The sequence below is a fragment of the Dermacentor silvarum genome, chromosome 3 (assembly GCF_013339745.2).
Source record: "Dermacentor silvarum isolate Dsil-2018 chromosome 3, BIME_Dsil_1.4, whole genome shotgun sequence".
Taxonomy (NCBI): domain Eukaryota; kingdom Metazoa; phylum Arthropoda; class Arachnida; order Ixodida; family Ixodidae; genus Dermacentor; species Dermacentor silvarum.
The window spans coordinates 169,238,999-169,298,998 of NC_051156.1; the positions used below are offsets into that span (position 1 = coordinate 169,238,999).

At 46.1% G+C, this 60,000-nt stretch overlaps 2 protein-coding genes across 2 annotated transcripts; one reads left to right on the plus strand and one right to left on the minus strand.

Annotated features, from left to right (window-relative positions):
* Positions 1-6,930: 6,930 nt before the first annotated feature.
* Positions 6,931-38,363, minus strand: LOC125944404 (uncharacterized). Its single transcript, XM_049664842.1, has 11 exons — positions 38,264-38,363; positions 33,032-33,292; positions 31,736-31,873; positions 28,751-28,858; positions 26,325-26,601; positions 23,269-23,412; positions 18,126-18,294; positions 17,357-17,438; positions 16,372-16,601; positions 10,433-10,528; positions 6,931-7,029 (listed from the first exon to the last, which is right to left on the minus strand). Exons 1-11 carry the CDS (start codon positions 38,361-38,363, stop codon positions 6,931-6,933), a joined length of 1,704 nt encoding a protein of 567 aa, XP_049520799.1.
* An 11,386-nt stretch (positions 38,364-49,749) lies between these two features.
* LOC119444116 (uncharacterized) lies at positions 49,750-53,572 on the plus strand. Its single transcript, XM_037708592.2, has 3 exons — positions 49,750-49,970; positions 51,587-51,853; positions 52,516-53,572. The coding sequence occupies exons 1-3, from the start codon at positions 49,750-49,752 to the stop codon at positions 52,706-52,708; spliced, it is 681 nt and encodes a 226-aa protein (XP_037564520.1). The 3' UTR covers positions 52,709-53,572.
* The last annotated feature ends 6,428 nt before the right edge of the window (positions 53,573-60,000 follow it).

Here is a 60,000-nt window from a genome sequence, read left to right on the forward strand (position 1 = left end):
CTGACATGCTGTCAGGTTTCTTGCTTGCACAGCTTCTGGACGTGCTAGTACCCAAAGATGGCGCCCACGATGACGTCAATGCAAGCTGTCTATAATCTTTCTTCAGATTTCCATCAAAAATGTGCACCACATAAAATATTTTCATGGAAAGTAGTGCGTGTGCAGTTTCTGAAGTGGCTTTAAACTTCAGAAGCATAACTTTTCCATAAAACAAGTGTTAGAAAGTCCAAATAACGGATAGTAGCGAATTGGATAAGAAACTTAGCTAACCAACGAAGATTTGAGTAGCTTAAGGAGGCTGCGAACTAAGAGCCGCTGATGACTTTCGTTTACGATGCATCAATATTCAGAAAGTTTGGCTCAACACTTACGTGAATCACCCTGTGTAATCCAAATGCATTCGTAATACAGCACTCCAAAACGAATATCGCGAGTTGCCTAATTTTTTACCCGCAGACAGTTCGGTGTCCGTTCAAAGACGCGACGTTGATCGTGAATGCAATACGACGAACATAATCGCACGTGTAGCGAAATAAGTGCAGAGCCATTTAACCGCACGTACGAATATGGTGAAAATGTCTAACTCTTTATCGACCACCGTCGCACGTACCAGCCAGTTGACCCATGTAGGCACGGCAATCAGCTGCCGGATCATGTCGATGTTCAGATACCTGTGAAGGAGCGTGGCGTCGCATTAAGCCTTGCACGTTTCATATATGAGAAAACATACTGCGCAGCCATAATAAATGAGAAATGTATTTTTGCCCATGCAGTGAAAAGTTTGATCGGCCAAATGTTGCCATATAAGTTTCTACGTAACAGTTTGAAGAGACACTGAGGAGCAATATTAGGATAAGCTGCCCTGGAAAATTACATTTATGCAACACCAAAAAGGCCACTCTGATGGGGGCGAGAGGCTTGGCAAGACAAAAAAAGATGGGAAAAAACAAAAGCCCGAGAAAAAATCGGGACAGGTGGCTACGTCACTTTGAAGTCCCCGCACCAGACCGCCAACGTCTTAACAACGTCTAGTCGGGTCTAGTTAAATGTTTATCGTTGAAGAAAGACTACATTGCAGTCTGTGCAGACAAGAGTCTCAATATGCTTTCCTCTGCTAAAACGGCTCAATGCGAAAAACCCAACCCTTCCCCTACCGGAAAATGGGGGTAAGCGAAGCTTTTCCTCGGTGCACCTAAACTAACCGTGATTCGACGGCTGCGGCGGAGAGAACGACGTCACTGACGGTATGCCCATAGTCTGCCGTTGTTGCTTGCGATCGATGTCTCGAGTTTTCCAGTGGCGTGGTTAGCGGCATTCGCCATGGCTGCTTCGCATACTACTCAGGGTTCCCCTACGGGAAGATGGTGTAATTTATTTTGCGTACACGGACACCACCGAGACATGTGCCTTATAACAAGCTTCGCTTGAAAAAAAAAAGTTGTCGCAGTTTCACCTGAAAGGCGAAGCATCAATTGCGATAGCAAACTTGTAGAGAGCTATACGGAGTAATGATATTAGCTTTATCAGCTGTATAAACTTGGACATGCAGCAACATCGGCAACACGCAGAACTGTTGTCGACGCCGTCGGCGTTTTGCCCGCGTTCGCTCAAAATGCGTGCGGCGTTGGTGACTGTTGCCGGAGCCTCTGATATAAATAGGCACTGCGTGCCGCAGCTAAACGTCGCCTCCCTTCCCTCCCCCTCCCCCACGTCCTCTCGCTCGTCGAAAGAAGGCGCGTTTGCTCTACATACATGGTGATTGTGAAGGAGAACAGAGACGCCTACTTTTGCAGCCCTTAAGCGAGCACGGCGCAGAACGCGCGTTTGTTCTCCGCCGTGCGTTCACTCCCCGTGAAAGACGCGCCCCTCGCGCCCTTTCACTCGCACATACAGCGTTCGGCGACGATTTCTTTGAGGGAGTGACATAGCCCGAGCATAAGATGCTTCGCATTATCCCTTCTTTCGCTCCCACTTACCCCTCCCCGTTGGCGCTGAGCCGTGCTCCCTCAAGGGCTGCAGAAGATAGCGTCAACCTTTCTCTTTCCCTCAAGAACCACTTATCATCATCGATTTCTTCTCCAAATGACGTCATACGGAACCTCACGGCGACGGCGACGGCTACGGCTACGGCGACGGCGACGCCGACGGCAGAAATCTGCTTTTGAGTGTCCATATAATTGCTATCGCAATAAAATTACACCATCTTCCCGTAGGGGAACCCTGAGTAGTATGCGAAGCAGCCATGGGATCGACTCAAGGTAGTTTTATCAGCTGTATAAACTTGGACATGCAGCAGCACCAGCAACGCGCAGAACTGTTGTCGACGCCGTTGGCGTTTTGCCCGCGTTCGCACCGAACGCGCGCGGCGTTGGTGACTGTTGCCGGTGCCTCTGGGGCGCCTGCCGTCGCGCCGCTAACCTAAGCTACTTCGCATTATCGCGCGCGGAGCCGCAGGTGTTGCCATTCGCTGCGCAATCCGGAGAGGAGAGGAGCGTTGGGGAGGAGAGGAGGAATGCCGAAAGGAGAGGAGATGAGACAAGGAGAGGAGGGGCAGGAGGATGCGCATGCGCATTAGGGGTGCGGACGCCACACGGCGGAGGGAGGGAGGGAGTGACATAGCCCCGACCATAAGATGCTTCGCATCTAAAACGCACTTACACTTTCTCGTATACCTATAATCTTCACTCGCCATGCGACGTTTCGTCAAACCCTTGGCGCTGGTTTACACTAGGGTGCCTACATGCAAGCGCTGTTTGTAGGCTCCCTAGTTTACACTGGTTTACACTGGTTAACTTAGTGCAAAGTGATGGTCCCCACATGACGAGCTCTCCTATTTCAGACAGCACGAGACCGTCTTGTTTGCACTAGAACCGTCTATAAATATTGGAAGAACCGAATTGTTCACTTTTGATGGTTGTATACGCCGCTTCTATTGACAACAACTAAAGGATGTTTGTTCGGAACGAAATTCTTTATGACTACTTCTCCGGATGTGAGATAACTAAGATATAATGGCGATAATGAGCGTTAAACTGAAAACAAGAACCAGAGAGGCTGTGGACGTCCTTGCGAGAGAGCAAGAACGCACCATACGGTCGCTTATGCCTTTTAAAAGAGTAAGTCAAATCTTCAAGAGAATGCAGCGCACATGTGTCAGAGCCCCGAATTTGCTTTCACACGTAATTTTCGACTACTATAATATGCAAGTTTTTTATTCAAATAGAAAACAACTTATACGCTTAGTTTGTTTTAAACCTGTGAACTGCACTCATGGTCCTCTCCTCTCAGACCAGTCTGTCTATAAGAATTTGCCCACAGCTACCCAGCCAGAAGGACAGCGCGCGTGCGCACAACGCTTAGGGCGGTAGTGGGAAGTAGAAGGCTGCCATCACTCCGCCGAACAAGTTCTAACGTTTTAACGCTATAGCGTTTAGGGCCCCGCGTCGCAGAAAAGCCGGCGTCGGCAACCGGCGTGTTATCGCGGGTGACGGAGAAAATCAACCAACCACATTGACCACGCAGGCCCTCCAAGTGGTGCAAGGTTTTGGTGAACAAAAATTGAATTTCTCACAGTGAAATCCGTCAGAAAAATGGTAAAGTACGACTTTACCATTCGGCGTCGGATTCGGCGTCGGATTCGCCGTCGGATTGTTTACCAATCGGCGTCGGATTGTGATTTGAATGTACGAGAAAACCTAATTCTGCTACGAGGAAACTCAAACAAACCCTTTTCCAGCATTTCTACCAACCTGCGCGCGTCGGGGCAATACCAAACAATTAATAAAATAATAAAAAAGTGCTAGGGCCTTCACATTTTAATGTAAAACCAGTTATATTGCCCCTGGAAAAACGTCTTTCCAGCAATGCATTTCAGTTTTAATGTGAAGTCGACTTTAAGGGGATCGGTGTAAGCTTGGTCTTTGTAAGCTGGCTTTCCCTCGTTCAGTGTTGCAGTGAATGAAGCCTACTTGCCGTATGCGAACGATGCGATGCGAACGGGTCCCGATAACCCTATCGCGTTAAAGGCGAAGCTTAAGCGTCCTCCAATTTTTTTTTGCCGGAGTGGAAATGCTCTCGTCGTTTGAACATATATATATATATATATATATATATATATATATATATATATATTGCCGTCAGGGACGACAATATACATATAGTCAATATATGACGAGGTGAGACCGACGGAAAACTGTCCGCGCTTGTCAGTGCCCAATATAAGGATTATATAGATAAATTTAGCTTCATGTTTACTGCAAATGCAGACCAGTGTCTGCACCGCGGTGTGGTATATTCACACACCGCCGCTCAGGAACGCAAGTATGCGCGCTTACAACGTTTATGCCAGCAGCAGTGGAAGGCTGCAGCACTCTACGCCGGCTGCGTATATTGAATTTTTTTTTAAATTCGAAAGCTTGCCCTTAGGCATAATACAAAGCATATCAAAAATACACGAACAGACTTGACTCATGGAAAAAAATCGAGAAGTGAACGATGATACGGTCCATGAATCCAACGTTCAAGGTCGGGTGGGCGGCCAGGCCGAAGGCCTGTTGCTCGTAGGTGGCTGAGACAGCTTAGGTGAAGTCCTGGGCACGTCCATAATAGGTGTGTCGCTGTCACATTTTGAATTGTAGTGTCACAAAATGGTCAAGATGTATCATAGGGACCGTGGTACTGTTGTGCCCAGCGAGCGGTCACAGACGGGGTGAGCGCGACCCCGACACGCAGCCTCCGCGTATATTGAATATCTAGAAGGCACAGCGCCTATAGCTAGCAACCGCGGTTGAACGCGATTGGCTGAAACGCCACCGGCGACGCCCTGAGGTCACACCGTATAGCAACGCGCAGCCATATTGTGCTTGGTGCCCGCGACAAACGCCCCGCGACAGATTATGTTCCCAACCTTAGGTTAGGTTAGGTTGGGTTAGGCGGCGCACAGTACTCTCACAGAGGTTGCTAAGGCCGTCATGGTGTCGATCGTCGCCGGCGACATTTCAGCTGTGCCTTCGGGATATTCAATACACGCGCCCCGGCTCTGCTGCCGAGCCGATTGGGCAGAGCGGGACTAGCCACCGTAGCGGGACGGTGCATGCGTCCATGTGGCTTCGTCGTTTTTGCAGTCAAACGCACTGCGCGTCCCTCACGTCTCTGGAGACCTCATAACACTTCGCGCGCGTGCCGCGCGCATGGGCCGTCGATAGCGTGACTGCAGGGCGACAGCGTGGACACGCCTCGAGTTTCCGTTAATTGTTATCGCACTTACTGAACCAGTAATCACAAGAATAAACATACATTGGGACAACCATTGCATGCTATCGCGTTTGCTGAGTATGCAATGCAGTGCGTTCGGCGCAAATTAGGCTGTCCATTGCCATCATTCGCGTGGATACGGTGGCTATAGAAGGGGAGGTTTGAGCTACGGCAGCGGCCGGAGTGAGTCGCTTCACTGGCTGAGAATATTGCTACGTAGGAAATGCCACCACTTTTCCGCTTCTGCCAGAATTGTCTGCATGGGGAAAGAGCAATGCAAGGAATCGTGATTCGCCGATGCGAAAATGATTCTAGACATGCCATCAAAAGTTATGTGACATATTTGACGATTCATTCTTACAAAATTCAACTATCGAAAAACAAATGAGTGGGGCTTTAAAGATTATTCAACGAAGTGAGAAAATTTCATTTGTCGTTTGCCATGCTTCGATGTAGAGCACCGGTAGCAATTAAAAAGCTAAACAGAATAATTAATACACTAGAACTGAATTCGTAAAAACAAAAAGAAGAACAAGTACTGATATTGCACAAGAACACGTGAAATTCCAGCAACAGTCATCTCGCAGTAGTTTACGCAGTCGTGCGACTATAGTCTTTACAAAAGAACTCGAACATTGTGTACCGCATGCTCATGTGAAATTGATTAGGTATATACGTTTCGAGAACGGACGAGTACAGATATAGGTAACACGTCGTGGCTTCAAGTACCGCATTCTGTTTCTCTTTTCTTTTGTTGCCTTGTTTTCGACTTGGACAATAAAATTTAACCATGTAATAAAAACATTTTATCGCATTATTTGTCACCATATATCTCGCTGACCACCATGTTAAGCTTATTGCCTGCCCAAGATAACGCCACAAGTCAGTAGTGCTGCCTAGTTTCAGCTTTTAAAAACTAAGGAACGTGTGAGAACGTGTCAACCTTGTCAGAGTTGAGCAAGCATGGACGATTTTCTGTGCTTGTCATTTCCATTTAAATGTTTTGAACATTTCGTACTCATGCTATTATTAACTCATTTTTATTGCTGTTGTCTTCCCCACCAAAGGGTGCGTAAAGAAGTGCATTTAACCATAATGAAGTGATAAAGTCCAGTCGCACAGCTTGGTAAAAAAGGCAGAACGGCAGAATAAGGAAAGGCAGAACAAGGAACACGACCCTGCGCTCTCCGGCGAATTACTGCTTCACGCGGCACGCTCTCAGCGTTGCTCCTATACCTTCCACTTCTAGCGCGGGCTTCTCTTTTCCCCGTTGTTTTCAAGCACTTCTAGTGTTTTCAGTAGGTTGACATAGTCACGTGAATGCCCTTAAAGGGATTGACAACTATCTAGGATGTGTGATGAGACGTTGATGGAAATGAAATGGATCGAACACGCTGTTCACTATTTAGGTAGGAATCTTTTAAATTAGCAAATACATTCTAAAAAAACCATAAGTGGCGCGAGCTGGCGCTGAAGCCTTGGTGCTTCGGATGTAGTCTATCAGATTACTGTACGTAAGTTGGCTGTTAATTAAGTACCACATACTTGTTGCTTAATATTGCAGTTCATATATTATTATGATTTCGCGCTGTATTCTGTGCCTATATTACGAAGTAAAAAAAAATTGGTCAATCCGTTGTGTGTCTAATCTTGGAAAACGCTAGCGGTGAGGTGCGCTTACGTTTTGCTCTCGTACGGGTACTGCAAGGCGGCGAGCAGGCGCGCCTCCGTCTTCTTTTGAATCATACCCGACCGGTACTGCTTCTGGTAGCTGACCTGCAAAATGTTGGAATGTTTCTATGGCAATCACCCTGCCTTTGACTAGAACTTAGATTCTGGAGTTTTATCTGCAATAAACCGCGATGTAAGTGTGATGCAAGTTGTAGTATAGGGGACTGTAGAATGATATTTACCGCCTGTGTCTTTTTTTTTTTTTTTACGTGCACCAAATGCGGCGGTAAACGATCATTCTCGCTTTCCGCCCCCATCGGAATACGGCCGCGGCAACCGGTATTGAACTCGCGAAGTCATGCTGAACTGCGAAACACCATAACCACTGTGCTATATACGAGTACCGCGTTAATTGGGTACCTGGAACTACCGTTGAAGTGGGAACTGCTGTTGAAGTGGGAACTAGGCGTCGCAGGACAAAGCGATTTCGCGAAAAGGCAGCTCTGCGGCAAGTGCCTGTCTAGTTTTATTTATTTATTATAGTGCGGTTGACAAAACGTCATTATCAGGATGCTGGAGACGAATGACAACGTCAACGGTGCACGGGCCCAACTCCGATATATGCCACTTATTCAAATACATGTAAAACGCAGAGATGCTTTTCTGAGATGTGCCCTGGGCCGATTTCAATTAAATTTGTTGCATTTGAGAGAGAAATTTCAATTATAGTGACTGTTTGAAACAGAATTTTGATGTAGGGCTTGAATGTTTTTTTTTTTCAAAAATTGCGGAGATATCGGCAAGTTTGAAAAACAAATAGAAGCGCGAAGTTTACAAATCCGTATAACCATGCACCAAGAACAGGTATCGCAGTTCTGTAAACTGTACTCGTTAGAACATTCAAAGCGGGGAAATTTGATATGTTTGTTCCTATGAATTTAGGAACATGAATTTGTTCCTACGTCTGCAGGAATTTCGCAATACTTCTACTGAAATATTAGTGGTGAGCTTAATCGCCATGTATTACATATAGAATCTGTCTGTCTGCTTTAGATGTACTATTAGATGCAACTTACAGAATTGTTAAATCCTTTCTCATTGCTTAGTACAGAGTTTTAAACATGATGGTTTCGTTTCCCTAAAATTTGCGATTGTCAACAGTGTTTATAAAAATACCGACCGCTTAAATTAGAAATCCGCTTCTAGCAGTCACTAGATTTTAACTTTGTTTTAAACGCAACCAGCTTCACAAAATTTAGTGCAGTGGTTGCCGAGAAAAACAAATTTTCCTTTACCGTGTATTTAGATAGAAGCCCATTGTAAAAAATTACGGGGGATGCTTAGAACGTTCTAAGAATGTGAAGGCGAAAGCCTAGTTGGTCCCACAGCAGTGGACAATGAAGCTCTGAGCCCACGCGGCGACGTATACTATGTGAAGAGCCTCTCTGAAGAGTCTGTGCATGCGAAGAAGCGACTTGCTTGCTCGATCCTAATGCTCCGCTTGGGCTTTTAATAAACAACGCTTCATGACGTACTATGTAATGAGGGAAACTTGCTAAATTTAAGAATATTTGGATGTCGACATTGTTTTAAAATAATTGTGATAACGGCTGTTCATTATTGCATAACTATTCCAAAGCTATTCGATATTCAATTCAATTTGCTCGTGGCACTATTTGATTCGTATTCGATTCTGTCTCAAAAATCACTGTTCGCACAAATTGCCAACCAGGACCCATTTTTTTAAGCCTCTTGTTCAGAAGTTACGTATTGCCTTCTTTTTATTTAGGTTGGGGACTTGCGCAAACAGTTGTGTAATTGTGTTTGTTTCTTTTTTCAATAAAAACGTCGTGTAAGGCAGACATAAAAAGTATAGAAGTAATGAAAATTTGATTTTTTGAGACTCAGAATCAGAACATTGTGCCATTGCGTGAGCCGCTTTTGCACCTTGCCTCAGTTAAATTTTATTCATGCTGAAAAAAATTAAAAAAAAAATAAACAAGAAGAAGGACGTGCACTGCAAAATTAAGCTCGGTGCCGATGTATGTATGAATGTTTGTCGTGTAGATATTTCGTTGAAATAATGAAATAGCCGGGACCCCCTCTGGCTATCCTTCTCTGACCCAGCTTATTACACCGACAAGCTATCTTTTCGGCCGTGCAGCAAAGCTATAAAGCTAAGCCAACCCCGTTAGTCTAATGGATTTGTGCTTGTGGTTGATAGTTACAATCAGGGGCGAAGTTGTTTTAGTTGTGGCAGCTGTACAAAATACCATCTCACGGGATTTTGTGTGTTGCAAGTTTTCAGACACGCAAAGCGATAGGATATTCGGGAGATTATGGATAAAGATAAAGTAACTTAGTTGTGACAAGCGCATGATTAGAACCGGAGCTATGCGTTGGGAACACCAATGTCTGAGCCACTTCTAGACATCGAAGAGCGCAACCTGAAAAGCCAAACGTGAAAGGCAGCGACAGAGAGCTTGTGATGAAGTTTGGTGCGCACGCGTAAACGGGGAAAAATGTGAGAAGCGGGGTAAACCATGTGCGTGGACAATGACGCCAATGGCTTTTCCCACTTTGTTATATTTTGTCACTAAGCTGGCAGCGCACGCGTGACTGCAGCCCCAAGTAGCTGCCCCGATCGTATGAGCGTGCTTTCCTAACATGTCCTCCAGTTTCGCATATTCAGTGGAGAGGCCGCGGAGCTTTTATTTCTTCTTTTCTCTTCTTTTTTTTTGCCCCTACACGGTCAGGAACTTGAGATACACCGTCAGAAAGTGAAGTACGCACGAATACGGCAGTGCTGCGCCCCCATATTTCCTGTGGTTTCTTGGCAAAGGTAGTGAGACGCTGTCGGATTTCCTTAAGCGTATAGCTGAGTGAGGGTATCGGAGGGGGGGGGGGGGGGGGGCAACCGATATGTTGATATGCGCTGTTCAGCCTGAATGCCTTTGAGAATTAAGTTTTCGGAATGCTGTAGCATTTAGGCGTCGCTACCCGACTGGTCGGACGCCATCGACATGTGCGCTACAAGGATTGTTTATGGAGAGCACGCTTTCCACAAGGCTGAATTAGCCGCAAAATGAAGCTACAGTAAGAAGTTCTAATTTATCTTTATTTGACAAGCAGTCGTGGTACAAGATCACGACAGTGCTACAAGTCACCCGCATGGGCCCTTCAAGGACAACCAGGACGCGTTTCTGTCGACGTTGTTACGTTGACAATTAATTAATCAACCAGCGGGTGAACAAGAAAAGCCTAAGCCGGGAGCCAACGTTTCGAACAGATGGTTTGCCTTAATTGTCAGGGGGGAAAGTTGTCGAAACGTTAGCTCCCTTCACTCGTTCGCAGACTGTTGGACAATTGAAGTTTCAATCCTTCTGCGACACCGTTTTGTCATGTTCATACTAAAATGCAGCACCGAAGCTGGATGCATTTTAATGCACTCGTAAAGCGATATCGGGAGATGAAAGTAATGCGCTATAGTGTCGATGCCTACACTCACCCTTTGTATGCGGATGGCGTTTTCGATAGCAAACTCGTAAGCCTTCATGTTGATGGCCTCCTGGTCGGCACTCAAATTGTCAATTAAGTGTTCATTCTGGAAAAAGAAAGAAAGAAAAAAAGGTCTGTCATCAGTTTGCAGACTACTGGTTCGTAAAGTCATATTCCTAAATCCTGCGAACTTAAAACGACCGCACGGTACGTCTGAGATGTATGTACATTTGACTGAGAAGAATACACCAGTACGCGTATGCACCAGCAAACAAATGCACGCTAAAACTAAATTACAAAAATGTCACAGTTTCGCCCTAAGGGCGAAGCAATGAATGCGATAGCAACACAGCAATGTCATACGATGTAAGGTGAGCGGCTTTGGTAGCAATATGAATTGTAGTAAACATGAGCTGATTAAGTAAGCAGGTGTGCTGTGGCGTAAGTAGACCGACATGAAGAGAGACTCGATGACCACGAGAAGGCGCGTGTGAAACGGTGGTGTTGATGAGAAGCGCTTCCCGTGGGCAGCGCGCGTGCGAAGGGACACACCTGTAGCGCTGCACTGCCGATCCGGGCAGCATTACATGTGTAGCGTGCGTTGGAAAATGTGGCCCGACTATTACTAAGTGAATGAACAAGCGTGGTGTGAGCGCGCACAAACAAACATGAATAGATCACACTGAATGACTGCAGACAACGACTGTCAAAACGCTGGCAAAGCAGCGGGCGAAGGTACGTGCGGTCTATCGCTTCAACGGAAACTGAGCGGCCAGTGCATAAAGGTCAGAGCCGTGTGGAGATAAGAGACGGTGCGGCGAGCGACGAGCGCGGTTGCTGGCAGAGGAAAATGCGCCCCCCCCCCCCCCCCCCCCGCTCCCTCCGGCGCTCGCTTCCCGCTTCGTTGCTTGCGCGTGGCAGATTGAGTGCGTTCGCTCTCCGTGATAGCGCGCGTCCCCGCACGCTTCCGCTCGGGCATACGGCGCGCGGTGAAGATTTTATCTATACGGAACCTCACGGCGACGGCGACGACGACGGCAGAAATCCGGTTGAAGTGTCCATATAATTGCTATCGCAATAAAAAATACAATTCTGTAGTTTTACGTGCAGCTGCGCTCGGGATTGAACCCCGACCCCGCGCTCGGCAGCAAAGCGCACTGAGCTATACTGCGTGTAAGCACGGTCGCGCTCAGACACAAGCACATATACACACAATGACCATTGGACCGCTTTGCCTGGCCGTTCATCAAGTGCACTAGTTAAGGCGATACGGATATCTTACGGAATGGCGCTTACCTGCACAAACAGAAGTGTGCAATATGCACAGACGCACGTATTGGAAGTTAACTACAGCGTCTGGCAAAAGTCATCATCCAGGTGAACGACCAATGGAGTTTTTTTGTAGCCGGTAAAATATTTAAACGTGCTACTTCCAGGTACTGGTAAATTGTACAGCCGAAATTCGATTTACTGAAATCCGATTCAACAAAATTTTCAATTTAACGAAGTGTTTTCGATTCCTCTGCACATATCACCATAAAGCGATATATGCGTTGAGAAGCCTGAAGTAACGAAGTAAATTCAACGTTTCGTCCAATTCAACCAAGTTTTGGAGGGAAGATATGGGTAAACAATGGGGGAAATATGAGCATGTGTTGAGTTTTAGTTAAGGCGACGTACGCCATTCGCTCGTTAAGAAGGTTCGCCGCTCCCACGAAGAAACACAAAACGTGCTCAACGGTAATCGCTGTCTACGATAAGTGAGATAAGTGTGTACGTAGGTAAACGTCCACCTTTTATTGCTTTCGAATAAATATGTGTTATCCACACGAGTGCTTCAAACGTGTTCGATTCAACGTACTTCTCGATTTAACCAAAATGTCACATCGACTTCGTTAAATCGAAGCTTAATGTGTAACTCAAGCTAACTCACTGAACATTATAGGTTCCACTTCAGGCACTGCAGAAGCGTCTGTGCTGGAAGCAGCAAAGAAGAAGCGCTACATCCGTGGTAAATACACGAAGAAACCAGCAGCAGGTGAGCAACGCGTATCGAATTCAGATCGCATTGTTTCACACAACGTGTACTCTCACGTTTTCTCTCTTGCGTTCGGTAAACGCTATAGTAGACCCTTTCCACGACGCCAGATGCTATTTACCCACCGTGGTCACTGCAGAACGCAAGGTCATCGGTTCGATTCCAGATCACCGTGCCGCCCGTGCGCTTAGGTTTTCGGTGCCTGCCAGCAATTTTAGGTAGTAGGGCGGTAAAAACTATCAACAGTCGTCGAACAAGATACGTCTCCGGATCGCAACGAGTAAAGTTGCCCTGAAGAAGACAGTCTTCTTGTCTAAACGTTGGCTCTTGTTCGACCACACTTGATCATGTATATAGTTTCCATTTCCATCGGCGCCTGCGTGTTGTAAGGTGGTAAGAAGTACAATCCGAAGCTCTGCACTATGGCGTCTCTCGTAGCCATAGGTGTATATCTTTAGAAACTTGAAAGACACCTACGATTATTACAGATACGATAATTTTCCTGACTGTTGCGAGAAGCAGCGCCGATGTAACGCGCATGGTACGCCACCGTCAGCCAGAAAAGCGCCAATGCGTGACGCGGTGCATTCGTATTTATTTAATTTGCAAGTGGTCCTTATGCAAGTGTGTACGTTAACTTCGCAGTCCTATGAATGACGGATTATTTTCGCTTCGTGTGAATCATCAGTATGTCGTTGAGTAGACCTATATTACCAGCTGTAGGGGCATGCCCTTAAGTGGAACCTATTAAAATACATGTACATACATGTCAAACGAAGAAAAAGTCTGGACATCCACTAAACAGATTTCAATTAAATTCATTGCATTAAGGAGAGAAAGCCGAATTCTATCGACTCTAGAAAGTATGATCTTTATTTCATGCTTGATTTTTACGAAAATTGCAAAAAAAATTTAAAAAAATGAGCAGTGTTCAAATAAGGGCTTTCACTGGAACCAACATTATGACAAGGGAACTTATCATTATCGGCGTGGAAATCAGTAATTTAAACAAGAAAATCACGTGTGGCACATACCCGCATTGGATATGCGGGTATGAGTCAGGGATATGCGGGAATTAGCAGAAACTCGTGAAAATTGCTTCCGAAACGCCAGTCCGGTACCAGGGCACCGCAAGAGAGGGCACCAGTGGCGCCACCACCCCACAATCGCTCGATTCGTCCTCACTTGTGCTAGAATAGCACAAGAATAACATAACAGAATCAGCGGCGCATCACTGCTTCGCAATTCTCCAGGTTTCGCGTTAGTGGAGCTGCATTAGCACTGGATTTGAACTACACAAGCGCAAATTTGAGCAGGATTGGAGCTATATTAAGCGCTGGATTTGAGCAGAGTTTGAACTACACAAGCGCACGATTTAAATTTACGTGCGCTGTTTAGCGCATGAAAGAACGGCGCAAGAAAGTTGAACGCGTCACCCGATGGTCTGATGCGTAGGTCAGTCCGACAGCAGTATATAATTTTCACCTTTCGTATATCTTTCTTTCTTTCTTCTTTCTTTCTTTCTTTCTTTCTTTCTTTCTTTCTTTCTTTCTTTCTTTCTTTCTTTCTTCTCTCTCCCTTTCATTCCTTCTTTATTGTCCCTGGCTCATACCCGAATATCCAATGTGGGTATGCACCACGCGTGATTTTTTTTTCATTGAATGTTGCAACGATCCTTCATCTGGTGCCTGGCGGACGGACAAGCTCTATACGTGCTTATTAGGTTGGCCAGCCATCTCAGCTTGCGTATCTATATAGGCAATAAAGTTGATTTGACTTGCTTTGCTGAGAAAACAAATTGAAGGACGCTTAAGCTTCGCCTTTAATAGTAGAACCCGATAGCGTTATCGGGACCCGTTCGCATCGCATCGTTCGCATACGGCAAGTAGGCTTCATTCACTGCAACACTGAACGTGGGAAAGCCAGCTTACAAAGACCAAGCTTACACCGATCCCCCTTAAAGTCGGCTTCACTTTAAAACAGAAATGCATTGCTGGAAAGACGTTTTGCCAGGGGCAATATAAGTGGTCTTATATTAAAATGTGAAGGCCCTAGCACTTTTTTATTATTTTATTAATTGTTTGCTATTGCTCCGACGGGCGCGCGTGTCCAAAACGAATTAGCAGGCGAAGTCCCAATTTGAGCGCGATACCTGCCTAGGATGCGAGCGCCATCTGGATATCATTTTGACAAGTAAAATACCCAAACGCGAGGCTGTAGGTCTGGTAGAAATGCTGGAAAAGGGGGGTTTGTGTTTGAGTTTCCTCGTAGCAGAATTAGGTTTTCTCGAACAATTAGATTACAATCCGACGCCGATTGGTAAACAGTCCGACGGCGAATCCGACGCCGAATGGTAAAGTCGTACTTTACCATTTTTCGGACGAATTTCACTGTGAGAAATTCAATTTTTGTTAACCAAAACCTTGCAGCATGTGGAGGGCCTGCGCGGTCAGGATACCCGCCGACATCGCACGCCGGTTGCCGACGCCAGATTTTCTGCGACATGGGGCCCTTAACGCTATCGCGTTAAAAAAATTATTTCGACGCATGAAGTTCTCAAGACAGTAACACTTCAACGAAAACAGCTATTGCAGTTATGCTACAAAACATCATCAAATTCGGTACAGTGGGAATTTGATTTCAATAGGAGTTCCAGAGCTAAAATATTCCTTTTTAGTGACGATTTTTCTCTCCCTCTCTATTTAGTTTTGTATGGACGTCCTAAGACTTGTATCATGAAAACTATCATGGAAACTAGAGGCTTTTACAACTTCTATCAGTGAATATTAAGAGGTGTCGAGCACTTTTATTCTCATTCCACTTAGATTTCAGCTACGATTTGTCAATTCTTGCTAATATTTTGACTTACCTAAATGGAACGGCGTTCCACATAAAATCACAAAATATTTGGACTGACGTCCCAGACATTAATTCATTGAATAATTAATTCATTCATTGTATTTCTGCACTTTGTACGTACAAAATAAATGCAGGGAACATGGACAAAACGCTTGATTTATGACAGCTTGGCGAGCTCCATGTACCCGGGCATATGCTAGCAGACAGTTTTCAAAACAGTTTGAAATTCTTTAATTCTTAAGTACACATAATTTGTTCTTTGTGATTTTATGTACGACTTTGTTCAATTTAGGTAAGTGGGAAATATTTGTAAAAAAAATAACGCTTATAGCTGTAACATAAGCGGAACGAGATCTAACGTGTGTTACGGTTGAATAGGCGTGTTGCTATAACCCATGACAGCTACACTATGTTTCACGTAACTTGGGCCAAACTTTTAAAATATGCAAATGCGACGTAGCTGGACAGAACCGAGGTAATGTCGTTTGCCGTCGCTCGGAAACACTGAGATTATTTTATTGCATTCCGCCTAATTATATAATTAGTCCTAATAACATAACCAACTTCTCAATTATTATATAATTAGACTAAAAGTGTGAATGAGAAAATTGTACAGAAGCATTAGAAACTCTCGATACAGCTTTATGTTGCTTAATACCTGCTACATAAAAGTGTTTTTCTGAACGTGAAAGATGCCCGCGAATACACGCAAAGTGCCTCGAGCGACCAGTCGCGCGGAAATCTTGCGTCTATTCGTGGCCATCTTTCACGTTGGAAAAAAAAAAAAAAAAAAAAAACGCTTTTATGTAGCACGTATTGAGCAACATAAATCTGTATCGAGAGTTTCTAAGTTGATTAATTAATTAAGAGTAATTATGCAATTAGGCTGAATGCAAAAAGTTATCCGAATATCTCCAAGCGACGCCAAACAATATTACCTTGGTTTTTTCCATCTATACGTAGCATTTGTGTATTTTTTAAAGTTCGGCCCAAGTTGCGTGACAGCCCATATAAGCACACACACACACAACCGGTGGCACATAAATACTGACCGCGACTCCGTCGGCGTCCCTCATGGCGGCCAGTTGCACGGCGGTCGATCCCTTGGCCGACCGCTTGCGCAGGTCGGTGACGTAGGTGCGCCCGGTGACCCAGCGCCAGTCGACGGGCACGAACCGCGCCTCGGCGCGCTCGGCGTGAGCCGCCACGCGGGAAGTGTGGCGCAGGTAGCGCAACGCGTTCGCCAGCGTCAGCCGCTCCAGCTCCGAGTCGCTCACGTATCCTGCAGCGATCACCCAACTGAATTTCACGCACAAATCCATCATTACGTGTCTCATTAGTTCGAAGACAAGCTCGCGTATTCTTCTTTATTCTTGTATACGTGCTTTTCTTTTTATACGCAGTGCTTCGTTCTGACCTTTGCGTTTATGTAGCATGCTCTCGTGTTGCTTGCACACTAACGCAGCTTCGTGCTTCGTATGCATGCTAATGTATGCTGTGGCGTTGGGCTGCTAAGCACGAGGTCGCGGGATCGAATCCCGGCCGCGGCGACCGCATTTCGGCGTGCCTCATAATCAGATCGTGGTTTTGGCTCGTAAAACCCCACAATTTAATTTTTAATGCTGTGTAACGTTTGATTTAACCCATGAAGGCAATTTGGGTACCCACCCCCGGGAATGTCTTGCACTGAGACGGCACTACTATATATAAAAATTGGCAACGCAGTAACAAAATCGAATCGCTTCGAAAAAAAGGACGATATCAGTAATCATTTCGTTGATATACGAAAAAAAAAAGATACATTTGGGGAGTATCTCGGGAGAGGTTTAGCGCTGTGGTAAATAACACTCTGGGGATTCCCGAGCAGTTTCGTTGTTTCAATACATAGGTAACGTTGAAATATACGTAGGTGACGTCATGACTCGGCGCGCGCTGAAACCTTAAAAAAAAAAAAAAAAAAAAAACGTGCCGAGAACGGCAGCGACCGGCATTGCTCACTTCACCAGAGCCTGCGTTTGTCACAGTTCGGCAACTTACCGATGAATGTCAAGATGTTTTCGAACAGCATCACGTTGATCAAGTCTACGAAAATCATGGCACTTGCGACGTGGATGATTCCCTGCAGAAAGAATCATTACCGATAAATGAGATCGTAACTCGAGGCGCTCATTATTGTAGCGCGAATTTATGATAACGAAAGCGCTTTGCATTGATATGCTTGACCGCGGAGCCAAATTACATTCACAAAACACGTTAATAATTACAGTTCTAGCTGAAAGTAATTCCTTAACCTTAAACTGCCCCAACACAGTTCCGTATCAAGGAAAACTTAAACAACTTAATCACCTTTATTTTTGGTCATAACATTTGTAAAACAAAACAGCGATATGTTGTTAAAACTTATTTACATAGCAATTATTGATTAGTGATCGGTTTGCTGAACTATCTGCAACTGTAAAAAGCTTACTCAGGCCTATCAGAAACACTACTATAGGCTACGCGTAAAGTTCCTTGTATTAATTAAAAATTTGTGGTATCCCTCAGCTATTAAACGTGGAATACTACATGTTTGAGTGACTGCTTGTGTAATAGGGAGTAGAGTAAAGGGGCGAGATGCACATTTAAGTTAGTCTAGTTATATTTCATATGCGTTTAGCTCGGAGTGGTTGTTTTCTAAGCACGGGGGGGGGGGGGGGGGGAGGTATGTAATCAGAGTGACCGAGCAAGCTAGGGCAGCACCAGTCAAAGATGTTGTACTTGAGCGTAAGTGTTGTCCGTCCGAGTTTCATCAGAGATATGCTCGTACCCGCGTGGCCTCCCCGATGGAGACGTTGAGCAGTCTCAGGTAGTGTAAGGACAGGAAGATGCGGTAGGAGCCGCGCATGCCCAGCCAGATGAGGATCAACGCCTGGGCGAGACGCGACGAAGAGCGCACCGACGACAGGAACGGCAGCATGCACACCACCGACACGGCACTGCACGTGCGCATAGACTTGTATAGACTCGTGTAAGGGCCGCACCCGTGTAAGGGCCGCACCCCCAACTTGGCAGCCCGAAATTTGAAAAAAAAAAAAAAATCCAACGGAGAAGCAATCGAGCTCGGTGCCCCGGCCGATGCCGCGCGCGCGTCAACGAATTTTCGCGCGCTGCGTACTTCCGCGTGCCGCCACTAGATGGCGAAAGCCATCTCGTCATAACTGCGAAAGAAAAGTGCGGCCCTTACGCGAGTCTCTGCAGTATGTTGCCCATTATATGCGCGCTCGCATGCAGCCACGAACTATTTGTCATAGCGTGGCTGTGTGGATAAATATTATTTTAGCTTTCCACCAGTATATTTAAAGCTGGATGCGTTGGGTCCTGATTTATTAATGCGAAACCATTATATGGCCCATGAAGCGGAGAATCCGGCGTCCGTTGTTATCACCCGATGGTACCGAAATCCACGTGACCAAGGGATGACGTCACTTCCCAGCGCTGGACCTGCTGCGGCTCGCACTGCGAAATCCCACGGTGAACAGCCACGGGGTCGGACTTGGCCCACTCCCAAAATTGTATTAAGGTGTATTAAAGAAAATTAAGCTGGATTAAAGTGGATTAAAGTAGATTAATGTAGACTAAGGTGGCTTAAAGTGGATTACGTTAGACTGAGGTGGATTAAGGTTGGTACAAATTAGAGCAAGCCGGAGTAAGTTGAATTAAGGTGGAGTTTTAATTTAAGGTGATAACTTAGACAAGTCCCGATGCGTTCGCATTCAGATCACGTAAGGATACTTAAGTGAATGTCAATTTTCCCGCTGGATCGGTATTGTGACACGCTGACGAAGCGTGCACGATGGATACTGCGCTATTTGCAGGCACAATGAACGAATAGCCGTCATTGTCAAATATTATGCTGTAACTATTTGTCAAAGAAGCGCTCCGGCGAGTATGCCCTTTGCCCTTTGATCAGCGGTGGTATAGAACAGAGGATGTCCCTGAAACCAACGATTCGACAAGGGGACATGCCTTCCGGACGAAGACATGTGCCCTTGTTCCACTGTTCGATGCAATGCCGATCGCTTCGCCTCCATGTCCTTCTGTGAATCTCTGTTTTGTTTGCCTTTCACACTTTTTTGTAATACGCCTTCTCACAGCTTTGATACTTGAAGCACTATAGATACGATCACTATACATCTGACCTTTCACCTCCTGCTTTGTAACACTCCCGCTCCTTCTCTCCACACTCCTTTTCTCCCCTCGTACTTCCACTCTTGCTCCTTGCTGCTATATATACTATACTACATGTCAGTCTGGGTCAGCGCTTGAGCATAGGTTTTGTCCAGCGCACTGACCATGACCACCTAGTGTGTATGTATACCAGGCGCTTCTTTTTATGGGGAACAGCTAAAAAAAATCTTTAGACCCTCCCGTTTTCGCAGATATATAGACAAAGTGGTTAGGCGGACTTTAGCAGCAAGAAAAATTTCAACGATAAGTTCGTTAATCTGGTGAAGTATCTGTCCCAAAAAGCTGCTAAAAAGTGCTTCGGCGTTACACTTAAGATCGTCCCGAACTGTTATACAGAGGCACTCTTTTGGGAAACAGTCAATTGGAACGCCAATGCCTGTCCTGGCTCATTTTGAGGTCTCATATGACTCGAAAGTGGTGCTAGTCTTAGGATTTCTGCTAAGCAGACATGACTTCACTACTTCTTCGCTTCAGTGTGGCAATCGAAGCATGCGCCCTAAAGGTAAAATTATAAACTTAATTATCGAAATTACCGTTTACATTCTTTTGCTGCAACTGTCCGCCTAGCCACGCAGCCTATATCAGCAAAAAATGGCAGGCACTTTTAGATATGACGATTGTTTTTATGTGTTACAAATAAAACGATGTACCTGGTACATAAAGTAACACTCTGACCACGAGTCTTTAACTGCCCTCCCCGGTGGCTACGGCGATGCGTGATTCAGCCAATTGTTCTGCACAGGATCGCCGTACATCACAATGCTCAATGGCGGCTGCAGCCAGCTTGGCCTAAGTAGCCTCGGCATATTTAGGCCTAGAGATTCCCACTAAGGTTACTAGAGGGAATTGTGGCGCTGTTGTCGTTCAGTTGCCATGGGAACGATGCTTAATACATGGATTTGTCTGATCTTCGCGCTTGAGGCTTCAGACAATCTTGTGGCCTTCTTTACTGCTTTATCTGCCTTTTTATTAGCCCTAATTTCGAAGGAATCCTATTTTTCTAAACGTAGAAGGCAAGGAGACTCTGTGGACATGCACAGTCGCTGCAAATTGGGGCATACATAACGCGATATCTCCCTGAACATTTTGCAACGTCTCAAAGCCTTAAGAAGCCACATGAACGAAGTCGAGGCAAATCTACGCATGCACTAACCGCAATTCCCCAGCTGGCTCAACCGCCCAGATTGCATTTCCCGTAGAACGCCAGTGTTCCCTCTAGTAATCATAGTAGGAAATTCTATGTATTTAAGCAGTTCTGCTAGCTTGCATTGTTCCTTTTTTTTTTCCAGACGCAGCTCGCGCTCCAGGGCGTCAACACGGGGCGGAAGTTATGCGCGCGTTCCCTCCAAGCGTATATACGTTTTTTTTTTTTTCATGCATAAGCATTTCTATGGTTACCCAACGAGAAAACTGTCCAAGCGTCTGTCCGTCCTCCGCGTGAGACGATCGCTTTCAAGTTCGCCAGCTGTGGAAGACGACGAACGCGCGAGCACGGGCACGAGCGCGTATATGTGACTACGTGACGTGCGCAATCAGGCACGTACTAGGCACACCTTCAGTGAGCCAGAAGTGTGGAGCAGCCGTGGCTTCGGATCGGAACGTCATCAGCGCACCTGGTGCCGCCACCTGCAGTAGTTTGCTTGCCTCATCAGTTCACGTTGCGCCGCCTTTCACAGCAGTTCGCGTCGCCGCAGCGCTGTCGCATTTACCGTAATCACGCCAAGACGACCGAAGCCGCTGAGCAGTGCTATAGGATTATCCACCAGCAGTACTGAGCACTGAGCACCACGTCGTTACTAAGAAATGCTTACGCATCATTCAGCTAACTCCCTGAGGAGATGCTGCGTAATTTGTTTTAATAACAACGACATTTTTTTTTTTTTTTGAAGCCAACGTACACACTTCTTTTTTGTATGGTTGCATTAAAGGACGAACTCTCCCGCACGTATCAAACGCCAATTTTCCATCTCATCTGAATCCCTATGAGCAACTGCAAGATATATCCCTAGCAAGAGAAGTGTTGGGATGGCCGTGATGGCGTGTCTTCTGAGAAATAGTAATTGTGGCCACTGCTGTATTGCTGGCTCCATAAGCGGTGTCAACGTAACGCCATGCTGTGGTATTTTGCCAGTGCAGAATAGCTGGCTGTATATGGTGATTGGCATCCCACAAATAGTCACCTATAGCTTGCCTAAGCTAACCACGTATTGTAAACATACATATTCTAGTATTTTGCGTGTTTCGATCTTTTCTCTATTCATTAAAACCTCTATATATTGTACGGTTACCTATGCCTGTAACAGCTCCGCTTCTGCCAAACTCTTCCCTGTATTTTCTTACAATATACTTGCTCGTCTCGGCCGCTGACGGGTGATGCTTCCATCCGCATTGAATAACAGCGCTTCAGGAAGGAGGAAGTTTCCTGCGGATCGTCCTGGGTGAATGAATATCTTGACATTCTATTAGGATGTGCTCCGTCATTTCGTCATTTCCGGACTTTTTAAGTGCGTAAGCATTTCTATGGTTACCAAACAAGAAAAACTGTCCGAGCGTTCATCCGTCCTCCGCGTGAGACGATCGCTTTCAAGTTCGCCAGCTGTGGAAGACGACGAACGCGCGAGCAGTGGCACGAGCGCGTATATGTGACTACGTGACGTGTGCAATCAGGCACGCACTAGGCGCACCTTCAGTAAGACAGAAATGTGGCGCAGAAGTGGCTGCGGATCGGAACGTCATCAGCGTACCTGGCGCCGCCACCTGCAGTATATAGTTTACTTGCCTCATCAGTTCACGTTGCGTCGCCTTCCGCAGCAGTTTGTGTCGCCGCAGCGCTGTCGCATTTACCGTAATGGCGCCAAGACGACCGCAGCCGCTGAGAAAGTGCTAGGATTACTAGCAGTGTAGAGTGTGAGCACTCAGCACCACGTAGTTACTACGAAAGGCTTACGCATCATTCAGGTAACTCCGTCCCCCCCCCCCCCCCCCTCTTTTTTTTTTTTTTTCAGTTTGTGCACAGCGAGCATATATAGCGGTCTGTGCGAACCTCTCCCCAAGAAACGCGCCCCTGGAAAGCCGGCAGGATGGGTATGGGTTCTTACTGTACCAGCCTTATATGTGCGATGGTGGGGATCCAACCGCGCACCTCCCACATCCAAGCCGGGCACCCCACCCACTGGGCCACGGCTGCCGTGATCAGGCCATTATCAAAGCCATGGCCAGACTGGAGGCGTCATATCTTTCTTCGTTTCGACATGGATGGTGATCGATGTCGAAAAGCATAGATGATTGGCTACCGATGACGTATATCGCCTTTTAATGGATGGCCCTCTACAGTGACAGCAGACGGTGCGGTACAGCAAGGCGGCCACCCAGAAAAATGTTCTAGCAGGGTGAATATGCACACGCATCTTAGGAACGAAGTGTTAGCAGGAGTAGGAAAGCAATGTCAAACTAACAACGGCATAGTATCGCAGCTAGTCAGCGCTTAATGTAACAAGCGCGTAAGTATGTATGCGCACATTTCTAATAAATTATTGAATACATGTACTCTTTCTTGATTCAATGCTATTTAACAAGTAGCGTCGCTGTTTGCGTCTACGTTCCTCATGTGAGTACATTTTGTCTGTGGCCAAAACAGCGTTTAGCGATCGCTGTTGTTCGTAGGTGACCACCAATCAATCACTCAATCCTTGTGTATATAACGACGGCTTGCTTCCACTCACCGGGACGCGACGGCTACCAAGTACGTCAAGAGCGATGTGCTTATGTCGGCGGCGTTCACATTGGGTGTTATCTCGTGGCCGATATAGAGGGCACACAACAGCAGCGATATCACTTCACTGGTATCATGGAGCACCTCCCAGTACCTGCGTGAAAAGGTGAACCCTGTCGAGGATGCCAATCTATTACACGGCGTGAGCTGTTAAGAATGTAAGGCATATGTCCATGCGGAGAATGCAAGAGACATCGAGATGCGGGCGGAGGGGAGTACCCCAGCGCGCTCCAGTCCAGCCGTGACCGAATGCATGGCAACCGAGATCTGGCAACGTGCGCTGTTAACCGAGCATCGTCAGATCTCAGAGGCCCTGCCAAGTCACGGCCGGTCTTAAGTATGCGCGCGGTTTCTCTTTTCGACCAGCGAATGACTGCCAAGCCGCATGCCTCTACAGCATAAATGACGTTCTTCATTCGCGCAAGCTTGTCTCTGTCGCTGAGCTATTCGAAGAATGATTAGGAACATGGCATCTTGCAAGCACTGGTTACCTCGTGAGGAACGAAGCATAGCACCTGGTTAGCAAGTGTCTAATTCATGCTGCATGGCGCACTGTTTTCTGGCTTGTCTCTGCTGAAAAATACGACGAGAGACTTCTGATCGGATGCATGCACCTCGTTGTGCCAGGTTGCTTTCCTCACGCGACAGACCTCTAGATGCATTTGAGCACGGCCAGAATGTCTGAACACGTTCGCGCGCGCACACGACTCGTGACGCCCTCTAGCGGATAGCGTCAGGACGGCAATGTAGAAACAAGTATGTGTTGTATTTTTGGCGCCCGCTAAGGCCGTAAGAAAAGAGCATGCGCGCGTACTGCAGATCGGCCGTGGCCGAATACACAGCCACAGAGTACACAATATTTGCTCCATCGGCAGCGCTTGCGTTCCAACGTGGATGTGTTTCCTGCAAAGGCCAAAAGGCGGCGCTTGTTCGTGGGTGCGTTCTAGGGTGCCTCGATAGTACCGATATCGAGGCAACCTATAGGTGCGTTCTACCACTCCCAACGTACCACGGTTCACCGTCAGTTAGGCAATGACTATTTGGGCCCATAAACAATGTGACCATTTCACGCAGGTCGTGAACTAATCTAACACATTTGTCCGCTTCAGAAACTCTACCAGACACGGTTTGTAGAAGTGTGATCTCAGTGCCGAGTCATAATATTCTAAAATCTGTGCCTAAAAGTTATGCAAGGAAGTTGAGGTGCTGCAAACGTTTGCAAACGTCATGTAAACCTCTTCGCTGCCGTCGTCTTGTCGTTGCCATCCTACATGTACACTCTCGTCAAACACACAAGTCGCCCTGCACGAGCACGTTGTGCCATCTGGTAACAATTCACGCAACCCCAAACGAGACGTAGATAGCAAACCGCAAAATGTTTTACATAATATTGATTCACACGGTCAGTGAGAGCTGCACAATTTTCATCTTTGGTTCTATAGACCTTTTCATCGGGCGATGAGGAAAGGGGGCGCGACGAGCCTTTCCTCCTCTCTGGCTTGTGCGAGCCGGCGCGGCGCGGCTTGAAATGTGTGGCCGGTCGCTCGCTGCGGAACGATTTTGAGGCGTTTTAGCTAGCTGTGAGTGCAATTTACAGGATTTCAGTTCTTACGAGGTCTTCGAACAACCACTGTGTATCCTTTAGGTGCAGCAGTAGCTACAGTATTTGGACATTTCTCTTGGATGTGCAAAAATGCGACGCGCATCATCAGCCGCGGTGTGTGTATGTGTTGTCAACTATGTTGGACGTATCGGTTTTCACTCGACGAAGACTTGTAAAACATTTGCATCAGCCACCGGCAGCGTTCTCACGCATTTTAAGTCTAGTAGACTTCCAATCACTATGTCTACGTTAGCCTCCCGCAAGAGGCCGAAGGCTTTGCTGAACACAGCGAGCACTATGGTTGGCAAACCAACATGATACACACAAGCTTCGTGCTTCGATCGGCATTGCCTTTTTGCCCTGTAAGGCACAATATACAAAGGGGGTCGCATAAAGAGAATCCAACAGCTATTTGTAAGGACACAATTTCCCTAAGATGGGTGAATGCGTCGTAGATGACTGAACTTACGAGACAGAAAAAAAAAAAAAAAAAAGTTCATATATCCTCCTTTTGTGGCAAAATAAAACAGAACACGGGATAACGACGCAATAAGACTTCGCATGGTCGTGCTGCATGCTTGGACCACTTGAACCATGCGCTATATAGAACAAACAGATAGAGCAAACATAGAACAAACAGAATAACACAGCATTTAGTACTGCCTCGGACGCCGGCGCAGTCTGCAGCTGGTCGTTCGACCACTCGTGAAGTGTGATTCACACTGTACGGTAAGTGGTTATTATTAACCAAACTGTTTTATTTGTAGGTGGAAACCTTGCCCAACAAGCAAGGCAGTCGCCCAATGCATCTACAGATAACTTGAACGCTTGTCAAAGTAAACAGCACAACTTATTGGCCAGCAGAATGGTACCCATGTTGTTAGGATCGTCAAATGTTTCGTAACTACTCGTTGCAGCTAAACCAGAGCTTAGAATTACGGTGCTGAGAATGCTGAAGTAAGGTAACATTTATGAAACTAATTTTCATAAATACCTAACTGATATTCGAGGCTGATTGTAAGCTCAAACAAACGCGCACACCTCGCGCTGGGTGTCTCCGTCTGCCCTTACGCCAGCAGAAACCCCAGCCGCTTAATTACTTCAGACTTAAATTCCTTCATTAGGCCTCACAGGACCATTCCCCACATAGAAGACACCATTGCATGCTAAATAGACCGCGGGAGAGTGAATAAATCCACCAGAAACTGCCGCCGAGCGTATACCACAGCATACAACACGGGCGTTCGCCCAAGCCAGCATGCCAACTGCCCATAGATGGCGCCACTGAGTACGCAATGGCGGCGCCCATGAAAAAAACGGTCTATAGAGGGCGCTGTAATTTTGCTTACACTGAACGCTAACAACAGGTATTCCCCGAAGTAACATGCCCGGACTGTATATACCGCTTGAGCTCGTCCTCCAGCCCCGTGGACGTGATGAGCGTGTCGGTGCTGATCATGACGCAGAAGAAGATGACGCCCAGGATGCCGCAGCCGCCGTACAGCTTGAGCAACGCGAACAGGGCGTACGACGAGGCCACTATGAACACGACCATGCTCTGAGGGTGGAAGCGGCAGCGGTGCAGCGTCATCTTCACCAGCAACGCGCACAGCAGGCCACATGCCCCGCTGAGCACCATGGACACGTTCATCTCCAGCAGCAGCGGGAGCACGCTGATGCCTGCGGGTGATAGCGAGACGATGCGTGTAGCTCCAGCGCTCGACGACTGTTGTATGCGTGCGTGCAGTCGGGCAAAAGTCATCAGTCTTTGAGAGTTTCCTGATACAGGGGCGTCGACTATTACTCGAGAACAAAATTGGTAGAATTATAGTTGTGCACATTTTTGTAGCGCTGCCGTTTGCACAGAACCACCCGCATTCAGAGGAAATACCTCACTTGAATTTAATCCGGTAAAAGTACAACGCTTATACGGCGATAGCGAACGCGGCCGATATAATGCAGATATCTGTAATCTGTAGGCTTTGAGCCTGAGCGAGAGTTGTTATGATGTCTTGAATACAATATAAGGGGCTTTTAGCCTAAGTCTGGGACGACTATGTATATATGAATGGTCGATCACAATGCTATTCCATGTATACGCGTACTGCACTTCCACGATATTCCTGCTCGCGAATGAACGCATGTCAGAGCGGCTATGGGATTGTTGCTCTATTCTGTTATTTGACACGGGTGTTTTAATTTGCACGACGTTGTTCACCTCTCGCTTGAAAGGAAAGTATTGTTTGATGCCAAAGAGATTAATTAGTGCTGCGAGGTGTTTTAAGTTCCACTTTTACTGGAAAGAACTCTTCGTCCGACAAAAAAAAAAAAAAAAGAGGAAGAAAACAGCGGTAAAAGTATAACGTGACTGCTGCCATCATTGTGAAATTCTGCATATCAGCTTGCGTTCATGTAATATGTTAAATTTATATTTGGTAAATTGTAGTCAAGTAATTGGTAAAATACAATATTGCTTATCAACATGAAAGAACCTTCAATTTACCAAATTTTACTGGATTGCCCTGTAGTAGAACACCCCGGTGTTGCACCTCTTTACAGAACACGTTACACCCTGCCGGCGCAGGGTGGCAGAATACCTTGCAGTATCGCCAAGCATGCCGTGAGCAGGGATACAACCGGTACAGCTATGGGCTATCTGAATTACGCAAGAATTGTGCGACCATTTCAGTCGCAGTTTCCTGGGAAACTAAGTCATATCATCGCAAAAACACGAACTTTGCGAGGCTCCTGCGGAAGGGCAACCCAACAGTCTAGAGAGATTCAGTGTTGCGATAGTGCCCTCTTACACGTAACTCGCAGAACGCAATCCTAAGGAGGATACGTATCCTCCTTGCACGATCCCGATCGCCGATATTGCCAATATGGATTTCGGATGGGGCGCAACGGGCATTTAATCACCACTTCGTTAGTGAACTTCAGGCTATAGCTTCTCGTAAACAAACAATTTTATACGGAATATTTCTTTGGGGCGTCTAACGGGTTTTGATGCTGTGGTCGGTGGCCGGTGCTCGTTGAACTGTGGAAAGGAAGGCCCGGGTAGCGAGGAAGTAGGAGGCTGAAGTGTGACGCGGAGAAGAGCAGGGAGGAACGAGTAGTAGAGTCCCGTGCACCAATGGTATGACGCAAGCGTTGACGTCATCAGGGCGTGGCGGCGGAGTGGAAGCGAAAGCTTTGTTTACACTGATTCCGGCAGTGAATGTAGTCTGCGTGCTTTTCTTCTTCTCTTTCTTGTACCATAATATATACCATACCATAAGTCGATCCTGAATCTTGGGCGAACCTGCCCGCGAGGTTTAAATCAGCTGTCTTTGGAAGTTCGCTACAACTCGTTCTACTCGTACGAAAGAAACATAGTCGCCTAGACCTTGTTTACGACGTTTTTTTTTTCTTTCCTGTAACGTCAAAAATTCACAGGGTATCTTATGTCATCCCTAAGACGACTTGAAGGCGAAAGCCCAAGTGCCGATGCATTCACGATGGATAAAAATCCCCCTTAATTCGCTTAGCCTTCGTTTAGCTAGTCATCCCTCTTAATTCCAAAGGTCGAGGGTTCGAGTGCCTTGATTAACTCTATCTTAATTAACTGTGACCCAACTAACTTCGCCTTCATTAACACCAAAGGCCAAGGGTTCCACTCCGACCAAAGGTCGTGGGTTCGTAGCCTTTTTGCACCTTTCATGTCGTCGACGCGTTTTCGCTCAAGGTCGACTGACTCAAGAGACATAGAAACCTTATAAACGTGTGGATGGTTGCACTGCGCGAAATGTGTTCTCAGAGCAAGGCGTCACAGTATAAGCATGTGTCTCACGATTGTGACTCTGGGCTTGGCGGATGATGATGCTCAGAATGTCCCACGACAGGATGGCGCTTACTAAGGTCTCCACGTTCAAGATGGTGGCGATCATCGGGTGCTTGCCTGCAAAGAAGTTGGAATGTTGAGCCGGGCGCGTTTTCATACCTAAACGGTCCCTGCCCAAGTCAACGAGGAAACGCGAATATAGGGCAATCGGCCGCCCGTGGCCATTTTGCATAAGTAATTTGAACTTACGCGGCAAAAATTTGAAGCGAAAGTTGGAGAAATAAAGGAAATTATCATGTGAGGATTGTAGTATTCGGACGCCACGTGCGTACGCGTAACATATTTAGTCCCATATTAAGTAGTCTAAAAAAATAGGAAAGAAACGTTTTTTTTTCAACCGAAGAGCTTCTGAAGTTGAGTATAACATCCCTATCAAAACGTCGAGCAGTAAATTAAGTAATTCATACAAGGAAGACGCATCTACAAAACTGGCCATTATTTTCTCGTTTATTGCGATATCGAATTTCAAATAAGTATACGTGGTAGGTAAGTCTAACGTTATCACCGACCATGTACCCAGCGGATATATATATATATATATATATATATATATATATATATAATGTAGAACGGGATAGCCACTAAGTCACTGAGGCGGACACTGGGGAAATGCAAAATTGCAGTTAAATGCACGTCCACCTGCAGCGATCTCACGATTGACGTCTTTTCCCGTTCCAATGTGCACAGTCGGCTATGACAGACGCTGCATTAGTAGCGGATTAGTTTATACAACCCGGGGTTCCTTCAATGTTCATCTAATTGAACGAACGCCTTTGTACCTCAACCCATACAATTCGACCGTCGCGGGGGCGAATCGAAACCCTGACCTCGTGCTCAATAGGAGAGCGCCATGGCCGCAGCATGCTAATAGCAATCTGTATACACTTAAATCTCGTTATAAAGAAGTCGAACGGGCGGTTAATTTTTTCGTTATAACCATTAGTTCGTTATAGCCACTGACTAATTATTATACGGCTAATTATTGTATGCGAGGGTGTACTCACTACAGGTAAGTCAACAGCGCCAGTGATCACTTCCTTGCTGCTGACAATTGTAGAAAGTGTGCTCGGCGCAATTCCGAAGTCCTTGGCCACTTGCGTTTTCTTCGTCCCTGATGCAACAACTCTAATTATGGCAGTCTTTTGATCCAGGGCGATACCTTCCCGTTTACGTTTCGAGCAGCTGCTACCATCAGTCATTTTCCTGTCGTGTAACCGGCAACACGGCGTGAAAAGCAAACGGGCTGACCGACCTACGCCCGCTTCCGCAACAAGGCAAACGAGTGCGCACAGCGCCCTAACAGAAGTTAGGCTTGCTAGCTTGGTCAGCTTGGCTTGGCTTGCGGCGTTGCCGGTGCAGCGCAGCTGCGGTAGATTTAAACTGGTACATTAAGAGGCCCGCAAAGCGCCGCGCATTTTAACAAATCAGTATTTTGTGTGCAAAGCGGGCGGTTAATTGTCATATTGGAGCGAAAATGTTTCGTTATATCCCTTCGTAAGTATAAAAATTTTTCGTTAAAAGAAATTTCAAACATATTGGATTCTATTGGGACTTTCAAGGGGAACTAAGATTCTTTCGTTATATTCATTATTTCGTTATAAACCGTTTCGCTATAACGAGATTTAAGTGCAGCTGCGTCATTGCTTGTTAACGCCTAAAGAGACCCTGTAACACATCTTTTAAGGTCACTGTTGCTGCTCTATAGTTGTATTCTCAGCATGTCAGAGATGTAAGAGCAAAATAAATTATGATAACCCTCACAAACCCAAGTTATCGGCCGCAGATACTTAAAAATAGAAGCAGCTAGACTTCCCCTCGACTCGAATTTCCGCGGCTGTGGACGGTGCATGCCGCATTTCCCCCTCTCACGTCATAGAACTGAGACGCCCAATGGCGGCAGGGCATTGACGTTACATAGCGGACGTTGGCGTGGCATGGCTGCCAGGCCTGCTCAGCTTGCTGATGCTATCGTTACAACTCACAACACACCTTGGCTGTCGTGATAATTATAGGCGATAATAAAAAGGCTGCAAGACGTAATGTCGCAGCCTTTCTTTCTTAAGGTGAAAGCCTTAGGTGGCTATGTTGGCGGTGCCCTTCGGTGACTTTGGCGAAACTGCGCCGTGAAGAAAAGTTGGTTGATACCGCAAAGAGTAAAGTCACGTCAACAAATGCTCGTATAGACGTCACATGCATTTCTCAGGCAGGTTCCTATAAACCAAGTAAACTAGTGAGAACCCAGACTTCCAGGGTGCGAGACGAGCACGGTTCCCTGAAGCCACGGCTGATCAACGGTTACGGCTTACTAAAGGTGTGCCTATTAGTGCGTGCGTGATTGCACACGTCACGCGGTCTGGTCACAGAGACGCACTCGTGCCACTTCTCGCGCGTTCATCGTCGTCTTCTTCCATAGCTGGCTCCGACGCCGCTCATCATGCCAGCGTTCCCAAACTGCCCCTCCCTCTGCGAAGGGTCTGACGGCACTGGCCCACTACCAGTAGGTGTGGCGATTTCGGGGAGTACTGTCGCGTGCTTCGATGGACAGTTGCCACAATTCTTCATAAACGTATCTTAATCGTGACAAAAAGTGGGACAAGTGTGCAATCAGGCTTTCGCCTTAACGTTTTACAAACGTGTTGCACTTGCTTTCTTTCCTTTTTTTTCGTAGAGTGCGCAATATCGTTCGAACGTGAATCGCACATTCCATATTTTAAGCTAATGATCGTAGTGCCGCAGATCCATGTCACGACCGCTGCCCAAAGCCCACGAAATCACCGCATCATGTTGATACTATGTCGATGTAACCCAACAAGCCTTCTCGGGCTCGTTGCAGGGTCGCTGTGCTGTGCACCATACGCCAAACATTTTACTCGTACCAGTTATAGGAAAGGCCGAGTAGAGGCAATGCCATGTGTGCAGTGCGCAATTGTATACCTTTGTTGAGCAGGCTGTCGGCGACGGAGACGCGCTCGGTGCAAGTTTGCAGGGCGCCCAGGATGAAGCACCAGAGGCGGCCGAACTTGTTGCGCATGACGGCCATGTTGTACTCCATCATGATGTACGTGTTGATCACTGCGTGAACGTGCGGAAGAACGCTTGTTACGCCAAGGACGTTATTGCCACTGTTATCTTAACATGCCATGTGTACAGGAAGCTATAGAGCAGAAATGGCGCACCATCCCAGGACCTTTGCAGGCTGCGAACCACAGAATATACATCTTGATTACAAGCTTAACAAACTCGTCCAGCTGTCCACCTTGCATCAGAAGATTATCTATGAGCAACGATTTCAGAATGCGTTATCGTTATGTTCCCCCAAATGTAAACTGGTTCTCCGGGGGCGGTTAGGGGACGTGAGGAAAATTCAAACGGTATCGCTGCAGAAGCGCTCGAATGAAGTATACTTCCAAGGGTGCTTCCCGCAATGGGAGAAGAGGCCAAACCACTGTATTGTGTCTGATGGGGAGTATTTTGAAGGTGAAAGCTTGCGTAATTTATCTTATTTTTTAATATTTGCACGATCTTTTTGGACATATCCCGTATGCACCTTATTCTAACCCCCGATTCTACTGCATCTAAATAAGCACCTCTGAAATAAATCTTTGACACCGTTTCGTGTTTTTATCACGATACTGATATTCACAAGGTCGTTACACGGTAGGTTTAAGGCAACAAAAATACAAACTGGGTGTCACACCAAAATTCAAGGCGCACTTTGCTATCGCTACGAGGATGAAAGAGATCGCACTGAGGCCACCGCGCGATGCCTATGCTCTTTCAGTCGTTGAGTAACTACACGACTGAAACGTTTTGATGCATTGTGTGATTGCGACAACCAACGGTGTTCGTCGACCACAAGGTGCGCACAACGTAAGGTCGTGGGCCCGACTCCCACCTATGGTTGTGTGTTCGATTGCGGTAATGAGCTACATAATAATTAACCATGCCCTAATTAACTTCGCCTTAATTAACTCTGTCTTAGTTAATTTTTGCCTTAATTGACGTCATCAATGGCCTCGAATTGCTCACCTGGGGAGCTTGACATTTTGGACCATCGTGGTCACGCCAACGCCAGATTTTCCGCCTCATGCTCCACATAATGCTTCCGCATTAATAAAGTTACATCAATAAAGTTAGGTCCAGTGACGATCTGCCGTAATGAAATTTCTGTTTGCCTTCTCTGATCAAGCAGTTTTTGCTCGCGACAGGGTTTGTAAATGCGACACCCACTGGTGGTGCCGACGGCGAAGAGCAGAATCTCGACCAGGCAGCGCCGGAAGACGTAGAAGTTGATTCCGTGCGTGGCGTGGAAGGCCAGGGCCGGCAGGAACACGACGAGCAGCTCGGACTCGCTGAAGCTGTGCGTCGCGTCGGTCGCGATGCGCGTGAAGTCGGCCGTGAAGGTGTAGCCGTAGGAGCCCAGCGTCGTCAGCACGAACAGCACCAGGGTGTGCGGCAGGTGGAAGCTCCTCTCCAGGAGCTTGAGAACGCCTGCACACCGCCACCAGCTTATAACGGTTGCTTACAACGTGTATGACCTTCGAGATTAGCGCTTGTGCGCGCAAATCTTGGAGGCCATGCAACATTTGCGTCGCGCATGCATTACGGAGACAGGTATATAAATGGTTTCGCTGTTTGTTCTTTCGTGCTGAAATTTCGCACAAGTTACTTGTCGGCATTAACGGGAAGGTTACTTAAGTGTTTTTTTTATTCGTGGCGTCCAATGGGCTTAGGTGTTCTGGTCACTGGCGTTGAGAGAGCGGGTGCGTAGTGGATGGCATGATGCGCCACTGTTGTTCGGTGGCATTAGCGGAGTGGCGAGGAAGCTCCGCTCTGACACTTTCGTTCCTCACAGTGTGCGAGATATGCTTAGGTTCTCATTTATAAGTTATGGGCCTCACCTTATCCGTTGGTTACAGAGTTTAATCAGCAGTACATCATATGCTATCTTTATAAGCATAACACATGCTGCTCTTAAGGAGATTTATAACAATATATGTTATGTTCGTCTTTGCAGGTGGAAGTCTGGTGCCGTGAAAAAGCCTCGTTACTATTGTGCAAATGAGGACATGCACTCGAGTATTTCGTATTTCAGTGGGTATATGTAATATATAAGAATCTGTCAGTCATTACTTACACAACAGGAAGTCAACGCAAACTAAAATGACGAAACTGTTCTGGTACGCTCAGTGTCAATGTCGTTGAGCAAGTGTGTGGATTCCAGCCAATATTGAGGTTTCAACGGAATACCGTTGAGTCACCAAGAGCTCAACCACATGTCAACAACAACCCCTGAGGCAAAATTTTTGTAAGGATTTGATGTCGCTGAAATTTGGTGCGTTTGTTTAACCTCGTGAGACCCGAACGTAACTATGGAACATACTCGCTCTTCAAGGTGGTTTTTATTGTCTACTGTTATGTTTCAAACTTGAAAACCAATACTTAAAATTTTATATCTCACGGTAAGATGCCAAAAGTTGCGTCTCCATGTACCCAAGCCGCACATCCATTTACTCATGTTTGTTATGGTGAAAAGTGCATTTCATTGCTTAAACGCAGAGATGAAGGTGGAACTACGTGTAGTACATCGCCATGTTGCTGCCGCGTCCGGTATTTTCACGCAATCTCAGTGATTTCGAATCATTCATATTTGAAACAGCGCCAAAAGACACGGACGATGGAGAACACGGGACGAGCGATGTTTTAAATATGAATGATTCGTGCCAACTAGCTCGCACCCAAACCCTTCTGCGCGATTTCGAGACATACCTCAAGGTTGCGTCCAGCCGTCTGGGATGAAGAGGTCTAGATCAATTTAGTGACAAATTTACGAGTATACAACTTCTTTAGTTACACATCATCATCATCATCATCATCATCATCATCATCATCATCATCATCATCATCATCATCATATATTTCATGTCCACTGCAGGACGAAGACCTCTCCCTGTGATCTCCAATTACCCCCGTCTTGCGCTAGCGTATTCCAACGTGCGCCTGCAAATTTCCTAACTTCATCATCCCATCTGGTTTTCTGCCGACCTCGACTGCGCTTCCCTTCTCTTGGTATCTGTTCTGTAACCCTAATGGTCCACCGGTTATCCATCCTAGTTACGCATTACATGGCCTGCCCAGCTCTATTTCTTCCGCTGAATGTCAACTAGAATATCGGCTATCCCCTTTTGTTCTCTGATCTACACCGCTCTCTTCCTGTCTCTTAACGTTAGTCCTAAGATTTTTCGTTCCATCGCTCTTAGTGCGGTCCCTAACTTGTTCTCGAGCTTCTTTGTTAACCTCCAAGTTTCTTCCCCATATGTTAGCACCGGTAGAATGCAATGATTGTACACTTTTCTTTTCAACGACAGTGGTAAGCTCCCAGTCAGGATTTGGCAATGCCTGCCGTATACAGCTACATGTACACCGTGCTTAATACCTAGAATGAATATTTTACGTAATCACTTCCGAGTAAACTTCGAAAAAAAAGTTGAAGGCAACGTGCAATGTATTCTACAAGGGGTGTTGGGAGGTTAGAGGAGAACCGAAGATAACTATGTAATTAAGGGGTCACAAAAGAGCCGCAGTAAATAGGTTTACACTGATTAATTTTTCTTTCAGGACAATTTTTTTTCCTTTAGCTTAAATGAGCTAATTATTAATAAAGTGAATGGTCAATCATTCATTTTTTTTTCATTTTGCACCAGACCGCAGGGCTGGTGCGTCAGTGTTACGTCATGAATGTCAAGGTATTGTCACGGAATGGGGTGGTTATGGTGCCGGAAGTGTTGTCGAAACTTTATCACAGATTCAGCCTTTTAAACCTTTATGATGTAATGCGGAGCTTCAATATCTCCAAGAAGTTCACCAGACCCAAATCGACAATATCAAATTCCACGACGTTACCACCACTTGGTGCGGGGTATTGAGGGCGGCGATCACCCCCCGTCTCTCGTTATTGCATGTTTTCTAGTTCATGTGCGATTTTTCCTAGCGATGACAGTTGTCGTTGTATTATAGAATCGCACTTCCTTTTTTTTTTTCATTTTACAGCGTAAGCTGTTATGGGCTCATTCCAATAGCCGTTTCTGGTCGCGATGATGCCGCCGCCGGCGTTTGGCCGTAACCGCTATCGCCGGAAATGAGAAAAAAGTATCCGCTCTCCGCCGGGATCGAGCCCAGGCCCGCTGCGTGGGAGTCGGACACTTTACCACTGAGCCACGCAAGCGCTTGCTATCAGGCAGAACAAAAATTCCTTTTATAAGCGCGCCATAAGCCGGCGCACACGACCCGAGCCTCCGCCAGTACGGTGGCGCCATTTAGTTAACGTGCCTGCCACAGCCGCGTGCGACGAGATGCGATTCAGACGAGGCGCGCAATCAACGCTATCCCGATGTTAGATGTTCGCCACGTATTCTGGGTACCTCTTCGGTACACGTTATGGCGTCTCCTCGCAAGGTACGAACCGCTGCTGAAGAAGCGAATCGTAGAGCTACGTGCGCGGCTACAACCAGGCATCATCGAGCTCAGCAGACTGCTGTGCAGAGAGCATTACAAGCCGCAGCTCGCCGTCGACGCCGGGCGGCCAGTTAAGATCGTTCTCGTCAAAATTGAGGCGAAGACACTTTGCCGCGAAGACCTTGTTGTGTGTGGTGCCGAAATTGGAGCTACTCTTGCGCCGCTCAACCAGCTTACGCTGTGTCTGTGCTGCGTGTGCCGCGCAGGCCTGTGACTTTTTGTGTTCGCATTTAAACAACCGTTTCCAGTGAATAAAATATGGTTGAAGTTCCGTGCCCATCCGGCGTAGTTTGTTTCTCCCTCGTCGTTCACGCCGCATGTCCGTAACCATGAAGAAACATTAAAGAGCAACTTTGCGCGTTTAAGGGTAGGGGGGCCTCTGTCAGGCAGTTGCATCTGCCTTTAGCCCCTTCATCCCAGACAATGAATTGTCTAAATAAAGCATTACCAAAAAAAGTACCGATTTACCAGAAATAATGACAAAATGTTGCGAAACGCACACATTCGCGCACCTGAGCAACGTTGCGTACGTCACACAGACGAGCTGATATGAGAGACCGGGCCCCTTCGATAACAGTCCGGCGTTTCATGCGTGCGAGGAAGCGGCCAACGAAGTCGGATGCGTTACGCAAGCGACGCCAAGAACGCCTTAAATGTGCTTGGCTCTCAAAAATTCGTGACCAGAAGTTTCCAGGGGTCATGAGCACATTGCTGCCAGTGTGGATAAAAGGGTCTGTATGAGAACTGAGCAACGCGCAGTCACAAACTGGTCCAAGTCAACGCGATTTACTAACAATGCCACTTAGGGGGAAAATTCATACACCGTAATGCGTTAATTTTAAGCGTCAAGTTGTACAACCGCCAAAACAACCGCCAAGCAAGGACGCATCCACAAGTAACATTTTCCAATACAGATGCATTGGTCAAACAATACTGCCAGTTTAGATCGCAGCGTTATTGGCTATTAAAGATGGGAAATAAATTTCTACGCGCACGCTAGCGCTCTCGAGTCGCCCAACTGCGTAACCGCCAGGCGAGGAGAAAACGTATAGATTCCCGCGCAGACAAAAACTGTGCGTCGATCTCACTTCTTTCCTCCTTACTTTCGTCGCGCAGGTTCTTCCCTCACGCTGACTGGATGAAGCGCGTCAGACCACCCCACCTGCTGACCATCACGTCGCCCGTCAGCTGATCACGGCCAATGAAAACAAACTTTTGATTGTTTTTTATTGCTTCGCGGACGCCATTCTCCTGCCACGTGTTGATCGCGCTGTCAGAGCACGCGTGCTTTTTCCAAAATAATCGTGCTTTCTTCGACGGAGTATTGGCTGGTCGCTGTACGTTTCAGTCCACCATTTCAAGCGCGTGTGAATACTCATGTATTCTTGTTAGCTTATCACGTATATGCCTGTGCCTCGCACAGTGAAATTGACGCAAGCGCTCTTCGTGCTATGGATGAAGGCTGACTCATTGTCCCAATACCGTTAAAAAGCGTCCTGCTTCCGTTCGTGAACAAGATTTTCTTTTTAAAAGCACGAATATAAAACGAATGTTGTGGATGCTCCCGTACTTTGACGGTGTGACGGAAGGGCAAAGCAACCAAGAAGAGCATGCTGCTGAAGCACTGTTCGATACTAATCTTTTAGAGCGCTTTCGCTAGTTTATCTCTGAGCCTTTTCTGAGAAAAAGTACTACTCCAGACACTCAGTCGGAGTGTTCTTCATACAGCCGAAACAGCGCGCGCATATGCGTTGACTCTTGCCCGGCGTCCGGCGGCCGCAGGCAGGAAAAAGGTATCTTTCAACACACAATCTAGACATAGCAGCATGAATATGTCACAGGGAGGACTTCCAGTATTCCTAAACGGTAGAAACGTATTGAGTATGGCGTGACGTCTACATCGTTTCTAAACGTCTATTGGAGAATGCACTTGAGAGATGCACCCACCTGAGAGGGCGATGACACTGAAGGCAAACATGCACTGAATTGCCACTTGCCTCTCCCTGGAAAACAAGTTAAAAAAAGATTTCTTGTAGCCCGCAGCCATGTGGGTAGTTATTGGGTCCCCTTTTGACAGTGGACACCTGCTAATGGCGGTTATTCCACCAGGTTTCTTCAACATCAGTATAACACGTCCACAGAAAGACTCACGATATAAGCCGTACACGTCGTACTTACTGTAGTGCGCGCTGTTTTTTCGGGTCCGACTGAAAATAGCAAATTAAGACAAATATATTTACAGAGTCACACGCAGATAAACAAATATAAGTGCAGTATATACACCCACTTTGGGGCATCATAAGGACAATAACGATGCGATATACACATTTCCCTAGGTTAATAAAGAGAAGAGCAAGCTGTTGTTCTCAATTATCACGAGAATCGTGGTAGTTTTCTCAAACACGTCGTATCAGAACTAGCCAGCTGTAAAGTGCACTTTGTGCATTTTAAGATGCACTAAAGTGCAAAGTAAAGTGCACTTTGATCGAGTGCACTTCGGGGCTAGTGTCATTCGCAGGCTGCCACACGGGAACGCTTAGAGACACAAAGCGTTCCCGTGTGGCAACCTGCGCTGTAGCCTCGTTAGCATTGCTTAGAACATACATAAAGAGATATTGAAAGAAGAGTAGGGAGTAATTTTTAATAACATTGTTCTAAATTGCTAACGTTACAAGATAACAAAATGTACCACACCGCAATAAAACAACAAGAACATCAAAAAACTAATCTCGCTTTCGGGCTGTTCACGACCACGCCGGGTAATGGCTGCGCAGTTGTTTGGCGGGTCGAGCCATTTTGACTGATGCTGGTCAAGTTTCCGTCGTTGCCGGCGCTTGTAAAGGTGTTGTTTCTAACAATAATAAACTGTTTTAGTGCACACATTTTTATATTAATAAATATATGCTTTCCCGTCTGACTCCCGGTCGCCACGGCCATCAGTTTGAAAGAAGAACACTTTTCTTTCTCGTGTAGCAGCGCACCGCCAAAGTGACACTCAGCGCGCTGAAGTGCACTCGCTCAAAGTGCTTTTTACTTTGCCCGTGTGGCACGGGTATAAGTATTGCTACATAGCCGATGACTATATGGGTTATTTAGACTGAGAAAAGACATTGGCGCATTCGCCACAGCACTGTCAAGAAAGGCAAAATGCGGTCAATGTTATCTTGCACAATTTTGAAATATAATACATGTAGTACCACATGTCTTCGAACATTGCAAATGGTTTGCAGTGGAAATCCCGTAACACTAAGCAAATGGCATGTCTATAGTTCCAACTCCCATCTTCATTTGAAGTCTTTCGTGAACAACGAAGGGCATCAATCTAGGGTTAATGTCTTATCTAGTGCTTTTGGGGACAAAGAATCTTCGTCTCTTGTCTGACAGGGGTATATACAGATCCTCCCGTCGAAACTCTGGGCACCGGCCTCAACAATGATAAGGACAAGTTCGCTCATCGAAATGCTCGAATCTGGCTAAAGAGAGCCTCTGGCCTATTCTTTAGTGTACCCTGCAGAAGCTTCGGTCGTGTATGTGTGCCTTACTCTCCAAGTGCGAGGCGGTGATCGAGATCGAGCATGTAAAAGTTTCCCCTGTCCCACAAACTTCGGTTGGTCGCAGGATTTCAAGCGATTATTGACTTACGAATACGGAAGACGAGTCCATCTTAGTCGAACTGCGTTGGGTGTTTTGGCCACAGGCCGTGGGAGACCGAGATGCGCGTGAAAGCGTTCTATTGTGCTCTTCCGCTGGACAGCAATGATGATGATGATGATAATAAACCTCTATCATGGCTCATACCCACTGCGATGATGGCGTTCTATTATGCGTTCTATTATGATCTTCCATTGGACAGCAATGATGATGATGATGATGAACCTCTAAAATGGCTCATACCCACTGCGATGATGATGATAGCATGGGCAATGAAGAAAGCGATCAGTCAATCGCATTAGCTTGTCGCATAAAAGAAGGCGGAGACATTAATTTCTTTTCGCGATAGTCTAGTCACAACATATTTCATCAACGTCTGATCACTAAATCTCGTTTTCCTTATTGGGTTTTTAATTTATTCAGCTTTGAAAGTCTATATGCGCCAATAATGCATTTGTGCCTGCCCCGCCAGACTCTGGGTCAGACTTCTTCGGTACACTGTATACCCTCTGTGCGTTTGCGCCACAATCATTGAGGTCGTCATTATCATCGGGAACCAACTGAATTCGAACCCAGTTACCATTGACGCTGAGACCGGGGCTGAAACCTTGAAGCCGCCCACCAGTCTGCTGCACATTTCGAGACACTGCGGACGTATAAAGGTTGCGATGTGAGAGGGGAAAGGAAGCAAAATCAGAGCTGGGTATCGGGCAGCCATTCCTATCCCGGGATCCTTCACCTGCCCTACAGCTCTCCGACATATGCGCCGAAGGCCGGCTGGTAGCGAACGACCCCAGCAGCCCCAGACCCATGTTACAAGGGCGGCAAACCAATCCCCTCTCATAACTATGGACTATGGATGGCACCGAGTGTTCTTAGGGAAGGTGTATAGAAAAGTTTTAAGGAAGAGAAAAAAAAAAAGATTAAGGAGATGTGTGCAAAAAATGCTAGAATGAAAAGCGTATGTAAAGCATACCTGATTAAATAAAGCAGGTTATAGATGAATATGTGTCACCGCCCCTTTTCAGAGATGTGCCAATAAATCATCATCACGCTGCAGCACACGCCTCATACATAACTCGTTTCGAGAGTGTCAGTGCGTTGTGTCGCTATTTTGATTCAATTGTAAACTCATTAGCGGCGATCGACATTCAATGTGAGATGGGTTCTGTCAATTTTAGTTTCATAATGCCCAATCGCACCACTTGCAAAGCTGTTACTGCACATGCGCGGGAAAGACATTTCCCAACCAAAAACCAAAAGCCGTATTTCTTTGCATTGTCGTTTGAATTGATCCTGGTTTGAAACGCAGTGCAGTCGACAACAAATTAACGTCCCAAAATGACTGCAGTAAAATTACTTGAAAGCTGAACTGACTTTTGTAAATTTAAGTGAAATAAGTTGGGAACGTTTGAGTACTATTGTATCGGTGGCTTCTCCGCGAATAACAAAGTGTGCAGTGGTGATCAAAGGACAATATAACACGAGGTGATATACTTGAACGTGTTGTCACTGGCTTTACTCAACAATAAAATATAACAAAAACATGGACGTTTCGCCACCTATGCGGGTGGCATCGTCAGTACACAAATGGCAACAAATGGGAAAATACACCCTATTCATGCATGATACTGCCGTAAACATCCGGCAGGGAGCCACGGTTAGAATTGCATGCAGATCGATTGCGACAAATAAACCACGATTCCACAAATTTTCTTGGGCCCCATCGGGGTTCCCGTGCTAACGTGGCTACATTATCAAAATCGAACACGTGTCCTTTTGTTAAACAATGATCCCCCAGTTCCGTCTTTGCACGTGTGACACGCGTGGCTTTCGTAGCGTCCCGTAAGTGTTCCTTGAGTCGAGTGCGACGTCGGCGCCCCCGCTCGCCAATGTAGCTGGCACCACCACAGTCCGAGCAGTTAACCCTGTAGACGACACCACTTTGTTCGTCCGGAGGCGCGCGGTCCTTTGGCTTCGGGAACACGTTTGCCAATGTGTACCAGGGTTTGAACACAGTTCGAACGCCCAAAGGCCGTAAAGCTATGCGCACTGCGTCTGATGCGCCTGCACGAGGCCTTTAAATGCCGTCTATCATGCCATTCAATTTACACGCGAGACGGAGAATGGTGATGCTGCGGGCATTAGGAACAGCGCCCTGACAACTACCAGGCGTCTCACAACGCTGGCTCGACGAGTAGCGCCGGCAGTGACGTTGCAGGCGTCGCACGAGATGAGATCGACGGGAAACCGTTGGCGTTAGTCACCGCCCAGTGACATATTACACAACGTTAGCTTGAAGTTTACTGCCCGATGTCCTTATACCAGTGACACAGCGACACAGCAGCTTAGCCAGTACGCTAGTGTTCTCATATTGTGCGTACGCACAGTACTAGTGCGAGTAGCGGTGCACGGCCTTCTCTCCGTCGCCAAAGCGATTGCGCGTGTAGCCGTTCATGGTGCGTCCACTTCAATTTGGCGCTTGTGCACCCAAACGGCACTCCGCGTGTCTGGAAACGCTCGCTATAACCCATCGCGCGTGTGTCTTACATGCGCTATCGAGTGGACTTGGGTGTCTGTTTAATTGCAATCCCAGTAGAACAGCAAACAAACGAAACGGTCTGCAGCATCTGCGATGAAGGAAACCCCCCCCCCCAAAAAAAAAAAAAAAGAAAACACGAGAAACATAAATCCCATATTAAAAATTTCCATATAAAACTCTTTGTTCCATATTTAATATGCGAGCATGGTCCGTATATGATGCAGAACAATAAGTAGGGAGGGATAAGGGCGTTGGCAAACACGCTAAATGGCAAAAACCGATGCAGCATACATGATGGCCGCGCAGCTAAGCCTCGTTTACGAACCAGATTTTCCAGTGAGTAGTTCGGCCGCTGCCCGCAAGAAAGCTCGCATTATTTTAGCAGTCGTTTATTGGAGATCGCTAGCAGGGAGAGGCCTTCGTCCTTCAGTACATGTACATAATATAGACGGATGCTGATGAAGTTCAATATACAAGGGCTGCTGAAACTTGTTGAAACCACGTGTTGAGGCCGCTCCGAGCATGAGTCATGTCTGCTTAGTGAGAATATCGAGGCTGTCACCATTGTTCTAGGTATGCAGTCCGGATAACGGGCACAAGATATGGTGGTGCTAGCAAATTGTGCCGAATCGTGCATGGTGATGGTAGATTTTTTTATGGAAAAATGCGTCACGGGGAACGTCAACGAATTTGGAATGGCTGTCAACCTCGAAAGTGGTGATATGTTCAGGAGTCCTACTCTGAGACTGGGAATCGCCGAACACGATTAGTATTCTATTTGCTAATTATTTTCTCGCTCATGGAAACACAGCAAGTGCGAACGGCAACGCAGTCCTGATTCCGTCAGCGCAAAAAGCCGAATGCTTTCGTCAACACTGTGTGCGACGCCGCCCGTCAGTTTCTTGCATTACAACAATTACACTTATTTTGTAAGAATGTCAGAATATGCATGTCAAATATATAAATACGTGGTAATTTCCACGATTTCAGTTTTCACGCAAGAAGAGTGGTTTAAAGACAGTAATGAAATGGCAAACGTAAGCGCAAAAGACATTTGGAATATTCGTGACGCATAGGTAGAGAAGAGCCAGAACGCATGGTGTCGAACAATAATTGCTATCATAGTCTCAGAATTGTGCGATCATGTGCCTACAGTAGACAGCGGGGGGCTTCAACTAACACATCTTAATTAATATTAACGTTGCACATGAAGTTAAATGATGCGCTGGAGTGTGGTGGCACCTGCCATCACCCATTTTCAAAGTAGGATTCACTTATTATGCGCAGGGTATTAGCATGGTGCCCGGTGACCGAATTTATTTAACTGAGAAGCATTCTTTCTGAAAAAAAAAACAAAAAAAAACATGTTTTTTTTTGTAGCTTAGTTCTTTTTGAGGGTGAATGACCGACCCCCACCTACTTTTATGATGAAGCCAACGCCCATTTGGATGCCTTCGCACTCGACCACGTGGCGGCAACACCAAGCAACTCTTCTCTGTAGTGCAGCAAGCCCGTTATTTAGTGGGCTTCCCTGCAATGCTATTTTCCTGTACTCCCGTCAGCAGCAAACGCTGCTGACGGTAGTACAAAGGCTTTCCGTGTCTTCGTTGTTCCCGAACGCGCGTTCTGCGCACCGGAATGGAACCTATTGCTGCTATTCAATAGCATTCACCCTCGCTGAGCATAGGTGCGTGTGGGTGTTCTGCCGGTGGTAAAGGCAAAGCTGTTATACCTTATTCCACCATAGTCGGGGGTAAAACGAGAACAAAGGAAACCGAGGGGACCGCCTTGCGTTACCATATGAAGTCGACAGACGACGAAGTCAAAAGAATCAAAGGGGAGGAATGTTCAGCATACGTCGTGCTGGCCGTGATTGATGCCTCTTTCGAAAGACTGCGTTGACAGGGCGTCGTTCGCTGAATAAAGTGGAGTGCTTGACCTCTTCAGAAATGCGTGTTTGGAATGTACCACTCGCAAGAATGCTGCTACGCATGTACGAGAAAAGTATTTTCCAATTAAAATGATTTATGTGACAGGCTGGTGAAAGGAAGTATTATTCCCATTCTACAGAAGTCTGCCTAATTACCATCGCCGAACCCTCCGCACCTTTTTACCCTGCAAGGGTTCGTCGTTCGTGGTGAATGCCTATTGAATGACAAGAATACATTCCCTCTCGGTGATAAGGCATGGGGTTTAGTTGAACTCTCATGACCGCAAATTTGCTGAGTAATTCTCCGAAAGCCCCCCCCCCCCCCCTTCTTTTTTTTTTTTTTTTTTTTTTTGCTCGCGCTTCCCTTCTGGTGCAGGGGGCCTCACGTAAAGGACAAACAGCTGTAGACGCGAGGTTTGCGTTGAAAGACAGCCTTGCACGGCAACCGAGTTGCAGGTGGATTTCGCTTGATATTTCTAACAGTGAAAACTCAAACGAGATGGGGATAGGGACTTCAGTCATTGACGACAGAAGTCACGTGACTGCAGCAAGCGAACGTCGCTCAAACGACATTATAAACGCGCCGGCTGACTGGCTGTTGTGTAGCGGACGTACTGTGGGAAACACTTTGCTTTTCAGCCACGTGGAAAGACGCGAGTTTCCAGATTGTTCGAATCTTGCAAATAGTCCAACAACGTTTACGTCGAAAATCATCCTTTGGATAGATTAATATTGTGGCTGATGCCATCAAGACCATAATTATTACCTTTTTTTCTGCATTTTATATATACCCCTATGGGGTCCGTGGCTCGTATTAATAAACCCTCATATAAACTTCTTGTCGTAGAGTCTTTTCATGTTGTGTATTCGCCGGTCTTATGCCGCCGATACTCCGAGTGTCCTTCAATGTTCCCGACTGCGGGTTCATTAACATTTCCTCTATTATCCCTGAAACCCGAAGCCTGCGACACAGTAACTACGTGATCGGTTAGCACATCTCAATTAAACTGAGTAATGCTAAAAAAACAAAAAAAAAAAAAACATGCCCCGCGGTTTCGGCGCTATTTTCACTCGCTTGACTTAAGTCGTCATCAACGAGGAATTTATTAATTTGTTTCAAAATCAGCAGGAAAGCCATATGTGGAGCATCGAGTAAGGGGGACATCAAAGAGATATTCTCCTATAATCACCGTATTCTTAGACATCCTAATCTGACTTCAGGCAGTAGTGTGCAGCCCTTTTGGGTTATCGTAAGATGTTTCTACGTCACAAGACATATTGACATCGCCGGCTTCGTCTTCATCGCACCCATCCGTTGGGTACTCAGAAAAAGAGCAATAATTGAAGTAAAAAAAAAATCACGATTTGTATTTTTTTTTTTTTGAGCCGCATTTGTCGCCACCATTATAAAAAATACGATAAGGGTAAACTCAAGCAGGAAAATGCGCATCATTATGGCGCATAAATTCCTCCAAATCGTGAGTACTTAATAACGTTTTTTTTTTCTTTTTTCAAGATCTTCGCTAGCGTTAAACCCTTGGCGTGTTGCTCCTTGAAACCCCAGCCGATAATGATAGGAATCGCTGTTAGCTGACGCTGTTTGAAGCTATTTGTATTAGCCAAAAAAGAAAAAAAAAAGAACGCTGGTGTATAAACGCACTCGCATTCAACATTTCAAATGAGGAAACCGTTTTCGGGGCACATGTGACCAGGCGGGATGAATGGCACGTGCCGGTGATATTAGATTCCATGAGATTCAGAAACTGGAAGAAGAGCTTTGATATTCAGCACGAAGATTGAACAGTTTCTCGCTGAACACACATCTCCCAGATATAGCTAGAGCTCGACAAACCCGGATGTTGTGTTTGTTTGCTTTTACGCACCTTGTCGCCCACTGTCTCTCTCGGTAACCACTTGTGGGCTCGCCCTTAGCAACACAGTTGATTGTGACAAACGTGGAGCTTATGATTTTCATTTATGGACCTGCCTTTTCACAATAGCCCTTTTAATCTGCTGAATAATAAATCATCTAAATGCCCCGACATAACACGTGTTCCTTTGCCTGCAAAGGAGCAGGGCACGTGGCATCAGAGCGAAGGTGAGTACGAGAAGTCGAACACGTGGCAGGCATTGTGCGGAGATGACAGTACACCATACCGCAGGAACCCGATATCCAAAAACTTAGGTTCATTGCGTGCTTATAATTGATGCAGGTAGACTACAGTGCACAGAACTGTATATTTGATGCACTTCATCTTTTCTAATTGCGTTAAAAAAGACGAAATATAAGTCAAAAGTTGCCATGGGCTCAGCTTCAAGTTCTAGGCGCCACACAATTCCGAAAAGTAGGCAAACTTGGCGGATAGTAGCCACCAACGGCAACACGTGGATGTTGACGGTCCACGCCGTAAACGTAATATTTACGGCTTTGTTCCGTGGTTATTTTTCTCCGCTGTTGGTCGACGTTATTATTATTTTGGCACCCAAAAACCCTAGCTGCCTGTCTATGTGCCTTCATATTCCGCAGTCGTCTTTAGAAAGAAATTTTTCTGTGGCCCTCTCGTTATTTGAAGGACGCCCAGTCCATGTTCCCCGTACTTCTACGTTTGGAGTTTTTCCTTTGGACACTAAGTGCTCCAGCCTCCCAACAATCCACTTGATTCATCTTTAGTCCAGTTTGCGCTTCAGTAAACACAGCGACGTTGTAATCCAGGTGTTTTCATCATCATCAGTCTACATTTATGTCCACTGCAGGACGAAGGCCTCTCCCTGTCATCTCCAATTACCCCTGTCTTGCGCTAGCTAATTCCAATTTGCAATTCCAACTTGGCAGGTGTTTTACTGGGATATAAAACCCAATGAATTCTAAGAGCTAATACGCGCGATTGGGAAGTCTCTGCCATGACCTTGCTCATTCATCAACGCTCTTACGGAAGACACACGCACACACACAAAAATAAGTTTATCGGTTTTTCTGGGAATAGGTCCAGATACGTGGAAATAATCCAATGATACAGGAACCCAACGTGGTACACATCTACAACGTGAAGGCTTTTCTACAGCTCCTAATGTTCGCTCAACCGCGCGAAGAAGAAACAGAAGGGAAAAAAAAAACATCGTGCATTCCACAGTGCTGATTAGATATTCACGGCCACTACAGGAGCTTTAGGTCAGAAACGAAAGCATCTCAACACAAAACCACGAGATATCGGCACTTTTTATTCTCGCTAACGACTATAGAAAACAATTTGCATTTGCCCCATGGTCTCGGCTAAGTTAAGCTGAAAGCCACCTCGCTGCTTCCAGGAGACAGGTCATTTTTTTTTTTTTTTTTGCAGCAGCAGCAGGGCTGATTCCAAGGCAGAAAGGAAGAGAGGAAGAAATGTGCGGGAACGAAGGTATGTGACAAAAAAGAAGGAACAGGAAACACATGGCGGCCAGTAGGTCTTATCAACCACGCTCCGGTCACCCGCATTTCTGCTGTTAAGTCGTAGTCGCCCCCCGCAAAAGCAAGAGCCAAGTAATGGACTTTGAGCGGGAGCTTATCACTGTACCCCCCTCCCCCCACACACACACAACTTTTTGTTTTGTTTATGCTTCCTTTTAGCACTGCTATACAAAGCAACATTCTTAGAAACTGCACAAAGCCAGGGGAAAAGGTTGGGCACGGCTAACGTCAACTGCTTGTCAAGTCACGTGTTTCGATGAACAGGCAGCAGCCACCATCGGCGCCCTCTCCCCTTCTTTTGATTCCACTGACTCCACAATGGCCCAAGCCACAGAACCTACGAAACACGTGGGCATTGTTGACGTCATCCGACTTGACCACGTGATCGTCGCACCACCTCTGCAGCCTCGGCACTCCCAACCATTCAGGGGTGGTCCTCGAGTGATCTTTTTCTGCAAGGGGGCGGAGCTTCCCCTGGGTTATTTGTGGGGACGGCAATGTCTTCTACCCAGTCGGTCGATCTCCACTGCTCGGTACTGTAGTGTTGTGACTTGGACTTGTGACTTCCACGTGGCATTGCCAGGGCACGTCGTCGATCTCGAAGCACACCAGGTAAGTCGTTGCTACTGTTACGTTTTCTTGCGTGTAGCTACCATAGAATTGTCTACATAGACTATGTAGTGGAGAAATTACAACTGTGATCGTTGATTTGAAGGTAGAACTAGCACGTTGCAAATAACATCGGTAGTTGCGGTCGAGATTTTGCGCGTGCACGCCACTGCCTGCTATGTCATTATTCATGATGGAAACGCTGACTGCGGTTCAGAGGCTGGGATACTTACTGCCTACGAACTATGACACGTTCGCACCGTGAATACACTGACTGGGTTCTGTAAGCATGGGAGCACACGGTAATACTTTTCCCATGAGTTTGAATAGACGGTGACGCAATTCACAGCTTTCTTTCCTTTTATTGGGACATGAATGTAGCGCTGGCGAAAAGCGTGTCCGAGGTCGAGTCGTCACTGAAAGCTCGACTACATATTTGTTTGCTAAACACCACTGCTTAACCTTCTCGGAAGAAATATGAGAACACTGCATGATAAAAGACGTTAAAACTCAGTGCCCAGCGAAAATTGATTGCGTTTAGATTAGAAAAGATTGAGAATCTTTTGGATTCGAAGAGTGAAAATTGTGAAGCTGCGGTTCTTAGGCCTGATTCAAGCAACAATGACTTAGCTGACGACTTGACGAACACGCAATATATGCCTGTCGTCCTATTTGTTCATAGGGACGCGATTTTCGTCCATGTTGAGTTTGGTTCTGCACTGCACTTGATCAACAAGATGAGTGTTGCAGAGAGATTCCGCTATGTTAGAATAGGTATGACTCAAAAGTTGGTTTCCGTGCTTAGACAGAAAAAAATTTAACGAATATATACAGTTTTAAAGAAAGGCGAATTCGGTTGGATGTGCGCCACCGATTTTATAATGAATCATTAATTGGAACGGTGTCGTGCGTGAGAAAATCTGCGGCCGATCACGACAACTCATGCTTTTCGTTCATGATACGTTCGCGGACGGTACTCCAAGCAGCGCATAGTACGCGTGAAGCTAGAAATCAGAAATAAACATGTTGTGCACAGAATGAACACCACAAAGAAGACTGACACAGGATCATTGCGTCCATTCGGTCCACAACATGTTTATTTCAAATCACCAACAAGCCCAAATGCTTTTGGCATGTGAAGTTAACTCATTAGCAACATGAATAGCATGAAAAGCTTTCAAGAATAATCATTGGTGAGCTGATGGTAAAGACAGGCTTTCACTGATCTGTAGCATATCTCGCAGTTTGTCGCCATGAAGATCGCCTTCCTGTTCGTGCTTGCCATGGAATCGGCCTGCGTGGTTCAGAGCCAGATGAACCCATTGGGCTCGGGACTTCAGCGGTTGATGGTGGGCCTCTTCGGTGCCCGCGGAGGCGGCCGTTACGGCAACCCGGGAGCCGCCTACGTTCAACACGGTGCCGCTCCTCAAGGCAACCTGCACCAGTCGGCCTACGCTGGTTATGGAGCACCAATGTGAGTATACCACCTCAAGTTGCACATTTTATTGAGTTAGCATTAGGGGTTTCAGAGTGGCAAAAAGTGTTTGTGTGGGAAGCCGGCCACGTACGTGGTAGAGATGAGAGAGCATAGAAGAGTGTATACAGGATGTTTCATTCTAGTGGCACTAAACTTTAAAAAAAAAATGCCTGTGGCAGATAGCACAGTTCTAATCCTTGATCTAAACTACTCGTTGAGGCGGTCATTACTTTCACGAGAAATCCAAATGCCTAACTGAATACTTAACATAATTACGCTAATATGCAAATGTGACGTAGCTGGACAGAACCAAGGTAATGTTGTTTGCCGTTGCTTGGAGATACTCAGATTATGTTTTGCATTCCGGCTGATTACATAATTACTTTTACTTATTTATTTAACTTCTCAATTATTATAATTAGATGAAAAGTGTCAATGAGAAAATTGTAGAGCAACATGAGAAACTCCCGATACAGCTTTCTGTTGCTCAATACGTGCTATACATAGAAGTGTTTTTCCGAGCGTGAAAGATGCCCGCGATTACACGCAAAGTACCTCGAGCGGCCAGTCGTGCGGCAATTTTAAGCCCAGAATTCATTCATTCCCTTTTAATGTGCTCGTCTCACGATCGAAGTCATGTCCTACTTTATCATTTTCCATGGGCCCTGTTAAACGAATGAAGATTGAGTAATTTGATATGTTCAAATGTGATTCAATAACCTCGCCGTAGATGTGCAATTGAAAAAAGAAAACGAGAAGCTAAGGCGAGCTCAGGCTATCGTATCTTTTTTTTTTTTTTTAGCTAATAACTCTACGTTGCAGCGCTTTGTATCTTCCGTTGGTGAAAATAGGATAAAATGCATACGTAGAAGACTAAATTTTTAGTCCTCGTTGGTAGCTGCCCGCAATTGTCTGTTTCTTGGAGAAAATAACTTGATAAAAACGTAGAGATAGTTTGAGCAATTTCGCAGGGTGCGGTAGAGCTACACAGAAGACTGCGTAAGTAGCTGCTGAAACCTGTAGTAGTGACAAATCACTACTCACATCATCACTTGAAGTCCATGCTTGACTTAGCCTAAATAACGTCGGACATGTTCGCTCCGAAGGAAACGCAATGACCGTTTTGTGCACGTCAGTCGTCAGGTGTCATCTAAATAACAATTTTTGTAAATATTGGGGACGTAATAGACTTGTTAGGCTCTAGTGCACCGGCTCGTAATTTTTCTGCCCATGCAAAGAGCACATTGCGCTGTTAATGAAATTAAGGCGCTGGTGTACGTAGTAACAGCGACGAAGGGACAAGACTTGGGCGAGAAAACCACACACGACACCGGAGCGTAATGACGCTCAGGTGTCCGCCCAAGTCCTGTCACTTTGCGCAACAGTGTTAATAATGTCTAACCAACTAGCGCATTGCGGAAGTTTCCTTAATTTACGTATCTACATTAACAAACTTTCTTTCTAAACCCGCATAAGATCACTGTGCCGTTCCCTTTTTGTGGTGTGTGTATATACTCTTCATCTTGACAGTCGAATCCCTATGTAGGCAACAAGTTCTCTTTCTATGTTTTTTTTAAGCGTAATTTTAATCGGACCCCTTCATTTGTCGGCAGGAGTGGTAACCACGTGAGGTCCCGGCCCATGTTCAACAACGGCATGCTCCCTTTCACGGGCGGTCATCGTCGAGGTACGCCGTTCCGGCCAGCGCACTCTAGTCGCTGGCGGCGCCATTCGGGCTACCCCGAGGACCTGGTGTCGCGCGGCTTCTACCTGGTGCGACGTCAGGACGAGGACCTGTGCGTCATGCGAGCCAGCTGCGAGGCGGCCGCCAAGCCCGGAGAGTACGGCAGTGAGGGAGAGCTCGCCGTCCAGTTCATCCTGTGAGGGGTGCAGTCATTGCTTGTGCATGCGGCTCATCTTCGCGGACGACGTATACGGTTCGATACGGCCCGTGACGCAGCATGTTTTATTCGTCGCAAACGAAGCAAAATTATTATAAAATTGAAGGAAGCTCTTAACCACAAGGTGCATGGTAGGCTGAAACCAATTAAAAAGGGAAGAATAGTGGTTCAACACCGTAAACGCAAATTTGCACGAAAAGCCGTTTGCACTATATGCATAACGAGAGAAAGAGAGATAAAGTGAAGGTATCTAATCAGGCCTGGCTTGTCAAACCCTCGTCGTTCTCACGCCGTTCCATGTGTGATTCAAAGTCTTGTACTGGCATCATTCTCGATTTCTTACTTGCAAGCGAAGCATTCCGTAAAACTGATAACATTCTTGGTTTCTTGTATCCTTTTTTTCGTTCATTTCGCTTCTTTTGCTCCCGTACCTAGCCACCTGGGTCAGTATTCACACAACAGTGCTTACGCTAGAACCTTTCATAAGAGTAAATTCCATCCAATGCCGGCGATGTCATTAGCGCAGGCGGCTGGTGAATGCCAATTAGTATACTTACGAACGACAAGCTGCGCGAATTCGACGCCTGGTCGGTTGTTTCGCGTAAGCAACTTGCTCACTCATCGTCGTGTTCCGCGTGCAGGTCCCTACGTCACGACGGACAAGCCCCGTGGCAGCCGTACTTGCTGTCGGCGCGCGTGGGCCAGGCGCACCGAAGCCTGCAGCTGTGCCGGCGCATCTTCCGGGGCTGCCTGCTCGCCAAGGAGCAGCTGAGCCGCACCACGCGCGAACGCCTGCTCAAGGCCATCCGCTGCCTGAACAGCCGACAGTGCTAGCAGAAGGCGGCGAGGATCCGGACCTTGCTGACCCAGTGATGCTCGGCGTGCAAGCGGGGGTAGGAATGTAGCTAATCGCTATACTCTTACACACGGCAAATTTCATGAAAGTGCCAATTTTTTTTTTTACTTGCAACCGGTACTCTTTGTCTTGCATCGTGGTATAATATGCACCATATTGTTGTCATTTACCTTAACCAATGCTAATATGAGGCGTAAGGTAGTGTGAATCCGAAAGCTTATACGCCAAGAAGAGGAAATTGTGGTGCGCAAGCGAAACACCGGTAACTGCGCGGTGGGTGTAATGTTACGCCGTGTATAACTTGACCTCTGGCGACAGTGTTAAGGGCACATTGTCCTTGCAAGTTTTCGTACGATTGATGCTTCTCTCATACCTAACCAAGATTGGTCATACCAAAACATCCAAGCGCACCAGTTATTTGTAAATATAAGCGAACATGGGCACCAATCATGAAAGTTACCGCGTGTGGACTTTATGCCGCGGGAGGCTTGAAGTCGTGAAGTCGTCGATTACAGTCCTCCTGTGGTTTGCGTTTAAAGGTACTACCCCGTACGCGTGCCCATTCCGCACAGTACAGATGCTACCTACGTCTGCGTCGACTAGTGACAAATATTTGTGGTGTGGCGTATGCTGTACATCTGTGCCAGAAATGTCTGGAAACCCGTAACTTCTATTGCCACGGCATCCGGGCTTCCAGAAATTTTGGCTTTACGGGCTTTCAGAAATTTTGGCAGCTTCTCCGACGCCATTGTAATCGCGGCTCGGATGGGACCATAGCAGGCGCTGTACTTCAACGCTTAGTTTTACTGTACCTACTGCGAGTGTTTACAACTGCGTTAGTATTTTTGTATGTCCCTGTGTAAAAACTGTAATGTATGTGTTTGTATTTTTACTTGTCGTGGGCGTATTTTAATAAAAGTGCACTTGTCTTCATTCTTGGTCTTCTTTTTCTATTCATTTTCTTTGCGAAGAGAGCTGCAGCTCCGGCCAGCTCCTATTTCCCTATATTCAAACACATGTGAAACACAAACATGCTCTCATGCTTGTGTTTTGTGTTTGTCCTGAGACAACCGCTCGAACGCTTTGAATGAAATCTGTTGCATTCCAGAGAGAGAGTTGAATTCTCCCAAAAACAGCAAGCAGAATTTTGCTTTAGGATCTCGTACTATACACAATTTCCGTAAGTTAAGATAAAAAGAAATTGAAGCCGAACATCTACAAATCCGCAACTGCGCTTTGAAAACAGATATTATAAACTGCACCCAATAGGGCACCTGAAGCGAACAAACTCAGTATATAAATGTACCACGTGCTAGAAATTGATAGCGTTTGCGCAGGCTTTGCATAACTCGTACTCACAATTGAGCGGTGCGTTTGAAAGTTATACATCGTGCGTGCCAGCTAAAGTTAGCCAAGCTGGTGAGCCAAAAAAAAAAAAACTGTTAAAAATACTGTGCAAGATACGATTATAAGAGCTACGGGGGTAAGTCGTCAGAGGTCTGACGACGGAACACCGTCGGTCTTAAAATCGTGCTTCCCCCTTGCACCCTATTTTTTAAATAATACTTTTTCGTTCAACAGATTGGCTCACGTTAGCTGGGACACTTATATAAGACATAAATCTGGTCCGCTTTAGATTTCTAAGTGTGATATTGTAATTTGTTACTGAATTTCAGTGTTAAAAACGTGCTTTCAGTGTTAAAAACCTGTTAAAAACGTGGTGCTCCAGATTTTTTTTTCTAATTATCAACAATTTTTACAGGAAGAAAAAGTATGTGCCTGAATAATGAAATCTGCTTCCAAAATTCGCTCGACTATAATTTCTTTTAATTGTAAACAAGCTCGTCACAACAGTAAATTCTGGGTATTACGAGCAGAAACCACGATATGATTTCATAAGGAACGACCTATTGGGGACTCCGCATCAATTTTGGCCACCTGCTTTTTTTTTAATTTTAATGTTCGCGCGAGCGTTTTTGCCCCCATCACAAAGTGGCCGGGAGAGAACCCGGCACATTGAGCTTAGCAACGCCATGCTACTAAGCTACCGTGGCTGGCAAAATTGGTGCAGTAGACGCCGAGTGAAACGATTTCTTTCGTTTTCCCTGCATTTACATACGAGCTCCCGAGAGTGCACCCCGACGCGCTGGCATAGAATAGGCAACGCAGACCCTCCGGCGCACTGCGATCAGAATTGGCACGATAGAAGTGTATGCATGCGATTGTACTTTTAATGGTTAGAGCATCCGACTGCTGTAGTGGGGTACCGCGGTTCGGTCCCGCCCTCAGGCACGCGATTCAATATTCTGCCACCTTGATGGTGTACACGTTGCCTACGAGATCACCGAGCACAGATAGCCATCGCGCACTGAAATATTTGACGCTGTGGCCTGGAAATCCACGCGCAGAAGCCGCTAAACTTTCACAGTCAGCATGCCACCGCATATGCGTTAGAAATAACCAAGCTACACACAAAGCTGCCTGATAGCGCAGGTGTTATAGCGTCGCGCGCCCGGATACCGACGGAAGAACAGTGAAATACACTAAGGGTGGATGAATACTCGAACTACGAGTCGAATATCACGCACTAATTATTTATATCCGAAAATGAACTATTAGGTATTTTCCGTATATTGAAAACTAACCAAATACATTGCAACAACTGGCTGTTAAAATTTTGCTTGTGGTTCTCCGTCTTCTAAACAAAGTATCACAAATTATCAAAAGTCAAGCAACGAGAGAGAGAGAATAACTTTATTGAGAATGCCTGCAGAGTCGATTAGGCTCCCTCCCCACAGGGAGGACGAGCTTTCATCGCGACGCGGCCAATTGCAAGCAACGAAAAAAAAAAAAAAAAAGCCGGCAGATCCGACGCCTTGTCGGAATCGATGTTATGCATAGGAGGCTGTTTCATGACCTACATGACGCGCATGTCATGACCTATCATTTATGTCCGAACTTATTTCAGTCATCATCATCAGCCTATATTTATGTCCACTGCATGAAGAAGGCCTCTCCCTGCGATCTCCAATTATCCCTGTCTAGCTTATTACAATTTGCATCTGCAAATTTCCTAACATTATCGCCCCACCTAGTTTACTGCCGTCCTTGACTGCGCTTCCCTTCTCTTGTTATCCATTCTGTAATTCTAATGGTTCACCGGTTATCTATCCTACGCATTACATGGCCTGTCCAGCTCCATTTTTTTCCGCTTAATGTCAAGTAGAATATCGTCTACCCCCGTTTGCTCTCTGATCCACACCGCTCTCTTCCTGTCTCTTAACGTTACGCCTAACATTTTTCGTTCCATCGCTCTTTGTGCGGTCCTTAACTTGCTCTCGAGCTTCTTTGTTAACCTCCAAGTTTCTGCCCATATGTTAGCACCGCTAGAATGCAATGATTGTAATTTTCTTTTCAACGACAGTGGTAAGCTTCCAGTCAAGATTTGTCAATGCCTGCCGTATGCAATCCAACCCAATTTTCTTCTTCTGCAAACTTCCTTCTCATGATCAAGGTCCCCTGTGAGTAATTGACCTAGATATAAACATACTCCTTTACAGACTCTAGAGGCTGACTGACGATCTTGAATTCTTGTTCCCTTGCCAGGGTATTGAAGATTATCTTTGTCTTCCGCATATTAATCTTCAACCCCACTCTTACACTTTCTCGGTTAAGGTGCTGACTCATTTGTTGCAATTTGTGGTTTCAGTGGTTTAAAACTCAACCATTTTAGTGGTTGAGTGTTAAACATTTTTCTCTGAGTCATTGTCATTTTTGCTGAGCCATGCTCATGGCTATGACTTCTACCATCATCCTTTAGTGTCCCCCTTAGTACCCAACTCCGAACCCATTTCAGTGGTTTTTGAGTGTTAATAATTTTTCGCTGAGTCATTGTCATCTTTGCTCAGTCATGCTTATGACCATGACTTCTATCATCATCCTTTAGTGTTTCCTTCATTTTGTACCCTTGTCCGAACCCATTCCAGTTACATACCAAGTTAACGGTACGACCATGAGAGCACCAAGACGAAGGCGGCTGTTTCATGACCTACATGGCACACATATCATGATATTCAATTTATGACCTATCACTTATGTTAGTCATACACTCTTGTTACACTATGCCAATTTTGGTACACATCAAGGTAACGAAAACGACCATGAGAGCACCAAGACGTAGGCGGCTAGACAGATACTATCAAAATGGCAAATGTTCGCCAAGAAATGCTTCGCATTTAAAATTGGTTGGTTAGACATTATTGACACTGGTGTGCAAAGCGACGAAGGGACATGACTTGGGCGAGAAAACTACCCACGCCACCTGAGCGCAATTTCACTCAGGTGCCGTGTGTGGTTATCTCGCCTAAGTCCTGTCCCTTCGTCGCTGTGCGCAACAGTGTTATTAATGCAGATACAATGAACGGTACTACGTACACCGGCGCCTTAATTTCATTAACAGTACAGTGTGCTCTTTGCATGGGCAGAAAGATTACGCGTCGGTACTCTAGAGCCCAACAAGTCCAAGTGCAGAATAGATTACAAAAATGAGAATTTCCTCGGTATGCAGAAATGCGCCCTTATTTGAAGCCAATTCTTGCCTTTATCTAGGTGACGGCTGACGTGCACGAAATGGTCATTGCATTTCCTTCGGTGCGTTCATGTTACATGTTATTTTTCACATGTTAGTCGAGCGTGTGCTTCAAGTTGACAAGGAAATTTATTTACCCGTAGGCACGCGTACAACTGTTGTATGAACGTAGAGTACAATATAACGCACCACACATGCAATACATCGTATTTGATATAAAGAAAACAGATGAGCAAACAAAATAGTAAATTGCGTCTGCTTGACATTGACTTTGCCACACATCAAAGTTAGTAGTGATGTGCCACTAGTAGAAGATTCAGCAGCTACTCACGCAGTCTTCTGTGTAGTACTTCCGCAACCTCCGAAATTGCTCAGACTATCACTATGTTTTTATCAAGTTATTTTCTCCAAGAAACAGAAATTCGCGGTGCGCTACGAACGCGAACTAAGCATTTAGTCTTCTACGCAAGTATTTTATCCTATTTTAGCCAACAAAAGATACCAAGCGCTGCAAAGTAGAGTTATTCGCTAAACAAAAGAAAGAAATACGATAGCCTGAGCTCGCCTTGGCTTCTAGTTTTCTTTCTTCAATTGCACATCTACGGCGAGGCTTATTGAAGCACATTTGAACATATGAAATTGCTCAATCTTAATTCGTTTAACAGAGTCCATAGAAAATGGTAAAGTAGAACATGACTGCGATCGTGAGACGAGCACATTAAAAGGGAATGAATGAATTCTGGGGTTTAAAATTGCCGCGCGACTGGCCGCTCGAGGTACTTTGCGTGTATTCGCGGGCATCTTTCACGCTCGGAAAAACACTTCTATGTAGCACGTATTGAGCCACAGAAAGCTGCATCGGGAGTTTCTCATGTTGCTCTACAATTTTCTCATTTACACTTTTCATCGAGTTATAATAACTGAAAAGTTGAATACTTAATTAAGAGTAATTACGTAATTAGGTGGAATGCAAAACATAATCTGAGTATCTCCAAGCAATGGCAGACAACATTACCTTGGTTCTGTTCAGCTACGTCGCATTTGCATATTTTTAATGTTTCGTCAAATTAAGTAAAACACCCTGTCTATACAGGGTGTTTCACTTTAGCAGCACGAAATTTTTAAAAATTGGCTGTGGCAGATAGCACAATTATAATCCTTGATCTAAATTACTCGATGAGGCGGCCATTACTTCCATGAGAAAGCAACACGCCTAATGGAAGTAGCATAATTATGCTAATAAACTTTTTAGTGAATTACATTACAGCACATATTTCAATCTACGAATTATATCCGGTGAGTTCGCATGGCGTATCCACTGGGAACGAATGCTCAGGACTGGACCGATTTCGAGATAATATCGGCGTTCCAATGAACTTTTTTGAAGAAAACGCTGTTTTATGCATTGAAGCACAAAAGTAACTGGAACACCAATGCATTTCATCGGACGCTTCGAAAATTAATATCTCGAAACTAGCGCCTTTTTAGCTGCTAGCTGTCTTTATTGCATTTGTCCGTACAGGCGTGGTACCTAATCACGCTGAAATAAATATTGGTGATGTAAATATAGGTGCGTCTACGTTTAACTATTCGATATTATATTCGACGCTTCTTATTTGTCCTCGAAAAAGTTTATATTCACCCACCTGTATTAAATACATAGTTTCATTCGAGCGCAGTAAAAATACGAAGACGAAGAAGAAGACCATCGGCCTGGGCTGCTTGCATTCCCGATTTCGCCACCGTCGAGAGTACCCGTATAAAGCAGACCGATGTCTACCTGCTCTCTTTCGTGTCCATGCTGTAAGGAGACGGAGTGTGGCTCGCGCTGCTCTGCCAAAAGTGAGTGTAAACTGCTTTGCTTGTCATAGCTGAACTCTGATACACCTGCATCTCCGAACGTAGACTCATCTTCAGCGTCCCTTGCGGGGGCCTGGTATAGATATATTGTCACGTGACAGTGACGGGTGCCGGCAGGTGGGCAGACTGGCAAACTGGGGCCGCATTCCCGAAAGGGTGAATATGATAGAATTGTTTGTAGCAGCAGAGCACCGCCAGTAGTGAAGTTGAACACAGTAGAGAGAGAAGCCGGCCAACGGGCTAACAACCCTTCCAAGAAAAAAAAAAACAAAAAAAAAAAAACACCGCATATCCACGGGGTGAATGATGATGAGTGGGCGAAGCTCCGGAGGGAATCATCGGTAAACCGTGAATCTTCCGTGTAATTCGCCCAGTCTCGCCGCACTAAATCGAACGATTGACTTCCACCAATGACACGCGCCATATGTGACGTCATTCCTATTTTATAACAGCGCCCTTCATTATAATTGCACCATCTCCCGCTTAAGGGGACGCTAGCACAAACGCGTTAGAAACGTGCAGTACTCTCTAGTAAGGGGGAGAGGCCACAGCATCTTACGCAGCCGCTTACACATGCCGGAACGTGCACCGCGTTTGCCGACGCCATCACATGACTGCTGAGAGAGTATAATTAACCCCCGTATTCATAAACGCTCCTCGACTTGAACTTGACTTGCCACCGCCTTCAACGCGCTTCGAACGCGCTGCCCAAGGCGGTGGCAAGTCAAGTTCAAGTCGAGGAGCGTTTATGGATACGGGGGTAAGGCGGAGAGGCCACAGCGTCTTACACCAGCTTCTTACACGGGCCGTAACGCGCTAGCA

Excerpts from the sequence above, each read along its gene's own strand:
- LOC125944404 (XM_049664842.1), bottom strand. The coding sequence starts at position 38,363 with ATGGCTGCGGGCTACAAGAAATCTTTTTTTAACTTGTTTTCCAGGGAG. Across the intron at positions 31,874-33,031 it reads CTTCGCCGTCGGCACCACCA|TGATCAACACGTACATCATG; the intron begins GTGGGTGTCGCA and ends ACGTTCACGCAG. Across the intron at positions 18,295-23,268 it reads TTGGTAGCCGTCGCGTCCCG|TGCCGTGTCGGTGGTGTGCA; the intron begins GTGAGTGGAAGC and ends GCGCACGTGCAG.
- LOC119444116 (XM_037708592.2), top strand. The coding sequence starts at position 49,750 with ATGAAGATCGCCTTCCTGTTCGTGCTTGCCATGGAATCGGCCTGCGTG. Across the intron at positions 49,971-51,586 it reads GCTGGTTATGGAGCACCAAT|GAGTGGTAACCACGTGAGGT; the intron begins GTGAGTATACCA and ends ATTTGTCGGCAG. Across the intron at positions 51,854-52,515 it reads CTCGCCGTCCAGTTCATCCT|GTCCCTACGTCACGACGGAC; the intron begins GTGAGGGGTGCA and ends TTCCGCGTGCAG.